Raw genomic sequence first — 72,089 nt, 5'->3', positions numbered from 1 at the left:
ATAAAGAATAGATATCTAGGTAGAGAAATTCCCGTGTTTTATTCTGGTGAATAAATGTATTTTTTCACGATCAGGGAAGCTTTTGCCTCAAGTTGTAATGCACTTGAAAGCACATTGAGCTGATGGTTGTAATGGGAGTCATTAGGAATTCTGCCTGTAACACAGAAAAAACAGGCTGGTACCAATGTTCGTAGAGAAATCTAATCTTGTTCAACCTCTTAATGTTGACCCTTCACTGGACTTTTTGACATACTGATTGTACACATCGCTTGCAGGTCAGCGAATTAGACGCTTTACTGTGCCGTGATTGGCTGGCAAATGAAAGGACTGTATTTATGATGAAAGTTTGGTTGCCATTGGCAACACACCTGTTAACAATGACATTTTTCACGACGGCCAAGCTCTTGGATTTATGATCCCTTCGGAAGTTTATAGAAAAGGGAACCCACTGGTTGCTGAAAAAACATTCAATCGCTTCTGGAGACATATAAGATTATAGTGAACTCTGGCCCTTTGATCACAGAAGGAACAATTTAAAGGTTCAATATGTGTCAAATGGAAGCTTTTAAAATTACTTTCATGTGAGCTGAATTATTAAACCCGAATTGGAGGTGATGTTATAAAATTAACTTATCCCTGAATTGTTGCGTCTTACATTCATGCTTCATTGGGGGTGTTCAACCCTTCCACAAATCATATAGACTTGCTAGCTGATTTCTAAATTGGTATAATTACAGCAATTTATTTTACAAGGGACCTCTTTGGTTTTAAGAAACATGTATATAAAACAAACCAAAGAAACCATCAATTTTTGTGGAACCAAATTATTATCTCTCAAATTATTAGCACTGTCTCAAGCCAACAAAAAGCGCCAATTAATTAAAACTAAACAGGAACTGATGGTAAAAAGGGTCACCAAGACTCAATGAATATAGTTGAAATTTAATCGGTGACGTTTTCTTAGCTACTGCCAAGTAGAAGAAAGAGCAAAGTCAAATTGTTTCTTTCACTTGTGGAAATGACTGTGCCCCTAGAGACAGAAATACATTTTGTTCTTGCAATTTAGAGTGGGGAGTCTCACAACCTGGGACTTGCTTATCCATACTGTACTGATCAGTACGTTGCATTACGTATCTTCCTAATATACAGCAATACATCATCCATTTTTCCCTTTTTTTGGAAAAACCAAAACAAAAAAGCAATGTATTTCAAATTGTAAAAATGTTTCCATCTACTGGTGCACCTTTGCCCCTAAACAGCTTGTGAGTGCGACCTTTGTCCCAAGCGGCTTATCAGTGCCCCCAAACAGCCTGCCTGTGCCATTGCACACTGTGCGAGCAGCCTTGGGTACACTGCAGGGTCACGTGATCGCCAGGTGCTTGTCTCTCTCTCCGTGCCAGTTTAAAATTGTTTAGAATTTCCGACCTGGACCTAGAAACACTGTATTTCAGATAGGACTCACCTTGCAGATGGCACATTTATTGAAAGTATTTATTGGTCCTCTTCTCTTTTTTTGTACCGGTTTGCTATTGTTTGTGATTTTAATTTATTTTACTGACTCTGTTGTAACAGTGCTATGGAATCTGCTCATGCTATATACATTTTTATGTAATATGCAATGTATGCATTTGTATGCTCATGTTTGGTAATTTGTTCATCGGAGTATCCACTGGCTCACACTTCGTAGAGTGCCTTCTTAACATCCATAGAGATAATATTGCAATGATCAGATAAAGCATTGTGATGTTGCTGTCAGATACCATGACGTTTAAACCTGCAGCCTTGGGTAGTTGTCCATCTGCCCGCGTGGCCACCAGGGGGCTCTGTACTTAATTGGCATACATAGACAGTGAAAGAAAATGTAATATGTGAGGGAAAAAGCAAATATAGCCGTTCAGGCACCAGCCCTAATACTTGGACTGTAGTCTGCCTAATTTTTTTCCTGCTGTTGAACAGAATTTAAAATAGGTACTCATAGCAAACTCTGTTACTGAAACTCATTTTAGATATGTCTTTAAATAGAATATTATTGCACGCCTATACTTTTTGTGCCTATGTTTCTCTTTGGTGATTTTAAGGAAACAGAATTTGAAACTTGTGCATGGAATTGAAACAGGGTGATTTTGCGTTTTCCTCCTGTAAATGCTGACTATATATTTATAAAGCTTTCTGCATTTACTACACATTTGCATGAGATGTGCGAGACTGGTACAGAATTTGAATATGTATTTTATTTCTAGCTTCCAGCTTGGACTTGATTTGTGATGATTTTTTTCCTGATTTGATACAGTATATATATATGTTTCATTGAACACTTTAGTTAATGCCTTGTTTATCTCTTGAAGAAAACGTTATGTAATTGTCAGCCACAGTTGGGAATATTTAATATGTTGTAGACATATAGTATGTAAACGGGGATCAAATAATCTTTGATTACTTCACTGTGTGCCCAGGGAGTTGAATCTCTTACTAGTGAGTATGGTTTTAGTGTTTGTTGTACCCCATTTATATTAAATGTAAGATAGTTTGAATCAAGTCCTATATTTCTACCTTTTCCACACAGTCCTTGCCAAAATGCTGCAGTAAAATGTTTTTTTTTCCGCAATTACTGAAACAACTTGCATGATTTGTATTCAGCAGCACCCCCTGAGTACAACAATACCTTGCATGCATGGTTATGGTATGTTTCTAAGACATTTTGGGATCAAAACTGGAACATTTCACATTTCAATTTTTAAACTTGGAATTTGACAGATCACTTTACTATGCCCATGTCTCATTTGAGACACAGTAAACATCCCATATTTCAATGTAACATGGTTTTTGCTAAAGTTTCTCCCCTGGGTTTTGGGAAAATTTGAAAATGTTTTTGTTGGTGTCTCTCCTTCCCTGGGTTTGGAACTAATTTTTCAAATGTGCTTTTAGTGTCTGAGAACCAACTAATACACAATTAACTAACCTAACAGCTAGTCAATATACCCAGGAATCAGTTTAGTGGTTAGGAGATGAAAGTGTAAGGGGTAGTGCTGGGATCCTGTTAGTGGATAGTGATAGTGTTAGGTATGGTTAGATGCTAGGGTTAGGTCACAGTTACTGTATAGTGATATATATGAATGGTTATCAGAATAGGTCACTGGTTATTGATTGGTGAAACTAATAGCATTTTATTAGGTTAACAATGTTAAAAGTTAAATATATATTGTAAAAAAAATAATCAGATCCCTTGTAAGTGACAGGTTTAGGCCACTGACATTGAATGGTGAGACCGATCCATAATCAGTGACCTAAAGTGTCACTAAAAAAAACAGGTTGTAATAATTACACTTGTGCGTGTTTTTTTCTGTGACAGCTGTCACTTATAGAAGGGGACATCGAGTGGCTGTCATACACATCTTTACAGCTGGTTTACCTTAATTACTTTAATCTCAACTGGCTGCCTAGGGATTTGATTTGGTCTGCAGTGATTTTAAATTGAAGCATTCAATATGAGGAAGTTACATTGGCTAAACGTGTATGGGAGATTAAGTATTTATCACTTGTTACTTCACTGTGTGCCCTGGGAGTTGAATCTCTTACTAGTGAGTATGGTTTTAGTGTTTGTTGTACCCCATTTATATTAAATGTAAGATAGTTTGAATCAAGTCCTATATTTCTACCTTTTTCTACCTTGCCAATTCACCAACCCAATGACGGCCACCCTAATCTGCCAAGGATTATGGGAATTGTAGATCAGTAACTAGCTACCTACAAGAAGGATAAAATTGTAAAAACAGAACTCACGGATCTATACTATACTAAGCTAAGGTTCGGGATTACTATTTTGAGCAAGCGGTAGAAGATATTTTTCCAAACAATTTACAATTTGGACTGCATTTCTTTCATTTCAGTTATGATATATATTCCACTCAGTAGCAGCATTTGCAATGTTTTTTTCCGTTGTACCCAAACAATGTAGAAATTCTGCTTGTGGGAGCCTGGGAGGTGTCTTGTCTGGCTGGTGAAATATTGGCCTGGCACTTTTTATTTTGTTTGTTTATATACATTATATAGCGGTGTCCTTAGGCTGCCTCAGGCTTTCAGCCTGAGCTTTAGGCTTTTGGCTCTGGTTCTCCTGTTCATAAAACACTTCCTTCTACTACAAACGTTTCTAACGCTCTCAGACATCTTTCACCTTTCTGTTTGGAACATTGGACCAACATACATTATTTGGTAACTATGCACTAAGTTTATCTTGCTTTCTAGGGCAGAGTTCCTATTTTTCTTAACATTGCTACTGATTTGTAACTGAATTGCAAGGATTCTAGTTCTAATGACATATTGTATTTAAAATGTATTTATTTCTATAATTTTTTTATTTCATAACTAATTATTAATTAAGAATGGATTAAACAGTCAAGAACAAAAGCTGTAACATGCTAGTTATAAATCAGCTACCTGTACTAAATCCTACGGAAATACAATAAAAATCATGTATTTATACCTTTAAAACAATATACTGTAGAATGAAAACACAATTTGCGATAAATATATAAAATTACAGTTTTCATATTTACTGTTTAAAGTATGTTTATTCCATTATTTTTACACACAATATAGCCACACAATATAACAATATCAGCAGAGTTTTTCCTCTGATTCTAATACTAGTTGGTTCTAGTTATATATATCTGACTGAATGAAAACCAATTTATTTTTATACTACTTATTGTAAACCGAGTTACATATAGGCCATTCTTCTGGAAATAATAGCTTCTCTATCCCACTAGCCTGACCATGATCAGATTCACATTTAAATAATCATATAGCCACACAATCCAAGTCTGCAATTGAGCCACATGAGCTTCTCTGAGACTGACAAGAAGGTATGAGCTATCCTGGGGAGAAATAGCTGGCCTGCTCTGAGAAGTGAGGGCACAGCAGGGTCACGTAACAGAATATCATGTGACCCACACAATTATCATCTTTCCAGAGAGAAAAGTAGACCAAAGCATTTGTACCCAGCTGAGTCTCCATGCCGCGATGGTCTGTCCGGCAGCATGGAGGGAGACTTCAGGCTCAGCCACCAAGGCCCCCTTCTCAGTAAGCAGCTGCACTCTGCCCGGTGCTTAGCCGCTGTATGTGGCTTAGCCGCGCGTCCGCTGGGTTTTCCCTATATAAGTCCAATACACCTGTAGACAGGTACATTGTAGTACCTCTCAGTATAACTTGGTGTGTTATTCTCCCTGATTTCTCCCGTGGCCTGATCTTGCTTTACTGACCCTGTTCCTGTCTTCCTGTCCCCTTTGTACCTGGCTGCGCCCTTTCCCCCTATTGCCGACTACCCGGTTCTGACCTTGGCGTGTTGTCTGGATTATCTGTTCGTTACTAGCCTTTGCTGTTTGACCTCTGTTGCTGACATTTTGGGCTGTATTTGTCCCTACATTTTTAATTGTCCTTCATGCTCCTACAGCTGGCTCCAGTAATTTGCTTCCTGCTCCTTCTCTTCTGTGTGGGCCTTTATGTGTGGTCCCTACTGGAGGATATAATGCAGGTAGTGGCCACTTCTTCGATTTACGATTCCTCCCTCTGAGCTTCGGACCTAGGTGGTCTATAGTAGTATAATAGTATTTGATGAAAAATGTTTGGTGGGATAGAATCTATGTGGGTGTTTTCCTGTGTCACGTATCTTCGTTATAGTAAACTTGTGGCTGTTAAATGTATAATAATGTAGCAAATTCATCGTTGTTTAATGTATAATGTTTTCACATTTTATAATGCTATATAGCTTTGTAAAAATATGTAAGAACATTTAATGCAAATCAGTAAAGAACAATAAATGAATATTTATTGTATAACCATAATACTTATTAAATTAAAATTCACACATGTTGTGGAGGTGTAAAGAACAGAAAATGTATGATGACATCATATATCAGTAGGCAGCACGCTAATACAGCAATTCCCTGAAATAATTAAATCGATACTTGCATTACACAAACACACTCAGATGTACAGTTCTCTGTATACCTAAATACCATTTCATATGATGACAAATAATGCTAGAAGCAAAATAGTTTGCAAGCAGAATGATTGGGGATGTTTTGAACACATAAGTAAAGAGATTTGGCGATAGAATAGACATCCTCATAGTAGGGGTAACTCAGCCTTAGTCACAGACACTAATTGAAACATGAATAATACAGAAAGGAAGTTAAGTTACCAATCCCTAGTTGCCCTAGCATTTAGCTTCAACAGTAGTATAGTACATTTTTTTTCGTTTTCACTTTTATCTTTGTCCCTTGTGCCTACTTACTTTCTTTTATTCACTCTCCTCTCCATCCTCTCTCTTCTTACTGCCACCAGTTTCTAGCATTCTTGAAACCATCTCTCTGAAGATTATTAATTGAGTATGGGGCCTGCAATGAGATAAAAAGTTACGATGCATTCCTAGTCAAGATTGCCCTTCATAGTAGTTATCTAAGTGATGTAAAAAGCTTCTTCTCAACAGAATTGTGACTCACTCTTTGGTTAAAATAAACCCCTTGTCTCATTCATTTTTCTTTTACTCTACCTTTCTTCTGCTTTTCTTTGTCGTCTCTCTCTTTCTTCGTGCTGTATCTTCTTTCCCAGTTTTTCTACCTTGTCCTTGTTTACTGTCTCTCCCTTTAACCTCTCCCTCCAAATCTCTGTTTCTCCTCGCCTCTCTCCCTCTCTCCTCCTCCCTTTTTTTCTTTTATCCCTTTCTTTCTCTTTTCTAACTAGCAGGGTAAAGGGCGAATAGGATTACTTGTGAAAGCTGTTGGCTACAAAAATGACTCAATTATACCTTTCTTTACCTTTTTCTGGCTTTCATAAATCTACAGCGTCTTGCGTACAAGTTTTATAACCGAGAGACTTTGAGACAATAATAAATGTCTTTCAGATTTATCCAGCAAACAGCTGCTACTATAAAGAACCCATCACTTGCCAAAGCAACAAGAAAACAAAACTCAATCAAAATTCAAGCAAAACAAATTGTGTGTGTGTGTATATATATATATATATATATATATATATATACTCTGACAAATCACTGTAACTAAGAGGATAAAACTCCAAATTCACAAAATCAAAATGTGAAAAAAACTAATTTGTTGGAGCAGTATGTTGAAATGTCACACCAATAACAAATATGTTCAAAGAAATGTTAAAAGTCAATATTGTTGAGAAAAGTCTGATTTTTTTGCCGTTCAGTGTCAATATGTTTTCTGTGGGATTCAGGTTTGAAAGTGATGTTAAATGTCAATGTGTATAGGATAATGTAACTTTTTCAGTTTCAGCTAGGAAGACATTTTCCTGCAATACAATGCCTTCCACTAGTACTGTGTAGTAGCCAAAGCGGGCTCAGATGGCCAACTATGTATTTCCTATGTAGGAGTACTCTGTCCCCGTTAGCGGAGAAACGTTTTGTGTGGTGTAGTGGAGCTGCTCGTTGGCTTACCAGCCAGTTGGTTTAGCAGATGCATTTTGTTAACTCTTAAATGTAAGACTTCAACTGGGGAGAAAAGGAGCCTCCTGATCAGTCGGATCTGCAGCTTCTCTGTGAGTGTAAAAAGAAATCTGATTGCGGCCAATATGGCAGATTGCTACCATGGTTCCCTAGACAAATGTTAAAGAGTCATGCTATTATGCATTATAGAATATATTAATTAATTATATTTGAAAGAATATATGAATTAATCATTAACTTTTGTTTTTTTTGTTGGGCTAAGAGAATACTTCGGTCCTGTCCTGACTTTTTACAGAAGGCATCTCTTCATAATGGTCATGCATATCAAAGTGAGTCACGAGGATATCTTTTAGTGGCTCTTATAGGAAGGGATGTACTTTTTGGAAGAATTAGGTTAACATGCATTCATAAGTTAAGTGCATTCATAACTATGGAATAAAAATAAAAATATGTTTATAGTACATTTCTGAACGTGCAGTAACTGGATAGGTTTAGATTTGGGCCAATTTTTCCAATCTTTGAATTGCTTGCACGTTAAAGTGTTATTTCCTACCACTTTAACGTACAAGCAATTCAAATGTGGAAAAGCCGATAAGAAAAATGGATCCTGTAAATGTAATTATGCATTGCGTGATTAAGCTTTTGGAAACCACTTGAAGAAAGGTAGTCTGAGGTCTTGAAGGCTTATGTGACCGTAGTTGGGAGACCTTTTATTGGGCCGTTACAGAATAGGATTTAAAGATTCAATGGAACTCATGAAGAAACTCAAGTGAGAACCCAGGAGAGATATGAGATGCCCAGGAATTAGTACGTTGCCGAAGATGCCCTCGAGAGGCACTCCTGTTTCTTTACATTCATAAAGATCCTATGTAGCAGAAGGGACCAGCGCAAATTCCATTTTGTTCTTCGTTCTGTCCTGCCCTGTTTTTACAGAAAATCTAATTCTTCAAGTTCAGTATTGCTGCTCAGCCAGGCATTCATTAAAAGTGATGCCGTCAGATAAATTAGCTTTTTACTGTCAGCAAAGTCTAATTTGACTGAAATTCAATTTTTATTCTGAATTGGTCCGTAGAATGTGTAAAGCCGTTGTGAATAATAGTTCTGAATCAATCTAATAAATTTGTCTTAAGGATGCATATAAAGTGCTTTATTAGCCTAAATCATCGTGAAATATACTACAAAATGAACAAAAGACGCATTTTCTATTATGTCCTTTAACTGCGCTTTGCACATTCTCACCTGACACAATAGAGAAATACAGTGGTTATAAATGAGTTTTTTGACTTTCTGAAATATAAATATGAAAAAAAAAAAATTGCGACACAAAAAAGCATCAGAATAATTCACAACTGTAGTTTGCCTTGTAAAGAGGTACCCCTTAATGCTCCATAGTGAATGTAAATTCGGTGTATTGATGACAACCAAAATGTCCAAAAGTGAAGACGTACATAATTATTTTACTTCTTTAAATACCTTGGGCTGTATTCAATGACTAATGTCTAAAATCCACACTTTTGTGACATAGCAGATTGCATGTTAAATGTACACTCATCGGTAAGAAATTCAGCCCCCTCGGTATCTATCCAAGAAACAAGAATCCAAGAAAGCCACGTTCATGTTCAGCAAGCGTATTGAATAATCACAGCACAATGCGCGCCGATTCCAAGCCTAAACCACTGCAAGTCTAATAAGACCAAGACAATCTTCTACATATCCAAAGAGATCAAAGCTATTGACAAATGAAGTACCATTCCGTTAAATGAGCGTAAAAATGTGTAGACATCCTATTTGATTTTGTGTTCTAATAACCTAAATGTTATTGTAAAATTGTCTTTTTTTTAAACCAGAAAATCTACAGATTTTTAATCATAAATAAAAGTATAATTATACTGATGAGTAAAGTTTATGTATTGTAGATGAAGCATGCTTTTCACTGGGGTCTGATGAGCTTTGGCAAGTTGACTACAGGTTTGTCTGTTGTATCGACACTAATCCTCTACCTATCAACCGATGGATCCGCAGCCCGGGTCACGTTGTCCTGCATTGCGCCGCTTTGCGGTGGCACGACAGCTTAGCTGTGCATCTTGAGTGATGAGATGTTCTAGTTAGCCCAAGATTTTAGGAATTTACAGAAATAATATATTTTGCATAAAGATATCACATTTGCATAGACAACATAAACAGACCATAAACCCCTGAAATCATACAAAAATCACTTTAGGCAAGCCATAGACTTTTATTAGCTTTCAAACATTGCACCTGAAACTTTTTCATTATGTTAAAATGCAGAAGAATTGAAGAGCGGATATATTTTAGTGAAGCCTTTTTCACTGGCATTAGCAAAGGTCTCTGTAGAACAACACTGGGGTTCAGCTGTGGCAGATCTGGGGGGTGGCAGCACTTTTGCCTCAAAACTAGGTGCACATAGTCCTATTGGGTGATCAGACTCCCAGATTGCACTGCTGTTCAGTGGACTATTTGAAGAGATCTTGTGCTTGGATACCTAAAGAAGAGACCTAGATAGCCTTGAAAGTGTTACGGTCAGGTAGACGAGGGATCCAACAATGCAGGTAAGCACAGCTAAAGAAAGTCCAGAACACAGTCCGAGGTCGAGGGCAACAGCAGGCAGCAAGGTCAAAAACAATCCGAGGTCAGGGCTGGTAGATCAGGTGCAAAACGGTAAACAGGTCCGGGTTCGTAGGCAGGCAGAGAAGAATCGTGGTCGTTTAAACAGGCAAGAGGTCGGTACACAAGGCAGAGATCAAAATAGAATGAAACCTATAGCACACCCAACGCTAGAGAACGTTTAGAACGGGCAAAGGCAAGGCAAACGAATGGGGTTTAAATAGAAAAGGAAACACTCACGTCATCAGCCGCGCCGTAGAGCGTGTCGCGCCCTAACTTGATTTTAGGTGCGTTATCTGGAACCACCACCAGATGGCGCACTTCCGCCGTGTTCCCGGCGTGTGCGCGCGGCGACGCGTTTGGAGCGTGAGCGGGTGCGCGCGCCCGACGAAGAAGGACCGCAAGCCCCCCGAGAGACCGCGGCAGCACTGGAGGCGGAGCCGCCGACGTCGGGGGACCCAGCGTGAGCGGCCAAGGTATGTGCAGCGGCGGCGCGTGTAACCCGTCGGCAACCCGCGTGCGGGACGGAGGTGGGGTTGCCGACGCCCGGCGAGCCGGCGTTAGCAGCCGGAGAGGGAGCCGCGGCGGCGCGCGTAACAGAAAGCTTCCAATGCATTATACGTCAGTTAGCCAATAAAGGTATCATCTTTACCAAAGTTTACCAGTCTTTACCAGCTATAAACAACAAAACCACAATGGATATTCTCTGGGAGCTTGTAAATAGCACAGATCATGCTAGAAGTTTTAATAGAAGTTATAACCCCAAGTGGATCATTAAGTCATAAATAATGCAAAATGGAAACCATTACTACAAATATAGGCCACTCGGTATATGGATATCTGCCAGTGGCAGTCGTAAAGGAGTTAATATAAATGACAGAACAGGGCTGTACAGATGTCCTTGTTGTTTTATTAATTGTCACATAGAAACAAAGACATAAGCCCATCAAAGTCAACCTTTCCAATGGTGCAATGACTGTGATGTGTCACAATGTGTGATGTGTCATTATAAGGAGTTGTTTTATGGCTGGCACAGATAGAACACAATATTTGTTATAATGAATGTGAAAATTAAATTTGCGTTCTATTGACACCTGTCTGTAGGTGAGAATTTATGAAAGGGCTACACCACATGTTTATATATGTGTATGAACTTGGCCTGAGTAACTAATTAGGTTACTGAGACTAGGTTTCTCTAATATTACCTGCTCCCCTACTTTTAAGTACTCAGTTTTATTTTTATGTATAAAAAGTGATTTTGGTGGTGCAATCACCCCAGCATCTCAGTCGTGCCAATTCATTAATCAAAGGCAATATAATTATTACAATGTCAGCAAAAAAAGCTCAACAACCAATGATTTCATTTTGTTAGTTTTTTGGCTTTATAGTAGTTCCATACTCTCCAGTTTTGTAATTATACTCTATTGAAATATATATTTCTAGTATGCGGTGCCTACTGTTCTTCTTTGATTGATGTGCCAGATATTTTAGTAATGTAATGCCAGAATGATGACCTGCTTCCATTAAGGACAATGTTTGTGGAAGAAAGAGCTAAAGGGTATTTTTGGCTTTCCATCAGTGTAAGGAAAGGGCTACCAAGGGGCGTAGAGAGACATTTGCCCCCTTTGGGGTGTCTTGATTTGGAGATTTTGGGCTACCAATGGAAACGTTTGTGTGTTTTACTTTCATTTCCACATATACCCTCTGGGGTCATTAGCATGAACACACATAAGGCAGCTGGTAATAATAATGTAGTCCTTTCACTAAACAGCAGAGTTGAGCATTTCAACGACCTAATATCACTTTGAATGGCAAACCCCAGTGACCTTTCCCTGAATCCTGAATACTACATAAGTAATGTGGATATTTCTAAAAATACTCCTCTGGTTTCACTCTGTATTATATGCACACCTGGGAACTCTCCGGGTTAGTTTCTTCTTTATTCTGGGCACGACATTTGGCCAGTCCCACTCCTTTCCCAGTACGCATCTACTCCCAATTTTGGCCCCATAGCTTCAACGAAAGCATGCCAGACGTTTGCATGTGGGGCATCACATTACGCACATGCAGTTATCCTGGGCATATTGGAATACCTTGGGTTGTCTACTTACTTTCTTTATGTAGCAGTTTTGAGATCTGTGAGCGCTATTCGAGGTAGAGACTCAGAATACCAAATTTGAAAACCGTTGGGAAAAAAAAATGCGCATTTTTAATGTTTGCCCTAAAACTGCCAAAATCTATGAAAATCCTATGCATATGAGGTGTATCTGAACTCAGGAAAGGTATATGAATATATGTTTGTTTTTTAGTTCTCATTTGCATTAGCTGTGTACAATTTATAAGAGGTAAATCTCTAAAACAATGTGGTTTTTCTTTCTTTTTTTAACTTTTTAAATGTTTTCATCCTAAATGATGGCGGGTATGGTTTTAACAGAAACATTAAATAGTTGGCTGGTGGAACCTAAAGATGTTGAATAATTCAACAATGTGCCAAACCCATTTGGTCCATCTGATATGACTCAAACCTTGATCGGTTGTTAATCTTAGTAACTGTAATCTTATGAGTAAGTGCCCAGTGAGGTGCGAAACGCATTAACCTCATACAGCTTATTTGCCTATGCTGATTGAATATGGGTTGACTGTTTTAAAATAAATACCAATTAGAATACACGTTAAACTGGAGTTCCTTTTTCCTTCCTTGATTGAATCTAGTTTCAGGATATCCAAATGCCTATCCTATGCATGTTTAAATTCCCTCACTGTATTAACTAATACCACTTTTGCTAGGGGGCTGTTCCACGTGTCTACCACCCGGTTGAAATAAAACTTCCTTCCATTACATCTAGGCCTCTGATCCTCTAGTTTTAGATTACGACCTCGTCTAACATTTTTCTTCTTTTGAAATAAACTTCCATTCTGTACTCTGTTAAATCCCTTTATGTATTTAAACGTTGAAGTACAATCCATTTAAGTTAAATCATTTTATTTATTTAAATGTTTATCAAATATAATGTCCATAGAATGAGATACTAACCATATTTGGAAGTCTCAGTGGATTGTCCTGAAACGTAATCACCGCGCTGCTCAATAATATCTTAAATGAATGGTTGGATACTGTAGCATTTCCTGATCGAAGAAGCAGCACAGACTGATCATAACTTTGTATTATATTCTACTAATGTATATTCCTGTCAATAAAATGACAGTCTTTCTGCCCCCGCCTATGGACATACACACACAGCTCTGCCACCATGGCAGTACACGCATAACTTCACGACACTCCCTTCGACCATGGCAGTACACGCATAACTTCACTGACACTCCCTTCCACCATGGCAGTACACGCATAACTTCACCGACACCCCCTTCCACCATGGCAGTACATGCATAACTTCACCGACACTCCCTTCTGCAATGGCAGTACACGCATAACTCCACCGAAGCCCCTTCTGCCATGGCAGTACACGCATAACTCAACGACAGCCCCTTCCACCATCGCAGTACACGCATAACTTCACCGACACCCCCTTCCACCATGGCAGTACATGCATAACTTCACCGACACTCCCTTCTGCAATGGCAGTACACGCATAACTCCACCGAAGCCCCTTCTGCCATGGCAGTACACGCATAACTCCACGACAGCCCCTTCCACCATCGCAGTACACGCATAACTCCACCGACACCCCCTTCCACCATGGCAGTACACGCATAACTCCACCGACACCCCCTTCCACCATGGCAGTACACGCATAACTCCACCGACACCCCCTTCCACCATGGCAGTACACGCATAACTCCACCGACACCCCCTTCCACCATGGCAGTACACGCATAACTTCACCAACACCCCCTTCCACCATGGCAGTACACACTGAGCACACGGGGTCCAATCCTATAAAAGATATGTCACGTGGGGTAGACAAAGGTCCAATCGTAGTCCAGAAATTAGACGGGGACTTTCTTTTTTATATTATTATTATCATTTATTGTTTTATATAGCGCCATCAAATTCCGTAGCGCTGTACAATGGGTAGACAGGACATAACAAGTAGTATGTAACATAACAAATTGACTAACAGAGACAACAGGTGAGGAGGGCCCTGCAGTCTGTGCATTAAGTTATGTCTCGTGTACGTAAAAGGGACCTGTCTCTAAAAAAGAACTTGATAATGTCAATGCTTGAAAGTTTAAATGTACTAATTTCAAAGTACTTAAAATGTTTTACCCCTAACATATTTCTTAATGCTATTTTACTATTTTTTCTGATAATATATTGTTATGACGGATATTTTTCATATAATAGATAACATTACCGATTCAAAAGTAATATATTCCCATTATAATCCCCACTGTTGTTACTATGGTAACATCACCATGTCCATTAGATTGATCTCCAGAATGGTGCACCTTAATTTACATGGTTTGTTTTAATGTTATTCATTTTCCATTTGTTATTTTATTTTAGGAAATATTTAGTTATTATCCAGGATGTTAAGCTTACAGTAAAGATTGTTTGCAATTTTCCCACCCGTTAGTAAATAATAGGGTTGTTAATTGTTAGCATTCTTTCTGTAGCTCATAAAAGCCCTTTCTATTATACACTTACATTAGTCGGATTTTGCAGTATGAATGATGGATCATTTCAATGAATGCTTGTCCAATAAGCAATTAATTTACAAACGGAGTTAATGAATACGTACCATCCGCTTTAGAAGAAATACTGCATTCATAGATTCATAGTATATGAATAAAACTCTTGGTAAATGCAAATTAATGATATTGATATATTTTTCTAAGGGTAGGATAGAGCATTAAATTATCACTGTTCTCTAGAACGGCTGTTAGAAATGAAGAGCGATTACTAATAACATTAAATGCAAAGAAAACCTACAAAATAAAGAGATTGCCCAATAATAAGCTTAACCCCTTCGAGACAAAGGCTGATTTTACTTTTTGTACCCTTTGTGACAATGGCCTTTTTAACATTTCTGCGCTGCTTGTGTTTAGCTGTAATTTTCTTCTTTCCCGTTTACTGAACCCACACACATTAGATATTGTTTTTTTCAGGACAAGAAGGGCTTTCTTTAGATGACATTGTTTTGATTGTATCATATTATTTACTATTAAAAAAAGTATAAAATATGGTGAAAAATTTAGAAAAAAATGACTGTTTCTAACTTTTAGTTGAAAAATCTTTTACTCATCTATAAAAGGTAATGAAAAAACCTGCTAAATAGATTCTACTATTTGTCCTGAGTTTAGAAATACCCAATGTTTTTATGTTTTTTTGCTTTTTTCTACCCATTATGGGGCAATAAGTACAGGTAGCGTTTTGCTATTTCAAAGCCATTTTTTCCAAATCTGGTAATTCTTCCCCCCATGTGCCATTTCGGGTATCTTTGAACCCGGCCAATGCAATTTACCCCATCAAGTCATATATTTTTGAAAACTAGACAGCCCAGGGTATTCCAAATGCTAGTATTTTAACTCTTTCCATGCACCATATCTACCACCAGTCTTTGTCAAACTTTATGGTAGTCATTTTTTTGCATTTGTTTTGTCATACACATTTTACTTCAGGTATGAATTAAAATGTTCTAGTTTATGTCACTATCACAAAACACCCCAATATGTGTTCAGCAACATCTCCTGAGCGCAGCGATACCCCACATGAATGATTTTGCCTGGCTGTTTGGGGGCAAAAGGGCCACATTTGGGGCATGCGCATTTTTCAATGTTGAACTTTGGCATTTGGGGATCCACTGCCCATGCCCTATTTGGTACATCTTTGAGCCGGGCCATTTCAGTGTGCCCAATAAACCCATATATTTTTGAAAACTAGACACCCCAGGGTATTTCAAATGCTAGTATTTTAACTCTTTCCATGCACCATATCTACCACCAGTCTTTGTCAAACTTTGTGGTAGTCATTTTTTTGCATTTGGTTTTCCACACACATTTTAATTCAGGTATGAATTAAAATGTTCTCGTATATGTCACTATCACAAAACACCCCAATATGTGTTCAGCAACATCTCCTGAGTACAGCGATACCTCACATGAATGATTTTGCCTGGCTGTTTTGGGGCAAAAGGGCCACATTTGGGGCATGCGCTTTTTTCAATGTTGAACTTTGGCATTTGGGATCCACTGCCCATGCCCTATTTGGTACATCTTTGAGCCAGGCCATTTCAGTGTGCCCAACAAAACCATAGATTTTTCAAAACTAGACACCACAGGGTATTTTAAATGCTGGTATTTTAACTCTTTGCATGCACATATTTTACCACCAGCATTTTTTCAAAGTTTGCAGTAATATTTTTGTGTGTGTATTTTTCCCACACACACCTACTTTATGTATGAATTTACAGCTCCTGGTATATGCCGCTGTCACACGACACCCCATAATGTGTTCAGCAACATCTCCTGAGTGCAGTGATACCCCACATGCATGGGTGTGTCATTTTTTGGGGGAACTAAAAGGCCACATTTGGTACGTGTGCATTTTTCTAATTGGAAATTAGATGTGTGGCCATCCTTCCCCCCGTGTTAATTGGGACGTTGTTGAACCTGGCCCATTCAATTTACCCCATCAAATCATACATTTTTTAAAAGTAGACACCCCACGGGCATTTAATATGCCAGTATTTTAACTCTTTCCATGCGAGAATTGTTTTAAGCTAATATGCTAATTTTAGGACTTGCTCACAAAAATATATTTTTTATATATATATATATATTTTTTTTATTATTTTTTTTAAAAAAAAATTTAACATTTTTTTTCAACTTGGAGGTTCCCCTGATAGTGACATCAGTGGGAAATGATTTTTACATTTTACTGTTTTTTTACTATTTTTTTCTAATTATTATTAATTTTATTTTATTTTTTAATTTATTTTTACTAATCACACTGTGATTAGAAAGCTGGGCTCCATTGACTTGCATGGTGAATGCAGTACCTGTATTCAACCTGCAAGTGGAGCCAAAGTTCTCTAGATGGTCTGGACTATCTAGCGAACTTTTAAAATTTGTGGTTCCTGTTACAGGACGGCGGCCATCTTCCTTGATGGCGAAGATTGCCGGCAGCTGCGGCTGTGACCGCTCTCCGGAGCGGTCACAGCCCATCAAAAGGTTAGTGTTTGGTGTCGCTGGATGCCTCCTGATCGAGGCATTCCAGCGACACCATTTAAGTTTAGGAGGCGATCGTCGATCGCCTCCTAAACGCTTTTAAAACGGGCGTCCGCCGCCATACAAAGTATGGCGGATGTTGACGCCCCGTGGAGGGGCCAGAGATGGCCCCTTCGTGCCGATCGCGGCGTTGCTGAATGCCTCGAGGTCGAGGCATTCAGCAACGCTTTTTGGGTGCAGAAAGCGATAGTAGATCGCTTTCTGCACCCGTTTAAAGACGTGCCGGTCCTGGCACGTCAATTGTCGTAAAGCACATGCTTTTCCGTGCCGTGCCAGGACCGGCAATTGTCATTAAGGGGTTAATGTACCCAATGTAAGATTGTTCTTAAACTCACATAAAAATGTTTAATGTATAGATTAATTTGCCTATACACCTGAACCATGTATATAAATACCTGGGGACTTTCTGACTCCGGCTGCTTGCAGGATGTGGGTAGGAGGTCTCGCTGACGTCAGTGGGTGGTCCCGCTGATGTTAGGGGTGGTCCCGTTGACATCGCAGGACACACGCACTTGTTGGAGGGGAAGTAGGCAGGGAGTGCGATGTGCCAGAACGCCACTCACGCAACCCTTAAATCCCCTGTAGTGACTCGAAAACCCAGCACTTTTTCTTTACTTTACTTTTTTCACCTTATGCACCGATCTCCTAGAGCAGGGGTAGGCAACCTTCAGAACTCCTGATGTTATGGACTACATCTCCCATAATGCTCTTACAGTCATAATGCTGGCAAAGCATCAAGGGAAATGTAGTTCACAACATCTGGAGACCCGAAGGTTGCCTGCCCCTGTCCTAGAGAATACTGCAACATAGCTAGATTCCCTTGGGGTCATTGTAGACCCCTTGGATCTCTCTTTTAACTAAAAAGGTATCTGTGGTGATATCATGATGACATCACTAGGTCTATTGAAATATCTAGTTCCATTTTTTTTCATTTTATTTTTAGGTTTAAATATGTTTTATTATCGTCTCATGTTTAACAGTGAAATTTCATTTCAATTTTATTTCTTTCATTTTTGAAGGGCTTCTTTAGCTCTTCTTGCTGTGATTAGGAAGTGGGGCTCTGCGGCGGCAGTTCTGTGTTTGCTTCTAATACTGCCTGTTTCTTCTATTGTTTCCAATTTTTGGGACTAAAACAGATTGATTTTCCTTTATTTTTTCTCACCTGTCTGAGCCAAAGGTTTGTTGTTCCAAAATTGCATATATTTTGCTCCTATTCTTGCACCTTAGTCCGTGCAGCTTGTTAAAGATTCCCCGAGGCACTTTCCCATCTCTGTAAAATCATCCTTGTTATATTCCGACACTACAGGTGCTCTGAATTTTGACTCTATATCTATATTCAAACTGCAGCACACATGGGACGTTTTTAGGAAATCTGATCTTAAACAAAACAGAATTCTTCCATAAACTAAATACTTTATGTTTTAAAACAAATGCACACCCTCCTGAAGTCATACAACTCAATGAGCCTTTTCTGCCTGTTTCTAACATAACCTCACCTCCAGTTTTCTGGGATACATCACTGTTTTTTTAGGACCAGTTTTTTATGACATGTCCCCTATGTCCACCGTCCTAAAGAGGTTAAAGGAACACAAACTCAAAGCTAGGAAACTACAGAGTAAGCATAGTTTAAGAAAAAGCCCTACAGTGACCAAAATATAAAATGTTACATTTCTGTACACTAAATAAACCGATGCAGGCCCGGCCTGGCTTTATACTCACGAGATGTGTCATGCTTACATCATCAGGTGGCCGCTGGCCTTAAAGTGCCAGGATTATCCCCAGAACAAGTGAATGGGTCTTTAGATACTAAAATATGCAAAATGTATATCTCTCAGAAACTCACCATAAAAGGACACTTCAGCTATCATAAGCACTATAACTCTTTGAGTGCTGGGGGTAAGGGCACATTTTTTTTCCTGGGAGACTGGGCCAATTTTCTTAGTTTTGCTATAGTTAGATTTAGGTGGTATCCATATAAGCAGATAACACTTTACCTATAATCCTATGTACTTCTTTTAATTAAAAAACAAAACACAAAAACTCCAAAAGGCATACTTTTCCCTCTATTGTTTCCAAATAAAAGTAGTAGTTAAAGTTAAAACCACACTCCCCTTAATAATGTATCAAATAGACAGGGCCGGCCCAAGACATAATGCAGCCTGGGGCGAAGTTTAAAATGCCGCCCCCCCTCCGCCGCCGCCAGGGGTCATTATCTACCCTTCCTCTCCCTCCCTATTATCTACCTTACCCCCCCTTTGTACTTCTCTTACCTTGCAGCAGTCCTGCGGCGAGTCTCCCTGCTCTGCTGCGGTGCGCGCTGCTTTACAGCTGAGCGCCGGAAATTACGTCATCTTCCGGTGCTCAGCATTACAAGCCGTCACCGAGACAGAGTTAGAGGGCTCGCAGAGGAGAGAGAGGGGCGCCGAGTGGGTACTGACAACTTGGTAAGCGAAAACCACTCAGCGCCCTCCTCTCTCTTCCGCTTTAAAAAAAAAAAAAATGGCGCTTGGGCCGCCTCTTCAAAAGTGCCGAATGGAGCAATTGCCCCACTCTGCTCCATGGTAGGGCCAGCCCTGCCAATAGAACTTCACAGTAGACAATATAGCTCAGAGTAGGCACATATGGGAAGGAATGTATTCTGTAATCATGCCAAAAAGTATGAATATGAAATATGCCAGCAAGTATGCCACTCTTGTTGGGTGCATTTGTTTTTATAGACTAAAAACAGCCATATCATCATTCTGAGAGTGATGTGAGTTGCAGTCCATGGAAGCTCACCTGTCCATTTTTTATAAAAGATATATATATTTGAAAAATTAAAATTTTTTTGAGGGGGGGGCATCTGTGACATCACCATAGCTCATCCCTGCATGTTTAGCTGAACATGTCTCCTGCACGCTTTGGGGCACGCGAGCCATACTCACTGCCAGCAAGCCCCAGGGTTGGCTTGACCAAAAGTCTAATGAGATCCCCCACATGCTCCAAAAAAGGCTTTCTTGCCACTGATTGGGAGACAACAACGACACAAAAAACAGAACCACAGAATGGGTCACAGAAGGTATTGGAGCTACCGCTTCTAAAGTGCTTTAATGATGACATTTCCCCCTAAATCCTCTTCTCCACCATAAAACCGCAAACCTTTTTTTTCAAAGCTTTCCATTGCATCCGACAGCAAAAAAATACATTTTCCCAAGAATAAACCTTTTATTTATTTAAGTAAAGTATTATTTCCCGTAACGGCAGCGGGTTATCTCAACGAGAATGAAAAACTCTGCAGGTTCTTTCCATTGATCTTGAATTCATTTGAATACAAAATCCATACCGATTATAGGCAGCTTTTTCCAATGCAGGCAAATATAATTTTTATCGATTAATCAAATGATTGAATTCCAAGCCCACTACTGTAATACTGAATCGGTAATCTTATACATGATGGACAGATATGTCTTTCTGTATATTACTTCAGGTCCCTATGCAGATTCAATCAATTAAACTAATAAATAATATTTTGCAAACCTTAATAAAAAAAAAACGTACTCCTTTCAATTCTCAGGCACCTACAAGAATTCATCCTTTTTAAGTTATTTTTTTTAACTATTTCACCACCTGCAATATTTGTACAGCATTAGTCACTATGATTTCCCCCCCACCACAATAAAGCATTTCAGATGACGATGTCCAAGAGCCCTTTTGTATACCAGTGTACGTAATCCTCAGGAAGTTTAAATCAATGTCTTAATTGGTATGTGATAATGCAATTACTTGCGCAATGATGAATTTGTGTCCAGATTATATAGTCACTGGTTGGATGGCAGGAGTGCAATCTTCCGAGGTCATATATTAGATTGTGCATTTATTAAGTGGTTTCCCTGTAGTTACAAAGTCTAGTGAATAAAGCATCCATGTAACTGATTCTAGCTAGTGTCAACAGCTCTTGTGTTTGAGTGTTTATTGATCCAGATTCAAACAGTTCATTAATCTAAGCGCACATTATATAGATTTTTCAATGTAATTTTGAAGGGGTTGGAAAAATATTGAATGATAAGGAACGATACACAAATTATATTTTTATAGCGTATATCCCGTGGGTTTGTGGCATGCAATATGATAAAAATGTAAAGTTGTAAAAAAAAAAAGAAAAAAGAACAGTAAATGTTTGGAGGGGTTGGTGATGATCCAGTGGTATTAATTGGTACTAATGGTTGGGGTTTAATGGCACTAGGGGACAAACTTAGGGCAAAGATCTCCAAGGTAATATTTTCTGAAGTATTACCTGTATCACCTGCTGCATCGGGGGGACGATTGGATTTTATGGAGATTAATGTATGGCTGTGTAGAGGTGTGGAAAGGAGGGATTCTGAGTTTTTTGAAAACGTGACAGGCATTGCAGTCTGCTACAGACTCTACGGTAGGGATGGGCTGCACTTCAATGATAAGGGGGCTGCTGCACCAGGGAGAAGATGGTCAGAGGGATGGAGTACATTTTAAACTAGGATGTGGGACTGACTGGTGATTCCTCAGCCCTCAAACAGGGGTACCCAGCCTCGGGTACGGTGACCCTGTAACAAGGGTGTAGATTGAAAGAATTATAGGGGTAACCAGTGTTGATTTATGGTAGAGTTTAGTTTTGTAAAATGGTAAAGGGAATGGTGGGATTAAAACAGATAGGTAGCTAAACTGTAACATGTTAAAAGCTGTTCGACACAAAGCGAATTTACAAAGACTGGTAGTTACATGACATGTCTACTAGCAAATGCAAGTATTCTGACAAACAAATCTGGGGGAACTAGAATGGTAAATGCTAGTACTGGTGATAAAGTGGAAGCCTTAAGGATAGATGCTAAAAGGACACGTATATTATTTGTAGGTGTATGCTACAAACCCCGAAATAATACCATTAATGCTGGAGAAGAACTGAATATCTGAGGTCTTAATCATGGGAGATTTTTAAAGAATCAGTCCAGCCACCCCATGCACTTGGTGTAAAAAGGTCCTTTTAAATGTATTTAGTGCCCCCAATGCAAGTAAATGGGGTGATTTTGCATAATCTCCCCATATGCATTTCATCCCCAAGCTTGTTTACCTGCTGGTAATGTGTTTAGCTGAGCCGGTGCGTGGCATTTGTGTATACCAATGAAGAACTGATGCCAGTAGGTTTACAAGTTAATGCTACCATCTGGTTGACGTCAGCAGTGACGTCTCCCCAAGGGGAATGTCCAATCACGTGATCAGGCATTCTTTACGTAACGGCTTACCTGTGCTAATGCTGGCAGACGTTACAAAGAATTGGTCAGCGGGAAGGGACTAGCTGGTAGGGGCAGTCCTAGGGGGAGAAGGTCAGCTGATAAGAGGAATCTAGGCTGTCAAAAGAAAATAAAAATATCAGCTATCCCCCTTCTAGGGGAGTAGCTCCGCAAGGGTGGAGAGGTAGGTTTCTGTGGAAGTGGAGGCTAGCCATGCATAGAGGTGGCCAGTCCCACATTCTCTTAAGTGGGCAAAGAGAAGGAAGGGAAGTGGGCAGGGAGTGGGCATGGCCAAACTTTGCTCCTCTGTGCAGAGAAAGTTTAAGGTGACCCAGGTAAGCAGCACTTCACTCAGATATTCTAGGATAAACCAAGTTCAGAGTTATGAAATCAGAATCAATTTGTTTTTACTTGCCGTTCAGGGTACAATGACTGATAACCTCAGACTGCCACATCATTTCATAGGCTGAGAGTATTGTAGAGTTTGGGCTGCTGATTGATAACGGACCATTTGGTGGACATGTTCCCTGGGCTCAAAATTACTACCTCTCTTATTGGTGCCAAAGGGCCATCAGCAGAAATTACTGAGCCCTGTGCAGGTTTACAGGAAAGGGGAAAAAAGGTTCAGCGCTGCCACAATCTGTAGTTAAATACTGGTTATATTGTCCCTATAAATCTGTTTTACTGGTGCAAAGATGTTCTGATTGGTGTGCTGGACATTCTCCCCCATTATATAGAGAGTGAGCAGGACTCAGGGCTGCAACACGCGTGTTATTGGCTTTCATTGTGTTTGCCAGCACAGAATTACATTCCTACCTCCTATTTAAATTTGACCTCCATTTATTTTGTGCAACCTTTTTGTAATATAGCATTTACATTGACATGAGTACAAGAACATGCTACATCATGCATGAATGGCACACCGTCAGGGTCCAAGGTAGGATAAGCATGCATGTTAGTTCCCTCGCATGTCCACAAAAGTGCAGAACTCAACAAAGTTGTATGGTCTTCACATTTCCTGTCTTCACATTTCTTTTCTCCCATTCCTCTACACAATCGTGTGAATAGATGCAAATTGATTGTAAGTGCAAACAATTAGCTCATCAATTATATATGCAAACTCAACTGCTTCTGTTTTCCTCTTAATTACACCGCTCATTATATGAAGAGAAATACACAATGATGATAAACAAAGTTTACTTGTGAATGAAATGCCTTAAAGAGCACTGAAAAGGCTTATTTGGCAGTAATTTTTGGATGGAATATTTGCATTTGCATAATTTTCATTCACATGTGATTTCATTTCATTGATGTCGGTGTCACAGAGAATCTGTCATCTCCATTTGAGGGCCCCTTGTGCTTATCTCTTCCCATAAGAGAGCCATTTCATTTCATTCTCATTACCGAACAATATTATATTTAAGTACATGGAATTGTCACATAACACAGGGTGTTTTTAATTGGCAGTGAGTTTAGCAGTACAGCTCTCCATGCTATTGATTTTGAGGCAGTCTGGAACATTTCTGTCACTGCTCATATAGTATAAATTGGTAATGTTAATGCAATTTGTCATCAGAATGTCCTATAATCGTATCTGGTTTTAAACACTGCCTTAAGTAGTGGAATATTGTTTTATATTTCATTTAGAAGCCAGTCGACATCAAACTCTTTTAACTCTTTCATTCTCTGCTCCACATTGTTAGGCTTCTGCTGAGGGCAACTTTCCACAGTGGGTCTAGAACTGCTGTCTAGATGTATCCTGCTTTATAAGGACACATATTTAATAAAGGATTCTTACAAAAACTATTGCGAAAGCCGTGTAATAGATTGAATGTCACTTAAGACATAAGGTCAGACGTTTATTACTTGATGGCGTTTACAGCTAGTGCCAACATCACATTGCACAAGTCCGTTCTGTTTCTTCGCATGATGAACAGATGCATCACATGATCCCAGAGATAATTTTCACATGCATGCCTTGCTGTACTTTGGGTCAGGGGAGGGCTTGCACATTCTGGCTCTGGGGACAGGTAAAGCCACTTGCTCCCCCCCATTAACATATGCACTGGCACAAATATTTATACACATGTTCCCACATAAACACACACTTACACACTCTAACACACATCACCTCATACATACGCATGCTAATTACACACACTTAAGCACACTCATGCTAACACACAGATATACTCTCTTACACATGTACACACTGATACTAATACACACATGCTTACACATATACTCTCACTGGAACATTCATATGTACTCACTCCCTTACCCCCTCACACTCACCCTTGTTTGGAGCCTTGCACTTTTACCATTGAGTAACGCACATGTTTTGTGGAATCTTACACACTGATAATAGCTACTGTATGTAAACCATGTTTAATAGGGCAAAAAGCAAAATTCCTAAATGTATGGGGAAATGTCAAATGAATTAACGATCTCAAATGTTGTCGCACGGTTTGCCGTGTAGCAGATAAATGCATAATCCTCCAACTACGATACTAAAAGGCAAAAACAGTACTTGATTTCTCTATTTAGTACTTTATGATAGACTGCAGAATATTTGAGTATTCTACTAGATAACAGAGCCTTTAGAAAATATTAGGTATTTGGTGGGCATCTCCTTTCCAGACAAAATGTATATAAATCTATATTCATTATAAATAGAAATAATATGGAAAACTAAAATAACAATGTATCGTGGGACCAATAAAACAGAAATCGTCACACACTCACATATGTGATTTGGCAAGAGCAATCTCCAAAGCCAGAGCTGATAATGTGGAAGTGAATGTTCTGAAAAAATGCATTGAAAAAAAACAAACTTTTCTGGGATGGAATGTTCTAAATGATACGAAAACATATTGCTCGGCTGGAGCAGTGCTCTCTATTAGTCCTCTATTAGCCCTGAAGTCACTGCATTGCACTGCCAGTGAAAAATGATTAGAAGTGCTACTTTAAGCTTTTTTTTTCCCTGTGTGCATTTGCCTCATTACATTGAGCCATTTGTAGAAATAATATTTTCCTAGCTGTAGGGAAGACATTAAGTTTAAGCGATATTTTATAGGTTTGGGTTTCAACTAAGTTATTCCCACAGTCCACATTTTGAATGGCCACTGTGTATTGTAGGTTCTGTGTGATGTATGTTAACCATCATGGCGCCATGCCACCAGAGAAAACATAAAGGCTGGAAAACCAAGGTCATATATTTGTACATTCGAAACATTGAGATTCATAGCTTACGCCTTACAACACTCCTTATGACTATTCAAAGGTTTGGTGCCACTGTTCAAGGGGGTTCTTGAGGGGGCTATCAGGAGTAGCTATGGCTTAATGTTGTAACTTTTCCCATTGATAATGCCTCCATTCAGAAAGTGATTAATGCCTTCCTAGGCCCATACTTCCAAACAGAAGACATAATAATGTCTAACGACATTGATCAACAAAATATTCCAAAAATAAGCACATATTTCCATGTTTCATATTCACACACATTCGGTGCTGTATAGTATATGTCCATGGGAGGCGGGATTTACGTACACATGCCTGGCGCGCTTGCTTCCCATATGTCTGGCTGTCTTGAGAAAATACTATACAGTTTTCTTAAATTGCACATTCGGTCCTCTCTATGATAAACATACTAATAACAAATTATCAGTTTATCGAATTTAGCAGTGGCTGAGTTGGCAAATCAAAACACAAAAAATCATTCAGCAACACCAGAAAACACACCTAAGCACCCCACGCAGGCTGATCACACGTGCTACAAATCAAAAATATAAAATATAAAAATGTAAAAATAGTTAAAGAATAAACAAAAATGTTATTTTTTACAATGCTATGCTTCCAACTTTGTGGGAACAGTTTGGGGTAGACCCTTTTCTATTTCAGCATGACCTTTGAGATCAACTGGAAGGGAGATGCACCAACTACATATTAATGTCTATTAGACTTGGGCACCAGGGGGCTCTTCGTGTTCGTCTTCGTGCTCGTCTTCGGGGAAAAAAAAATCTTCGTATTCCGCGAATATTCGCCCGTTCCTGTCTTCTCTTCGGGCGAATATTCGCGGACATTCTTCGTGCTCGTTTAATCTTCGTTTTCCTCCTGGTTGCCTAGCAGGGGTTAATACGGGGTTAATAACACATCACAGCAGCAGCAGCTGCCGTGAAGGTACGTGTGTGCAGCTCTATTGGTCGTTTCGGCAGGGGGCTGGTCTGGCATCAACGAGTGAATTGCAGAACTGCAGAATGCACTTCATTCGTTGATGGCAGGCGAGCCCCCTGCCGAAACGACCAATAGAGTTGCACACACATACCGAGGTGTACTGTCCATAGATGTTTAATAAAAGAATAGGGAATATTTTACATTTTTAAATTGATTTTGGACCACTTTACATGCCTAACATTTGCTACCTATTTACAATGGCATACTTTGCAACAACCCAACTTACTTATTGGACAGGACTGGAAAATAGCAGGACTGTCCACCAAAATCTTGGGTGTGTTGGCAGGTATGCTGATGGAAAAATGTTGGACAAGAACTAAAAAATAGCTTAGGGTTAATGTACGGTTATGTTTAAGATTAGTAGCAGTGCACTGGTTTGGTTAAAGATGGATTATGTCTAAATAATAATAATTAAATTTTAATGTTTTTTTTTAAAAAAAAATAGGGGTTTATTTAAATGTATTTTAAAGTTAGATTTATTATTTAGTACTTGATTATATTTATTAAATGTTTATAGTAGCGTTACCTACCGAGCTATAACTACCTATGTGTATTTGCATTTTGCATACCTAGTTTAGCTAAATTAGATGGGACAGGACTGGAAAAAAGCAGGACTGTCCCTGAAAAAGTTGGGTCTGTTGGCAGGTATGTGGATGGAAAAATGTTATAGGGTGAAGTGTGAGTTATAGTGTTAATGTAATGCTATTAGTGAGTGAAGGCCAGGGCAAATAACAAGGAAAAGGTCCTTGTGTTTTGTGCATTGTAAGTGTGTGTGTATGTGTGTTATGTGTGATGTCACTGTGTGTTATATGTGTTATATGTGTTATTGTGTGTGTTATGTTTGGTTGGTTGTGTATCAGAAGGAAAATAATGAAATGGAAAAGGAAATGGGAAAGGCAAATGAGTGGGCAATTGGCGACCCGCTCACCTGTTTCACCCCAGGGCAAAGCACCCAAACACTGTCAGTCTTAGACGTTTGGCAGCAGACTTCCAGAGCTCAGACACAAGGCCCTAGCGTAAGCTGGCCACTCCGGCGGAGGTAGCAGGCGTTGCCACACCGCAAACAGAGGCAGCCAGGGGGGAGAAACTGCCCTTACCATTAGGGACATTTTGGGCATGACTCTAGCCAGGAAGCGAACTGGCAGAGAAGAGATGCTGGCACCACCACCAGCAGCAGCATTGAAAAGGCGAATGAGTGGGCAATTGGCGACCCACTCACCTGTTTCACCCCAGGGCAAAGCACCCAAACACTGTCAGTCTTAGACGTTTGGCAGCAGACTTCCAGAGCTCAGACACAAGGCCCTAGCGTAAGCTGGCCACTCCGGCGGAGGTAGCAGGCGTTGCCACACCGCAGACAGAGGCAGCCAGGGGGGAGAAACTGCCCTTACAATTAGGGACATTTTGGGCATGACTCTAGCCAGGAAGCGAACTGGCAGAGAAGAGATGCTGGCACCACCACCACCACCACCACCACCAGCAGCATTGAAAAATTGGAAAGGCGAATGAGAGGGCAATTGGCGACCCGCTCACCTGTTTCACCCCAGGGCAAAGCACCCAAACACTGTCAGTCTTAGACGTTTGGCAGCAGACTTCCAGAGCTCAGACACAAGGCCCTAGCGTAAGCTGGCCACTCCGGCGGAGGTAGCAGGCGTTGCCACACCGCAGACAGAGGCAGCCAGGGGGGAGAAACTGCCCTTACAATTAGGGACATTTGAGGCATGACACTAGCCAGGAAGCGAACTGGCAGAGAAGAGATGCTGGCACCACCACCAGCAGCAGCATTGAAAAGGCGAATGAGTGGGCAATTGGCGACCCACTCACCTGTTTCACCCCAGGGCAAAGCACCCAAACACTGTCAGTCTTAGACGTTTGGCAGCAGACTTCCAGAGCTCAGACACAAGGCCCTAGCGTAAGCTGGCCACTCCGGCGGAGGTAGCAGGCGTTGCCACACCGCAGACAGAGGCAGCCAGGGGGGAGAAACTGCCCTTACAATTAGGGACATTTTGGGCATGACTCTAGCCAGGAAGCGAACTGGCAGAGAAGAGATGCTGGCACCACCACCACCACCACCACCACCAGCAGCATTGAAAAATTGGAAAGGCGAATGAGAGGGCAATTGGCGACCCGCTCACCTGTTTCACCCCAGGGCAAAGCACCCAAACACTGTCAGTCTTAGACGTTTGGCAGCAGACTTCCAGAGCTCAGACACAAGGCCCTAGCGTAAGCTGGCCACTCCGGCGGAGGTAGCAGGCGTTGCCACACCGCAGACAGAGGCAGCCAGGGGGGAGAAACTGCCCTTACAATTAGGGACATTTGAGGCATGACACTAGCCAGGAAGCGAACTGGCAGAGAAGAGATGCTGGCACCACCACCAGCAGCAGCATTGAAAAGGCGAATGAGTGGGCAATTGGCGACCCACTCACCTGTTTCACCCCAGGGCAAAGCACCCAAACACTGTCAGTCTTAGACGTTTGGCAGCAGACTTCCAGAGCTCAGACACAAGGCCCTAGCGTAAGCTGGCCACTCCGGCGGAGGTAGCAGGCGTTGCCACACCGCAGACAGAGGCAGCCAGGGGGGAGAAACTGCCCTTACCATTAGGGACATTTGATTCATGACACTAGCCAGGAAGCGAACTGGCATCGAAGAGACACTGGCACCACCACCAGCAGCAGCAGCAGCAGAATTGGGAAAGGCGAATGAGTGGGCAATTGGCGACCCACTCACCTGTTTCACCCCAGAGCAAAGCATCCAAACACTGTCAGTCCTTGGCGTTTGGGAGCGGACTTCCAGAGCTCAGACACAAGGCCCTAGCGTAAGCTGGCTACATTGGCGGAGGTAGCAGGCGTTGCCACACCGCAGCAAGTGCAACCAGGGGGGAGAAACTGCCCTTACCATAAGGGACATTTGAGGCATGACACTAGCCAGGAAGCGAACTGGCAGAGAAGAGACACTGGCACCACCACCAGCAGCAGCAGCAGCAGCATTGGAAAAGGCGAATGAGTGGGCAATTGACGACCCGCTCACCTGTTTCACCCCAGGGCAAAGCATCCAAAAACTGTCAGTCCTTGGCGTTTGGGAGCGGACTTCCAGAACTCAGACACAAGGCCCTAGCGTAAGCTGGCTACACCGGCGGAGGTAGCAGGCGTTGCCACACCGCAACAAGTGCAACCAGGGGGAGAAACTACCTTAAACATTAGAGAGAAAAAATTTAACTTTCCAAGCTAAGAGCTGGGTAACCCAATTTGGGCAGATTGAATTTAAGAAAGGCAATCTGCTCCATCAGATGAGGTGCCATGCGTGAGCGCTGTGGACTCAGTATGTTTCCAGTCATAGAAAACACGCGCTCACTTTGAACAGTGGTTGGCGGACATGATAGAAGCTGCTGCGCAACCCATGAGAGTGCAGGCCACACACTCTTCTTTTCATCCCAGTAGCTAAGAGGATCAACATTAGGAGCAGAAGGAACTTCACAGAGGTAAAGTTTGACCATTTCAGCAGCACTACTCTCCTTTCTGCTGCTAGCTCTGTCAGATGGTCCAACTATACTGCCAAGTGCCTCTTCCCAAAACGCAGCTGCTCCACTCAGCTGTGTTGTGCTGCTTGTGGCACTGCTGCTGATGCTGCTGCTAGGGGTAGCAGACCACATCATCTCTTCCTCCTCCTGCACCTCACCCTCCTCGGACAGCATTCCCATTTTACGCTGCCAGTCACGCACCTTGTTGACCAATTGCTCCCGGTAGCTACTGAGAACATTGAATTTCAAAGCTAGCTTTCCCTTAATTCTTGGATCACAAAGGCACGCTAGCATCATTTCGGGACTCTCTTCCATTCGCTTGCGAAGGTGTACTTTTAGCAGATCCTTCAGCTTCCTGACTATGGCTGCTACGTCAGGATGTAGAGTGCCACCTTGAACAGCCTCACGGTTTCCAAGGAACACATCCATCTTGCTGCCTAGATGGGAGAACACTGGGATTACCTGGGCCAGACTGGCAGTGTTTGAGCTTAAATTTTCTGTGGCATCCCTGAATGGTTTAAGGACTGCCACTAGCTGGGCGATCACTGTCCAATCCTCCCTATTCAATGGAGAGGTAATCCCAATATTGTGCTCTGAGGCAAGATTATGGATTGCCCTCTGCTGCTCCAAAATCCTCTCTAGCATGTCTAACGTGGAGTTCCACCGTGTACTGACATCCTGACGTAGGCAGTGTACGGGAAGACCTGACCTCTCTTGCTCTTCCCTCAAAAGTTGGCTAGCCTTAACACTATGGTGAAAGTGCCCAGCGATCTTTCTGCAGCGGGACAGAACTACTGCTGCCACATTAGTTCCTTCTGACATTGCTGCCTTCACTACAAGATGGATGATGTGGGCTGCACAGCGCACACCAACAATATGACCATCTCGCAGCGCTTTCACCATATTGGCACCTCCGTCAGTTACCACAAAACCAACTTCAACATTGGTGCCCGACTCTGCTCCCACCCAAAGGCTAAACATTTTCCTAATCGCATGCAGAATATTTTGGGAAGTGTGCTTTTCATCCATCACTTCTGCATGGAGAAGGAATGATCGGTAGCCTGCTGCAGCAACTTCCTTAGACACACCGGGCTGCCGCCAGTGTGCTGTCAAAGAAAGAAAGGCATGCTGGGCGCTAGGTGCACTCCACAAATCTGTAGTGAAATGAACACACTGACCAGCAGCCTTGGAAAGCTCCTCTTTCACTGCTGCAACACAGGACCGATACAGCGAGGGGACAATGTTCCTGCTGAAAGTGGAACGTGACGGAACTGTGTATTGTGGAGCCACAGCCGCCATCAATTGTTTGAAAGGCTCCCCTTCAATCATGGAGAAGGATGCCCCTCCAACAGCAATGAACTGACCAATAAGTCGCGTTACTTTATTGGCCTGCTGTTTGGGCATCGTTCTCTTGGAGTGGAATGCCCCAAATTCTTCCAGGGTGGGCTGGGCATGCAGTGCTCCAACCTGCCTTGGTCTCTGGCTGCCAGCACTAGTTGCTGCTGCTGCTGCTGCTGCTATTGGCTCAGAAGAAGAAGCTGTTGGGGTTTTTCCACGGCCACCAGCTATGCTGCCTGCACTAAGTTTTACCTCTGCATCTTTCCCCAATAGCACAGCGTTGTGTTGAGTGCTGAGGTGATGCTTCATGCTAGCACTGGTAAAATGGCCAGACACTTTCCCTCTGCTTATTAGCTTCCCACAATGTTTGCACTTTCCATAGCGCCCTTCTTCAACATTTTCAAAGTGCTCCCAAATTGGGGCGCGCATAGCCTTGGAGTGTGCCTTGGGTGCTGCTCTTACTGCTCGGGGTGGATGAACAGAGGCAGAACTAGTGGTGGTGGGACTGGTGGTAACAGTACTGGCCATAGTGGGACTGCTAATTGCTTTAGATTTGCTAGGTTTTGCTGCTGCTGCTGGTGGTGGTGATGGTGATGATCGTAGCGGAGAAGGTGGAGGCTCAGGGGAAAATTGTGCACTAGTCATTTGGACACTGCTCCCTGAGGAATCTGATTCCTGACCACTCATCTCCTCTACTTCCTCTGGCTCATAGTCTAGCTCTTCATTAGCCAGATCGAATGGAATTCCTGCTAGGCTGGAGCTAAGACTGATATCGTCGTGAGACTCGTGACTAGTAGTAGTGCGAGCAGGAAGAATAGACTCTGCACTTGGCCTCTCAGTCTCAGGCTCCTCTGCTACCTCGCTAGGTGGAGTTCCACTATGTGTAGCCCTCTCTCTAACTGTCTTTACAAAAATTTTGTAAGGACTTGGTGGCTTGCTAGAGGTACTAGGAGGACATGGCGTGGCGGTACCAGTGGGAACAGTAGGCGCAGCACTAGTGGTGGTAGAGGCGGGGGTGGTGGTGGTGGTGGTTTTCCCTACAAAGGAATGAGATCGCTTTGGTTTGGGACCCCTCTGAGTCTTGCTGCTAATTTGGCTCTGCTTGGTACCTTGCATGCTGCTGGTGGATGGGGAAGATGCTGCTTGGGGCAAAAGGCACTTCTTTTTAGTCACTGGGCTGGTACTACTTGTGCTACCCTTTAACTTTGAACGTGCTTCTGGTGCTTTAGGCTTTCCGTAAAAAACCATAGAGCTTGTGGGCCTAGCCGCACTACTACTGCCTGCTTTTGGTGCCTTTCCTTTACTTGATGATCCTTCAAGCAATGCTTCCCCAAATGATAAGCGAGAGCTTGGCCTACTTGGCCGACTAGACTGACGCAAAGGCTGCATCTTAGAGCTGGTGGTGGTGCTGGTGGTGGTGCTGGTGGTGGTGGTGGTGGTGGTAGATGGAGCTTGTCCCTCCTTAGTCCCAAAAGGAGGATCCATTTCAAATTTTGTGTTGTGTGTGTAGTGTAGTGTAGTGTAGTGTAGTGTAGTGTTTAAAAAACTATAAAAAAAAAAATAAAAAAATAAAAATAAAAAAAAGGAAAAACGAATTAAAGACAAAAAAATTAGAGGAAGTTCTCTTCAGTGCTACTGCTTAAAAAGTAAAACTATGCACTACTGCACTGTGCTGTGTGCAATCTGCCAAAATCCTAAAGTTATTGAAATTATTAACTCAAGATTAACTATTTAATAACTAGCAGTATTTTATTTTTAATTTGAATTTACACGGGCCTAAGAGCTTAGCCTACCACTATGCTAGCCTAAAGCTATATTTCCTTACTATAAGTCTACCTCTAGGCAGACGCTCTCAAACCCACTAAGCTAAAGTGAGGTTAAATCAGATTCAGTATATGATTTATTAATTAATATTAAGTTATATAATATTAATAGATTAGAACTAATTTACTTATATATTATGTATTATAGATAGAAGAATATAGATTATGAATTAGAATTTAGAATTAGAATTACTTATATTATAGATTATGAATTAGAATATTATTATTTATAATATATTATAGATTAAGATTAAAGAAGATTAGAATTATTTTAGTACTACAGCTAGTAGCTTGAAGCTTTGCTTAGTACAGCTCGTCACAGTCAATTTTTCTTGAAAAGAATTAGAAATAAAATAAAATGTCACAGCAAAACAGTTATCTTCACTGCTTGCTGCACTCACTAGCCCAACAAGTTCACTTCACTGATGGACTGAGGTGAGCAAAACACTAAGGGTACTTTTAATAAAATTGAAATAAAATGTAAAATAAATGAGAAAATCTTTGCAAAACAGTTAACGTCACTGCTTGCTGATCAAAAAAAAACACAGCACTTATGCGGCTGCACTCACTAGCCCAACAAGTTCACTTCACTGATGGACTGAGGTGAGCAAAACAAATGAAATAAAATGAAAGATTAATTAAGAAAAATTGACTTGGTCTCTTACTGTTGCTAAAACAAAGCACAAACTATAGAGCTGCAGCACCAGTACTAATAAGATTAGCTGAACTATACGCTAGTAGTAATTAATTAATATTATTACTTTTATTTATAGCTAATTTAATTAACTATTAAGATAAGAAAGAATTAGAGAATTATTGATATTACTGATTTTAGATTAGACACTAGTAGATGTTCTGAATGTCTACAGTACACTCTACACTAGTATACTATTACTAACTATAACTGACAAATATATATATAATTTTATAATGAATTCAATTATTAATTATATTAATTAATATTACTGATTTTAAATTAGACACTAGTAGATGAATGTCTACAGTACACTCTACACTAGTATACTATAGTATATATATATATGACTGACAAATATATATATATATATAATATTATAATGAACTATTAAATTATAGATTCTATTAAATTGTAATTTATAAATTCTATTTAATTTATTTAAGCAGGACAGGCAATAGGCACTAGTGCCAGCCCAGGGCAAGGGCACCCCAGTGCCACTGAGGCACTGGGTGCACTGTCAACTCAACAGCACTTACACTAAAGTTGATGACAAATTAATTTTAAAAAAATTAAATTAATCAAATTATTATTATTAAATATATTAATTAAGTAGCACTGAAGTGAGGATGAAGTACACAGTGAGAAATGGCAGGCTAAGGCTTACCAGTCTCACACAGAACAGAACAATCTCTCTCTGTAACGCTCGGATGCAGCACAGCAGTGTTGCCAAAGCAGTCACAGCGAAAAATGAATGGATCTCTCAGGCAAGCTCTGGTCTTATAAAGGCGCCTTCAGAATTCAAAAAACAGCAGCACAGGCATTGGACGAGACCCTTAGCGTTACGTCACAAGAGTGAGCTGATTGGACAGACGAGGATCAGCTCACTCCTGTTTGAAATTTTGGCGGTTGCGCGGCAAAAACGAAGACGATCACGAAGAATCTTCGAATCTTCGTGATTGTGAGTCTTCGTCTTCGCCTACGGTTTGCCGGCACTGTATTCTGTTCTACGTTCCTTCGGAACGAACAAAAAAACGGCCTCTTCGTGCTCGTTTTCATGTTCGCCCGAAGACGAATGCACAAGTCTAATGTCTATGTATTTAAAATGTGATGTCATAAAAGTCCCTGTTGGTGTAATGGTCAGGTGTCCCAATATTTTTGTCCATATATCTATAGCTATCTATCTATACTGCAAGATCATCTACAAAAAAATCTGCAAATGTGTCATATCTTAAAGAAGAAAACTGGATGTTTACTGTAACACACACATTTTTTGTGTTATCACAGAAGGAAAAAATGGTTAATGTTTCCCCTTTACTCCATTTTTATATAAAATGGTTTTGCATTCGCTGTGTTTTCTGAACATCCTGTGTCTTTTAGGCAAAAAATTATGGCCACGCCGAACCTCGAGTAGGGATTAAAATTAATTCCGTTTTACTATGCATTCCCAAGAGCTGTAGTGTTATGTGTAAATTTTACATAACATTAACAACGGTGATCGTCTCAGGAGTTTTAATTGTCAAATCTATCACTTAGACAGAGACAATTTAAAGCTAGAGTGACGAAGGATAAGATTACCAAAGTTGTGGAGCGTAATAGAGATTACTAAAACTATACCATGGTCAGATTTACTGTGGTGTAATTATGTTCTATCCTTGTTTTCTTTTTTCGTTCTCCTTTCCTTTTTTTTTAGTGGATGTAATTGTTATCACAATTGGTCTGCCAATGCTCATAGCATAGTAGTTAAATCTGAAATATAATCATCATCGTGAAAGGCATTAGAGTTTGCCATACAGCTGCATGTTTGGAAGAACAATGGCATTTTTATTGTGAAGATCTGCAGTGGCTTCTTCACCCTTTGATAACCTGAAGGGTGTGAAACACCAGAGGTGGATCTGTCATTGCTGCTCTAGGTGGAAGCACTTTACGGAACTAATGAGCTTTAGGATATAAAATATCACTTATAATCCAGGATGTTATAATGTGCTTTTTTGTCTTGCATACTACCCTTTGCTTTTAAGTGTGTGTTTGGAGCTGATCTGGAGAAGAATTCTCCAAACCATAAATTGCTTGGATTATCTTAAAACTCATCCAGGATCTTTAAACGCAAGCAATTTACTTCAAATCACATCGGATAGATAACATTGTAGTTCGCTAGGAAACGTAATATTAGACATTTGGGAAGGACGAAAAACATGTTAATCATAAAAGAACACAGTGCTTTTCTTGAGGGTGGGAATAAAAAGACATTTGTGATGTAGCAATCATGTTACATCATAGCTGCGTGTCCTTCCATTGGGAGACGTGCGGGATTGATGCCTTTACTAAGGATACAACTGATTATAAAACAGATTTATCCATATATAAAGCCATTTTTTAATTCACTGTCTACGGCAGCTGCCAGCCTGCAGGATAATCCCCTCTAGCAGAATAGCTCTAAATGATCACAGTGAAGTCACATTTCCATAAAAGAGTTTTTGTCTTACATGTCAGATCTAACCAATGAATGTTGTCACTTTAGTTTGTTAGATGAACTACATTCGGGAAGTCACTTAACATACACATCTTTGTAAAATATATCCGTGCAAATTTAATGATCCCTAAGGGGAAAATCATCTATCAAGGCTATGCGAACGTTTGTTGTACTGCTTTAAACGAGCACAGGTTTGTCATAATATTTCATTAGGAACCTATGTACAAAAAAAAGGGACAAAAGATTTACTTTTCATGAGATAAAATAAATTTAGGGTTAATAAACCAAATCATTTATTGCAAATAAATATTAAGTGGATAGAATTATCTACACTCATAGGCATTGTAATGTTTCTAAATTAATCCCTGAATGACCCCCTAAGGGCTTCCTGAGAATTTTACATCCATGGGCAGATCTCCCCAAGGATACATGGGGGGCTCAGGCTTTCTCATGACAAACTGGATGGATCCCTCTCTATGATAGTAACAGATTAGATATAATATGAGTGTTTGATCTGTTGAGGCATTCTTTTCCTGTATTGTCAATAGTGACACTGATTGAAGAAGCAGAGACCATGGCGAGCTTGTACAGACTCTGATGACCCTCTTGCAGGCTGGTCTTACATACTGGGATCAGAATTGCAGGGCTACAGAACCCTGTTTCTTGATCAGTGTGTGAAAAGAAACATGTAAGAACGAGAATATGTGGAAAATTACTCCTTTATAGAAAAAAAACATTAAAAATACTTTTTATGAATATAACTATAAATTAAAATAAACAGGAAAAATTATACCCATCCCAGTGTGATTGTCAGGGATACTGTCTGATTATGAGAGATCCCTGTGGACCTATAATGACCCCAATGAAAGCTCTAGGAGTATTAATAACACAATAACTATAACAAATTGGAAAACATGTTTAAAAAAAGCTCCCAAACAACAGGCATCCCTCACAACAGAAATGTAAAATGAAAAAAAAAAAACCTTTTATGTCTGTGACAGGGCCAGGCTAGCTGGCTCATGTGTCATATGAAGTTTAGCCGGGTCACGGAGCACTTTTGTGTCCGGTTCCGTATCCCGTGACCCGGTAATATATTATATTGTGTATTATTGTGTAACCGGCCCAGAGACTGATGTGGCTTCAGCTCCAGCCTTCAAAGAGACGATCCTATAATCTGGCTGGGGCTCTTAATCAGCCAACACAGCCCTGTCTGCCCAGACGGCACCCGCACTACAGGGGGGATAACACAGGTGGGGGAACCCATTGTATTCTGTAATCCCCTCATCTGATACATCCCCTGTATACTGATGGGATTTGTGATGGGATGTGGCTGATGGGATTGGGGGTTGGGTTCGGTACACATTGCATTGAGATTGTATAAAGTTCTGTGTGTTTGTAATAAAGAGAGTTCTTCTTGGTTTGCTACGAATGGTGGTCTGGATGATCCGTAGATAGCTGAGTGCGATCTGTATGAGGGACTGACTGGTGATTCCTCAGCCCTCAAACAGGGGGACCCAGCCTTGGGTACGGTGACCCTGTAACAATGTCCCCAATGCAAAATTTTAAAAAATTTAATTATAAATTTGGTCCTCCAATACATAAAAAAAAACGATGTATGTGGCGTATTACTGCACATGCGGATGCTGCGGTACATAACTCACCATTTAACAAACATATAGTTAAATATAAATAAGAATACATTTTAATATTAATGAAGTCATTTACGTGGATTAACCTTGATGGGGATCCCCATGGGAGACTGCAACTCATTGTTCATTATGATAACTTGGTGGGGCGGGATGTAAAAAGAAAGCCCTATACCTTGAGCCTTTATGTATGGGCCATGCCTGCTCTCTTGGGCTGCTGGTAAATGTACACAATTGTTTCTGCCAATGTATACTAACATGCCAAAGTCCAAGAATAATATATTTCAAATAGCAGGATCATCAATTCTGTGCACTTAATAGCTAGTTCATAACATTATACGTGCACAGCAAAATCACAACTGTGTATCAGAATCCGATCTGTCACGGGATGCTATATTGGAAGTTATTATGCCTCTTCTATATTTTTTTCACTGAATGTAAACAGTAACTAGAAGTTAATTCGATGATTAATGACGCTGTGCACCCAGAATGGAACCTCTATCCATATTACAGTCCGTCATTCCTCTTCACACCTATTTTTCAGACTAAATTTAATGCACAGAAATAATAATAATAATGGAAATTCGCTGTGACCTTTAGTTATCACACCAAAGGATTGTGAACACATCAGTAAGAAGGCAAAAACATTGAATCATTGCACATGGTGATACTAGAAGCATACATACCCTTTCCAGCTGTATGTTTGGTGCTTCATTTTACAAGATTTGATTGTGTCAGTTCTAGATGCTGAATCCATTAATCTGCTGGCAACCTATGCATGGAAAATAACCTAAAGAGTTGCAAGAAGAGTATGAATAAGCCAAGGAACCCCAATATAACATTACATCTTTATGTTTCTAGTTTGTAGATACTCGGTTTGGTCTAATTCCATTATGTTTAAAATGAGTGCTTTTGTATGAGAACTATACATGGTTTTAAGAGTACACTTGGGTGAGGCATCTGTAGGAGAACACAAGCGGAGCCAGACCAGCTCACAGAGCCTGCACATGAACCGAGCTGTCCATCTGGAGGCACATGTCCTCACACTCGTCCAAAAGAACCCAGTGACTGAAGTAGAGGGAGCGTTTCAGACACTTTTATCTTCCATCTCATGCTCCTTCCGTAATGATGAGTAGGGCTAATGCCCGACAATAGCCTTAAGCGTTAATCAAACCCCTACCGAGTCTATGTGTTAATGCATGTCCACGACAAAACATCATTTCCTTGGGGAAGTGTTTATTTATACACAAGCATATTTACTTAAAAGTAGCCCACCACCAAAATGCACATGCCATACCTCGACCGATGAGCATTGCGTTAAGCTTCCATTGTAGCTTTGCTGCCCGGCAGAGTGGGTGCTTCTTCAGTACAGTAGCCCACCCATCCTATTGGTAAGGCAAATCACATCTCTGACATAACGTTAGTAAATTTAAGAAGATAATGGTATGCTTAGTCACAAGGGAAATGAGTCTTAACCTAAACTCCTACATTATATTCATCTGCTACAGTATTATACATGATTGTAGCCAGCAAAGGCATTTTCCCATACGCACAGTCCCGTTTGACTGCACAGCTCTGGTAAACATTAGGCCGCGTCTTTTTTTATTCATATGTTCTTCTTATTAAAGTGAGAACACTTCTAATTATAGCGAAGGATGGAAAACGAAACACAATCTCTCAAAAGGCTAATGGGGCTATTTATCAAAATAAACTTGTCTGTGTGCAATCTGGTTTAACAAAGTGTTTATTCTTATGGCTAATTATTAAAGCTGCTTAGTAAAACATAAATGGGTTTTCAACTCGGTCACAATCTTTTCTTGAGTGATATCTTCAATTTAACACGAAAATGCTACTAGGTTGACTGTAGGTAAGTATGAGAGGTTATAAACACATCATCATACCTAGGAACTATCCTGTTTGTCCCGGAATCTCCAGGCCAAGTTCTGCGTCCTCAGGTCTCTGGGTCACTTCTGTTTCTCGGTGCAGGGAATAGGTGTTTGGCCATGTCCACCCCTGCCCACATCCCCCATGGTTAGCCTTGCCCTTCACCTGTTAAATTCTATCCCCTTCAAAAAAGATGGCTTTTAGTGTTTAAGTACGAGAGTTTCTCTTATTAGTGTTACATATAAACCATCTGTAGGAAATGTATTTTTTGAAAGAAGTATTTTCGGCCACTTCTTATCGTACCTGGAATCTTCCTTATCTTGGCAAGGAAGGCACTGACTCTGTACAGCCATTACTGCATAGTACGGAAGGGAAGTATTGACCTTAGAAAAACACATTGTGAACAACAGAGAACAGACAGTAATTCCATCTAGAGCTGAGAAATAGCTTGTATACATCCAGTGTGCCAGAATCATTATTTGAATGGTTTCCATTACACTGATTGTGTGTTTATATTTTTATATTTATTCGATTCCCCTATTATCGACCTCTTTTTGTAAGGCATATACTTTGAAACTGTTGATTAATATACAATATGTATGCATTTGAGTATATATATATATATATATATATATATATATGTGTTAATTATTATTAACTCTTGGTATAGCTGCTCAAATAGGTGCTTCATCCTATTTGTAATAATAGCTTCACTAAAGAACTGCGTGGTTGTAAACAGGCTTTAGTGCTAGAGGCTCATGATCAATCAGCCAAGACAATTCGGGTATCGTGGAAGTCTACACTTTAGAGCAGAATTCCAATGCAGCGTTCACTGTAATCTCATGAAAAATGGTAAATTAAGTGTGTAGAATGGCTTGGCGGAGGTCACAGCTATACCTGGGGGTCTCTGGGTGTTACCTTGCCGGGGGTTCCTGTGTTGCCTCGAGCAGGGGAGCCGAGACGCAGCCCGCGCGTTCAGCCCCCTGCTCGTTCCGTTCGCGGGAAGACGCGGTGAGGTCCGTCCGGCCACTAGACGCGCGCCCCCGTGTGGATCAGAGGATCTAGACGGGACGCGCGTCTCAACGTCATGAGAGCCGTTCGCGCATGCACGAACAGGCTATCTCATGAATATTCATGCCGCGTCTTAAAGGGGTATTTATCTTTTTTCTTCTCCTCCCTAATTTAGGGGGTAGGAGGATCCTGGAGCAAGAGGGATATTTAAACCCTCAGTCTGCATGTATCCCTTGCCTGTGATAGTGCCTTTATTGCCTTCACTAGCGTTCCAGAACCTTGTTTGCCTATTCGTTGCCTGAACTCTGCTTGAACCTGACCACCCATTGTATGCTGCCTGCCCTGACCTCTGCTCGTGACCCCCGACTATCCGTTGTTTGCTGCCTGTCCTGACCTCTGCTCGTGACCCCGACTATCCATTGTTTGCTGCCTGTCCTGACTTCTGCTCGTGACCCCGACTATCCGATTGCCTGCTCCTAGTACCATCTGTTGTTCCTGCATTGCTCGTCATCACCGCTTGGGGGCGCCTTTCCTTGTACTGCAGCGTGGATCCACAGCCTGAACCGCCGTTAGTGACAGTATCACAGGCCTGCAATATGGATCCCGCAGACATGGCAAGGATGTCCAACCGACAAGACAGACAGGATCAAGTTCTAGCCGCTCATGCTTCTCAACTCCAATCCTTGGAACGGAAGTTAGACGATGTTGCAGACCTTCTAAGATCTATGGCCACGAATTTGTCTCCGTCCATCTCACAAGGGGCATCATCTGATTCTGCTCCTCCTGTTCCGGGGCCAAGTACTTTTGTTCCAGCACCCAAGATGCCACTACCTGACACATTTTCTGGTGATCCTCAAGAGTGTCTTGGGTTCCTAAATCAGTGCGCCTTACATTTCCGGGCACATCCTCATACTTTCTCCTCTCATTGCAACAGAGTGACTTTTATTATAAACTTATTAAAAGGAGAAGCATTGGCGTGGGCATCACCTCTACTAGAACAGAGCTCACCCATTTTGGAAGACGCGGACGCCTTCATCGCATCATTTCGTGCTGTGTTTGATGCTCCTGGGAGACGTGAAGCTGCTGAATCCATCCTAATGGAACTTCAACAGGGCAGGAGAACTGTGGCCCAGTACGCCGTTGAATTTCATACTTTAGCGTATGAGACAGACTGGAATGTCAGCGCCCTGAAATCTGCCTTTCGCAGGGGTTTGAACGAATCAATAAAGGATGCACTCACCTACCGTGAAATACCCCACGATCTGGAGAATCTGATCGCTCTATGTCTACGTTTGGAGGCCAGAGGTCAGGAGAGAAAATTTGAACGTGACAGAGAACGCGACCATAGGCTACGTCAATTTAGGCCTTGGACGCGACATACCACTCCTGCACCTTCTGAACCTGCGGCTGCTGTGGCTGAACCTATGGAGATCGGTCCTGTGCTTCATTTATCCGTAGGAGAGAAACAACGCCGCAGATCTTTGGGACTATGTTTATATTGCGGACAAAAAGGACATTTGATTTTTGCTTGTCCTAGAAAATCGGGAAACGCCAGAGCTTAGTGGAGGCTGGAGGTGCTTCACTAAGTGCTACTGTTGCTTCACCTCCTCAGTCACCAAGACTTTTGGTTCCCATCAAGCTGCAGTGGACAGGCCACCAAGTGGCTACCCAAGCTTTCATTGATTCGGGTGCGGCTGGAAATTTTATAGACAAGAGTTGGGCCCTGGAACATAGAATTCCCTTACAGCCCAAGACTCAGAGACCTCTCTCACTGCATTAGACGGATCTCCTCTAGGAACCGGGATTGTGTCCCTCCAAACTGAGACTATTGGTGCCATCATTGGGATACTCCATTCTGAAGAAATACGATTTGATGTATTATCCAGTCCTCATATTCCAATCATCCTAGGAATGTCGTGGTTACAACAACATAATCCCAGCATAGACTGGAGAGAAGGACAGATTCTGGCGTGGAGTAAAGAATGCTTAAAGAACTGTTGTAGCACTCCTACTTAATTAAATCTAATGCTCGAAGTACCTGCTCAGGATCCACGTCATCTTGTACCCCCTCAGTATTGGGAGTATTTAGATGTTTTTTCAAAAAGAAAAGCAGAAACCTTACCTCCTCATCGGGCATATGACTGTACGATACAATTCCTACCTGGCACCAATCCACCTAAGGGACATACATATCCATTATCTCACCCGAAGAATCAAGCCTTGGCCCAGTACATAGAAGAAAGTTTACAGAAAGGGTTCATCAGACCTTCCGCGTCACCAGCAGGAGCAGGCTTCTTTTTTATTTCCAAGAAAGATGGATCCTTGCGTCCATGCATTGATTACAGGGGTTTGAATAAGATAACCATAAAAAATAAGTATCCACTTCCCCTCATTACAGAACTTTATGATCAGCTGAAAGACGCCACTATTTTCACTAAACTTGATCTGCGAGGGGCCTACAATCTGATTAGAATCCAAGAGGGGGACGAATGGAAGACAGCATTCAATACGAGATACGGACATTATGAATATCTTGTGATGCCTTTTGGGTTATGCAATGCCCCGGCCGTGTTCCAGAGCTTCGTGAATGATATTTTCCGCGACATGTTGTTATGGTCTACCTCGATGACATTCTAATTTATTCTAAAGATTTGGAAGAGCATCGGCAACATGTTAGCCAGGTGCTACAAAGATTAAGAGAACATTCCCTATTTGCCAAAGTCGAAAAGTGCGAGTTTGAGTGCAACAAGGTGAAGTTTTTGGGATATATTATTTCTGCTGGGCAGCTGGAGATGGATCCTGGCAAGATAACGGCCATCCAAGATTGGGAGGAACCTTCTGACATTAAGGGCATTCAACGTTTCGTAGGGTTCGCCAATAATTATCGTCGCTTTATTCGGAATTTTTCCCATAATTGCACTCACTCGGAAGGGATCGAATCCAAAGTCTTGGACCCCTGAAGCTCGAAATGCTTTTGAAAGATTAAAGTTGGCCTTTACTACAGCCCCTATCCTACAACGTCCTAATCCAGACTTACCGTTTACCCTGGAAGTTGATGCGTCAGAGACCGGGGCTGGGGCCATTCTATCTCAGAGAGACCAAATTTCTAATCGTCTACATCCCTGTTCCTATTTTTCTAAGGCTTTCTCGTCAGCTGAGCAAAATTACGATATAGGGAATTGCTGGCTATTAAATTAGCGTTAGAGGAATGGCGACATCTGCTTGAGGGGACCGAAATTCCCATTACCATTCTTACAGACCATAAAAACTTGGTGTACATAGAAAAGGCCAAAAGACTCAATCCACGTCAGGCTCGTTGGGCATTATTCTTTACACGGTTTAATTTCATCATTTCCTTTCGGCCGGGTTAAAAAAATACGAAAACTGATGCGCTGTCCAGAAGACATGAGGCGCCTAATGTGGAAACTTCAGTCGAACTGATAATCCCTCCTACAAAATTAATTGCCACGATACACAGCACTCTCTTGTGGCACATCTCTAAATCACAGACACCCCGTCCCAGAGGACAAATTCCTCCGCCTGGGAGACTGTATGTGCAACCCCGTTTCCGTAAAGCCGTTTTATCCTGAGTTCATGCCTCTCCGGTAGCGGGGCACCGGGGAACTCGGAACGTTAAATTTCTTCTGCAGAAGAATTTCTGGTGGCCTACTATGATACGTGACATATCTGAATTTGTGCAAGCATGTACTATTTGCGGTCATAATAAAACCCCTCATACCAGACCGGCAGGGTTATTATGTCCATTGCCTGTTCCAGATCGGCCATGGCAACACGTAGCCATGGATTTTGTCACAGACCTCCCTCCTTCTCAAGGCCATACGACTATTTTAGTAGTGGTTGATTTATTCAGCAAACAAGCACATTTTATCGCTCTAGCTAAACTTCCATCTGCTAGTACCTTTGCAGACACCTTCATGAGAGAGTTCATAAGACTACATGGAGTTCCGCAAATAATCATTTCGGACAGAGGTTCACAATTTATCTCGAAATTCTGGAGAGCGATGTGTAAACTTATGGGAATTGAGTTGCACTTTTCATCATCCCATCATCCACAATCTAATGGGCAAGCTGAGAGAACTAATCAAGTACTTAAGCAATATCTTAGAATGTACGTCTCTGAGGATCAGTCCGATTGGTCTACGCTTTTGCATCTTGCGGAATGGTCCTACAACTGCTCTTATCACGAATCACTACAGATGTCCCCATTCAAGGCAGTTCACGGTTATGAACCGGAACTCTGGCCTGAAGAAACCAGTACTACGGGGGTACCTGCAGCTGAAGCTCAATTTCAAGTTTTACGTGACCATTGGGCACTTATTTTGGAACAGTTAAAGCAGACTAACATTTTGCAGAAGAAAACTGCTGATAAGTCTCGTTCCAAAGGGCCGGTGCTCAACCCGGGAGACTATGTGTGGCTTTCCACGAAATATCTTCACCTCCAGCAAGCCGCCAGAACCTTAGGACCTAAATATATTGGTCCATATAAAATTAAAACAAAGATTAATGAAGTTACTTATTCACTAGTTCTGCCTAAAACACTGCGCATCAATAATGCATTTCATATTTCTTTATTAAAACCAGTGATTAGAAATCAATTTTCCTCCACGGTTCGTACTCCTGATCCCGTAGTTGTCCAAGGTGAAGAAGAATACGAAGTCCAAACCATCTTAGACTCTAGAAAGAAACAGGGGAGACTGCAATACTTTATTAGATGGAAGGGATACGGTCCTGAGGAGAGTTCCTGGATCCCATCATCTGATGTCCATGCTCCAGCCAAGATTCGTTCCTTTCATAGGAAATTTCCACAGAAACCGGCTCCTGATCGCCAGGATGGCTCTTGTAGACAGGGGGGTACTGTTACCTTGCCGGCGGTTCCTGTGTTGCCTCGAGCAGGGGAGCTGAGACGCAGCCCGCGCGTTCAGCCCCCTGCTCGTTCCGTTCGCGGGAAGACGCGGTGAGGTCCGTCCGGCCGCTAGACGCGCGCCCCCGTGTGGATCAGAGGATCTAGACGGGACGCGCGTCTCAACGTCATGAGAGCCGTTCACGCATGCACGAACAGGCTATCTCATGAATATTCATGCCGCGTCTTAAAGGGGTATTTATCTTTTTTCTTCTCCCCCCTAATTTAGGGGGTAGGAGGATCCTGGAGCAAGAGGGATATTTAAACCCTCAGTCTGCATGTATCCCTTGCCTGTGATAGTGCCTTTATTGCCTTCACTAGCGTTCCAGAACCTTGTTTGCCTATTCGTTGCCCGAACTCTGCTTGAACCTGACCACCCATTGTATGCTGCCTGCCTTGACCTCTGCTCGTGACCCCCGACTATCCGTTGTTTGCTGTCTGTCCTGACCTCTGCTCGTTACCCCGACTACCCGTTGTTTGCTGCCTGTCCTGACTTCTGCTCGTGACCCCGACTATCCGATTGCCTGCTCCTAGTACCATCTGTTGTTCCTGCATTGCTCGTCATCACCGCTTGGGGGCGCCTTTCCTTGTACTGCAGCGTGGATCCACAGCCTGAACCGCCGTTAGTGACACTGGGTCAGCTACCTCTTTCTCCAGTGACCACACCCACTTCCCATCCTTCTCCCTGCCCACTTGTCCCGCCTATATATGTGGCTAGCCACAGCCGATTTCTGTTTAGCTCTGCACTTTGCAAAGGCACTCCCAGAGAAGAAGAAACGCGCCGGCAGCCTATTCTGGGAAGCCCCGGTGTTTCTATGAAAAAGACTTTGTTTTATGCCCAACCCCCTCCCTCTAAAAGGGAATAAAAAAAAAAAAAAAAGGAAACATCATGAGCTGGAGCTCTCCCTCTGTAGAGGAGTGGCTTTGTGATGGACAGGGTTACAAATACAAAGAGGAGGGGCTACCCTTATATGTGGGCAGGTATAGTCCCAAACACCTTACATTTGTATGGGGTGGGAGGGGACGAGAGTGGGGAGTGAGTGCCCCTAAACACTACTCCAGGAACTCGGAGATTGAGCGCTGTGACCAAGAGAACCAGAGAAGCTTCCCAAAACCTGAAGAGTTACCAGGTATGATGATTGCATACCTCATAGAGTTTGGAATGGCCAAGGAGAGACATTTGGTCTTAAGCAGTGTGTTTAAAGACGTGACTAGGGGCAGGGCTTTAACACACCTTTTTATATCATTTGATGTATTGATATTTTAGTAAAATATGATATGTATTTGTGTAATTTTTAGACAATTTGTAAACCCATTCCCTGCTGTTTCATAACACTTTGTTGTATCATTTGGTGCTCTAGAACACTCATACACTCATATCCAGCAAACATTCTGAGGGCCTGGAAAATAGAAAAGAAGGACAGAGGACTTTGGGTCGAAAACAAGGACTTCTCTCTTGTGTGTGATTGGTTAACAGGCAGATGCTTACAAATCAAATCTTTGAGATGTACGAGTAAATGTTTCTTATGATAGCAACCCTTTAAGGTACTTTTACTGTTTTGTTTGTTACGGTAAGAGGAAAAGATCTTTGTGCTGATTTCTCTTGAGCAATTCTTGCACACAGCAGGAAGTGAGGTGTGTAAAGGGAAGCTGATGAAGACCTGCCTGCTGTGTAATGACATCTGATATTACCAATTTATGACAGGCAATCCCTTAAGTGCTCTCAAGGTATGGAGACTTTAACATGTTATTTGTGTAGGTTGGCAGATGCCTTTTAGGTATGAAGAGATTTGTTTTTAAAATAATGCTTAACCTTTTAATATAATTGCATCTAATCAGTGAAATTAAAAGGAAGTCTATTATTAAAGTCACTTTAAAAAAGTACACTGATGAACAATAGGAAGGTTGTTGTCGCAGAAGCAGAGTCTTTATACTCCAGCTGCTTATTCAATCTGGAGTTATCTGGCATTTAGACATAAATAAGGTGATCAGACATATTTTGCGTTGCACGGCACAGAGCGTCATGCCTCCTTCCAAGTAGGCAGAAACAATCATTAATTATATTTTAAGATTTATGAAATTCAGACGGTATTTGTCTTGATGGATCATCTCCTCTATGAATTGATTGCTATTGAAACAAATAATGTAGGGATAGTAGTAAGTGTAATCATCTCATCCCCACCTGTAGTAGATAATTGTAGAATTGTACAGCAATGTAAAAGAAAGAATCAATAAACATAATTGTAACTTCAAATATGCTTTGTTGGGAATGTTGCTATTGCAGAACGTCTAAAACATCTCTCACTAGGAACGTCTACTAATGTATAAGTTCAGAGGTATCAATTAGCTGTTCTGACAGGTGGACCTATAGTATGCTAATAGGATATATGTATATATATAAATATAATATATAATATATAAATATTGGCAACTATTGCTAACACTAGCAAAACAACTTGAAGATTAACTAATCTGAGTTTGCAGGGGCATGTGAGTGCCTGCAACTTTAAATGTTGCGAGTTACTGGTGAGGACATTCAAGTTCAAAGAGAACTCATCGTCTGTAACTCCAAAAATTAAACCCTCCTGCTAGGTTAACATTTTACAAAATACAGAAAGTACATAATAATTATTAAAAAAGAAAACAAAACAAAACAGGGGTCCCCAGAACCCCCTATTAACCAAGACAAATACACTAAATTAGACATTTAGGAATTGCAACCAGGGGAGGGCTGGCAGCCTAAGGCCTGGGGGGCAAGTCTAGTCAAGTGGCCCGTTGTGCCACCGAATCAGCACACCATCCATGCCCATCTTTTCCTGATTTTCTAACGCATATTGATGTAATGTGATGGGACTGGGAGTAAAAAAAATTATGTTTAATACATTAAAAAACAGCTAATCTTTGTAACAAAAAAAGATAAGCATCAAGATAACATTAACAAATTACAGTCCAGAGTGAGCCAACTTTGTCCCCAAACAGCCCAGCGTGAGCCAATTTTGTCCCCAAACAGCCCGCCCTGACACCAGTTGTGAGGCTGCAAGGCAGAATTAAAGGGTAGAGACCGGTATGCAGGAACGTACCCCAGGAATCAGCAGATAAGGCAAGTGAGAATAAGCCGAAATCAGGAAACGAAGCCGTGGTCAGGGAAACTAGCAAGCTGCGAGGTCAAAATCCGAAGCCAGGGTCAGGAACCAAAAAATCAGGAACGCCGTTTAGTAGCCAAGGGTCGGGATATAGAGAGCAGCAGAGTAGAGGACAAGCCGGGTTTGGTACACAGGAAATCAATAGGAAAAATCACCAAAGGGCACTAGAGCTCGAATAGAAAAAACAATCACTGAGCACTGAGCTAATCTCAGTGCTCAGCTTTTAAACTTGCCGCCAGGGGGAAGCCTCGCCCCCAGCCGTGACGTCATCGGTGCGCGTACCCCGGCGTCTCCATTGGGGGCGCATAAAGTAGTTGAGGGCGCGCGCGCGCGCGCCTAGCGGCGGACATGCTGACGGAGGTGGAGGGAGCTGGAGACGCGCCGCGGGATCCGGTACCCGCGGGCATCGGGTACTCAGGTGAGTCACTTCGTCGGACCCGGGGTTGCGGACCCTGACAGATCCCCCTTCCGACGAGAGGTCTCCGGACTCTCTCAGGGCCTGGACGATCAGGATGTTGATTGTGAAAAGACGTAAGAAGCTCTGGGGCATGTACGATGTCAGCAGGCTCCCAAGAATCTTCGTCCGGGGCATAACCCTTCCAGCGGATAAGGTATTGTAATCGTCTATGAAAGTACCTTGAGTCTAGTATCTCTTCGACCTCGTATTCAGGGATATTATCAACTAGAACCGGAGGAGGTGGGTTAGGAAGACGTCCTGGGAACGGATTATCCCTCCATGGTTTGAGCAATGAGACATGGAACACGGGATGGATGGACATGGAGTTGGGCAACTTCAATTCTACTGCTGTGGGGGAAATGAAACGGCTGATAACAAAAGGTCCAATGTACTTGGGACCCAGTTTCCTAGTAGGACATGATAGTTTGAGGTGCCTAGTAGAGAGCCAAACCTTGTCACCAGTCTGATAGTGTGGCGTATTGCTGCGATGGCGATCCGCAAAATTCTTGTAATGACGTTGAGCCGTCACTAGGGTCTCGTGAAGAAGGGAAAAAGTTTTGGTCAGTCTAGTAGTGTGTTCTGAGACCGAGGGGACCACACTGGGTATAGGAGATCCAGGTAGCATTGTGGGATGATATCCATAATTGGCAAGAAATGGGGACATATTGATGGAGCGATGAATATGATTGTTATATGCGAACTCTGCTAATGGCAAGAAAAGAGACCAATCGTCCTGTAAGTAGGCTGTGTAACACCGAAGATATTGCTCGAGCGTCTGGTTGGTACGCTCCGTCTGGCCGTTGCTCTGAGGATGGAAAGCCGAGGAGAGAAAACGCTGAATGTGGAGTTGTTGGCAGAACGCTTTCCAAAAACGTGAGGTAAACTGTGAACCCCGATCAGATGTGATGTCATCAGGTAGGCCATGTAAACGAAATATATTCTGAACAAAAAGCGTAGCCGTCTCAGAGGCGGAGGGAAGATGTCCATAGGGAATAAAATGTGCCATTTTAGTAAAGCGATCAACAACCACGAGAAGCGTAGTGAAGTGATTGGATGGTGGGAGGTCAGTGATGAAATCCATCGATATGCTTATCCATGGTTTGGATGGGGCAGGAAGAGGCTGTAGGAGGCCTGCGGGACGCTTAGGTATCTCCTTGGCTCGAGCACACGTAGAGCAGGATGACACAAAAGCCTTCACGTCCTCCTTAAGTGTCGGCCACCAGAAGGATCGCTGAATCAACTCGGATGTTTGCAGGATACCTCCATGTCCGGCGATGGGAGTGTCGTGAAAAGCCTGAAGAACTTGTAAACGAACCTCTGGAGGGACAAAAACAAGGTCATTGTGATAGTAGAGGCCATGCTGGTATTGAAGTTCGTGAACCTCTGGTAAGTGGTTGCGGGATGAGTACTGTCGAACCGAGTCCCAGATGGTGCGGGTCATGGCAAGGAACTGTGTAGGGGATAAAATCGTGTTATCTGTTTCAGGAATCTGCATGGTAGAAACGTCATGCATACGGGAGAGCGAGTCGGCTTTCTTATTACGGGACCCTGGACGGTAGGTAATGTGAAGTTGAAATCGTGTGAAGAATAAGGCCCACCTCGCCAATCGTGGTTGCAGGCGTTTGGCCGAGCGCAAATATTCTAAATTCTTGTGGTCGGAAAATACAGTGATGGGATACAGGGCTCCCTCCAGCAAATGACGCCATTCTTCCAGAGCTAGTTTAATCGCCAATAGTTCCCTCTCTCCTACACCATAATTTCTTTCTGCGGGAGAGAGAGGTCGGGAAAAATAAGCCACTGGATGTAGTTGTCCGTCAGATTCTTGCCTTTGAGAGAGTACAGCTCCTACAGCGGTATCTGAGGCATCGACCTCCAAGGTATATGGATTTTGTGGGTCAGGCATCCGGAGGATGGGAGCAGAGATGAATCTGTCCTTAAGGTAGTCGAAAGCCTTTTGTGCTGCCTCGGACCAGACAAACTTGAAATTCTTGGAGGTAAGAGCGGTTAAGGGTTGAGCGAATTTCGAAAAGTCTCTGATAAATTTGCGGTAGTAATTCGCAAATCCGATGAATCTCTGGACACCCTTCCGGTCTGTAGGAGGAGGCCAGCGGAGAATAGCATCGACTTTCTTCTTGTCCATCTGGATGCTGGTAGGAGTGAGAACATAACCCAGAAAATCAATGACTTGCACTTCAAACGTACATTTCTCTGGTTTAGCAAAAAGTCCATTTCTTCTGAGTCTAGAAAGCACTTGACTGACATGTTCCCTGTGTGTCTCTATGTTTGGGGAAAACACCAGGATGTCATCTAAGTAAACTATGACGTATTGGTCCAGGATATCGCGAAAAACGTCATTGACGAAGTGTTGGAAGGTGGCAGGTGCGTTGCATAATCCAAAAGGCATGACAAGATACTCAAAATGGCCATAACGGCACCTGAAAGCAGTTTTCCATTCATCATCCTTGCGTACCCTCACCAAGTTATAAGCTCCCCGTAAATCTATTTTGGTGAATATCTTAGCTCCACGAACATGTTCCAATAGTTCAGGAATGAGGGGAAGAGGGTATCTGTTTTTTACCGTAATATTGTTTAATTCTCGGTAATCGACGCAAGGCCGGAGTCCGCCGTCTTTTTTATGCACGAAAAAGATTCCTGCCCCCGCTGGGGAGGTAGAAGGTCTAATAAACCCTTTAGCGAGATTTTCATCAATATAGTCTTTTAATACGGTAAGTTCAGGTTCGGATAGTGGGTATATGCGACCAAACGGAATGGCAGATCCTGGGTATAGTTCGATTGGACAATCATAAGATCGATGAGGAGGAAGTTTATCTGCCCCCTTTTTCTCAAAAACATCTTTGAAGTGTGCGTAAGGAGGAGGTAGGTCTTGGGATGGTTGGGACAGGAGAGAGACGCATGCCGACGTTTTCTTGAGACAACCTTGGGTACAGTGGTTGGATGCAAAACGGAAAGTACCGGTCTCCCAATTAATAGAGGGATTATGAGTTCTCAACCATGGGAGGCCCAGGATCACCGGAGAGATGGGAGAGTTCATGATGTCAAATCGAATGTTCTCTGAATGGCCCTCCCCGATCTTAAGTAGTAGCGTAGTGGTCTCTCGAATGATGGGTCCAGTTTTCAGAGGGCTGCCATCCACCAGTTGAATAGTCATAGGGGTCTTCTTACGGCGAGTGGGGATGGAGAGTGAGCGTGCCAAATCAAAGTCCAGAAAGTTGCCACTGGCTCCGGAATCCACCATGGCAGAGAGGTTGACGGAACCGCTACTCCACTGCAAGGATACGGGGAGAGAAAGGTGAGCTGCAAAACGAGACATCTGTCCAGTAGATATTTGATAACGATGGATAATCTCCTTACCCTTACGGAATCGGGCGCGTGTTCTGCAGTCTTGGTAGGAATGGCCGGCTCTGCCGCAATATAAGCAGAGTCCCAACGATCTGCGGCGTTCCCTTTCGGCAGGAGACAGTGGTCCATGGATAATACCTATTTGCATAGGTTCCTCGTCTGGGAGTGAGGCATTGGGGACAGGAGGAGAGGCAGGCGACCAGGTAGAGGAAGAAGATTGACGCTCGAGTCTTCTCTCACGGAGCCGACGGTCGATCTGGGTGGATAACGTGATAAAGTCCTCCAGGCCAGAAGGGATGGAAGTGCGAGCAAGTTCGTCTTTAACCAATTCCGAGAGGCCCCAACGGAATTGATCGTGGAGAGCGGGCTCATTCCATAATGAGTCCAGAGCCAAGCGTCTGAAATCAGTGATGTACTCCTCGATGGGGCGCCTACCCTGCTTGAGGGTTCTCAGAGAGGTGGTAGCCGAGGAAGTTCTGAAAGGATCGTCATACATAGAGTCCATAGCCTGACGGAATGAGGCCCACGAATCCAGTAGCGGACTGTTGCTGTGGAGGAGGTGATGAGCCCATTGTTGAGGTTCGTCCGAGAGGAGGGAAATAACGGTATGGACCCGGACATAGTCGGAGAGATAGGTTCTGGGCTTAAGATTAAACAATATTTGGCAGGAAGTGATGAAAGTTCGGTACTTCTTGCGGTCACCTGTGAATCGTTCCGGGAGGGGAACTTGAGGTTCTATGGCCGAGGCGCCTTCCATGTTGAGAGGTAGAGGGGCCACGGCTGGGTCTGCAGGAGCGGCATGGGGAACTTGAAGCTGTTGCACCTGCTGCCTAAGCTGGTTTTGACTTGCCTGGAGGTCTTGCAAAGACTGGTTCATAGAAGTCATTTGTTGACTTAAGGCAGTGAACATGTCAGGTCTTCCTGCGGGCTCCATAAGGCTCAGTGATTATGTGAGGCTGCAAGGCAGAATTAAAGGGTAGAGACCGGTATGCAGGAACGTACCCCAGGAATCAGCAGATAAGGCAAGTGAGAATAAGCCGAAATCAGGAAACGAAGCCGTGGTCAGGGAAACTAGCAAGCTGCGAGGTCAAAATCCGAAGCCAGGGTCAGGAACCAAAAAATCAGGAACGCCGTTTAGTAGCCAAGGGTCGGGATATAGAGAGCAGCAGAGTAGAGGACAAGCCGGGTTTGGTACACAGGAAATCAATAGGAAAAATCACCAAAGGGCACTAGAGCTCGAATAGAAAAAACAATCACTGAGCACTGAGCTAATCTCAGTGCTCAGCTTTTAAACTTGCCGCCAGGGGGAAGCCTCGCCCCCAGCCGTGACGTCATCGGTGCGCGTACCCCGGCGTCTCCATTGGGGGCGCATAAAGTAGTTGAGGGCGCGCGCGCGCGCGCCTAGCGGCGGACATGCTGACGGAGGTGGAGGGAGCTGGAGACGCGCCGCGGGATCCGGTACCCGCGGGCATCGGGTACTCAGGTGAGTCACTTCGTCGGACCCGGGGTTGCGGACCCTGACACCAGTACAGGCTCTGCCACACCGACACCCAAACACACACACCAGGACAGGCTCTGCCACACCGACACCCAAACACACACACCAGGACAGGCTCTGCCACACCGGCACCCAAACACACACACCAGGACAGGCTCTGCCACACAGATACCAGGACAGGCTCTGCCACACCGACACCCAAACACACACACAACAGGACAGACTCTGCCACACCGACACCCAGACACACACACACACACACACACACACACACACACACGCACACCAGAACAGGCCCTGCCACACAGACAGCCAAACACACAGACACCAGAACAGGCCCTGCCACACAGACAGCCAAACACACAGATGCCAGGACAGGCTCTGCCACACCGACACCCAAACACACACACACCGGGACAGGCTTTGCCACACAGACAGCCAAACACACAGACACCAGGACAGGCTCTGCCACACCGATATCAAAACACACACACACCAGGACAGGCTCTGCCACACCGACACCCAAACACACACACATACACACACGCACACCAGAACAGGCCCTGCCACACAGCCAAACACACAGACACCAGGACAGGCTCTGCCACACCCATATCCAAGCACACACACACCAGGACAGTCTCTGCCACACTGACACCCACGTCCAAAATGCTTTCCACACTGGTTTGCTGTTTGTTTGTTTTTGCCCCTTGTGTATTGATGCCCCAGCCAGCCCCCCCCTTTGGTTTTAATGTATTCCCCCCCACACCCTTGTGTATTGCCCCATGTGGATTTGCGCCCCCAGCCAGCCCCCTTTGTACATTATGTCCCAACACCCTTGTGTATTGATTTATGTGATGTCCCCAGCCAGCCCCCTCCCTTGTGTATTGATGCCCCCCTTTGCATTGTAAATGACCCATGTATATTGAACCCAGCCACCCACCCCCATTGTTGACCCATGCAGACCCCCCTTTGAATATGGCTCCCCTTCTGCCTATTACCCCAACTATTTTTTTATTCTTTTTAATACTTACGTTTTTGTTGTTATCCTTTACTGCTGCTGTCCTCCAGCATGCTCCTCTAGCTGTCACGAGGAGCTGTTCCGTGTGACTCCGCCCCCTTGAGCGGCCCATCACATTGACAATGTGACGTGTCTCTCAAGGGGGCGGAGTCACATCGAACAGGACACTGTGCGGCACTGGGCAGGCACGCTGGCCGCTTAATGATTTTAAAGCGGCCAGCGTGTCTTACGGCCGCTTTAAGACTCGCAGCCACATCGGCTGCAATGGTAATGCTGCGGGCATTAAAGACGGCCCTGGCGTGACCGAATCGGCCACTTAAATGGGCGCCCGCGCGTCCGTTCAATGTAGATTCAGGGCGGCCTGGGGGGCAATTGCCCCCCAGCCCAGCCCGCCCCTGATTGCAACTAATTAATTCTGTATATGTGAGGAAACATGCAGTGCATGACTCAAATGGACAATACAGTCTTTCTGCTACACTAGACTATTGTTACCGTATTTATGCCTCAGATATGTGCTTTTAAATAAAATTTACTGGGTCCACGCTGATATCTTGCTTTGTTTGCTAAATATGCCTACAAAGTTTTTGGTTTGTGTCTGGTACTGAGGATTAGAAGATAATGCGTGTTTGCTTACAAGCATCCTTTCTTGCACACTCTTTGCTTTATTAAGCTATGACCTTGTTTAATCCAAAATCTATGTTTTGCAGTATGTTTGGGATTTGGGAAATCTGCAACATTCCAGGGAGTCTGGAGCCTGATAACCTACAAAAGTAACTTCAAGTGTCCCAATATTTTCATTAACAAGACATATTGCATAGAAACCATTCTCTTCAGTAAAATATCACTTTCATTAAATCAATCAAAATATATCAGCTCTTCATACATATCGGTTCCATACATGCTCTAGGCCACAAGAGACAAAACTTTTTAAGGACATTTTCATTTTGACTGCCACTGAAACCTACAAAAGACTTAGGGAGTATTAATTAACAACATCATGTAAAATGTTACATATACTATACCATTCCATGGCATTTTGTATCTGGTACTGTGTGTCTTTTTTAGGCTATGTTGGGATATAATATTGTATACGAATGCTGAGTAGAAAGGAAGATGCCTGCAGAGGTAGTTCTGAAAGCCCTGAGTCTGGCCTGACTCCCACCCTAATGACATCTCTGACTAGACCTGTCTTCATTCTATATGCTGTCCACTTTTAACGTCACTCTGCCCATTTTAAAGCATTATTTAACCATTTGTCTCAGGCTGTGCCGGTTTTTTCTTAGGCTTAGTGCACACAACACATTTTAATTCTGTCTTCTTTTTTATTTTCACATTGTGTTGGGACCTGGTGGCCGTGTACAGATGCATACATTGGAATGGTCATTTATATTTGGGTTTTATATGTACCCAGTGTGCTGGTGCATACGTCATCTCTCATGTACCTTGATTGCTGCTGGTACAGCTGGCCTCTGATCTAGGGTCTGTCTTGGTTTCACCCATATTTATTTCTTTCTATAGTACATGCAAAATGTTCTATACAAAGGTCCATTTCTCCTGCTTGATGCCTACGTAGACAATGCTTTTTAAATGGTGTTGGTTTTCCTTCATAAAAAGGCAGCCCCATTTAAATGAATAATTACAATTTCAGATTCTCCCCATGTTTGCCATAATCAGCTGTTAATGCAAACAGCTGTACTGCATGCAGTTTTTATCTATAGCTATAGGGTTACATACTATTGTTAATCATGATGATGAACAAGCTATATTTATCCGCTCCTTCATAACTAAGGACAAACAAGAAGGTGTTGGCTTATATTGTGAACATGTGTCCATTGTGAAAATAAGCATGGCTATGGCCTGTGTGAAGTCCAGCTTCCATCCCTATGGCCACCATTTGTCTAAGTAGCTAAAAAAATAAAGCAACAAAAATAAATATCAAACAGAAAGAATATGTTCTAAGTAGCAGCTGTGTCTTCTACACACATTGCGTTATTGTTACCACATTTCTTTTTTAGAAGGCAGATCATTGATTATTTTATCTCTTTAGAGAAGCAGATCAAAGCTTTCATAAAAGAAAATGGAATTTAATATGAAACTGTGTTACTGCAGGTAATATAAGTGTTATTACGTATAGTAAAATATAGTAAGTACTGCAACTGCAGCTACAGTACAATACTTTGGGAAATCACCTTCACATTTTTTGTGTGTGTGTGTATATATATATATATATATATATATATATTAGATTAGCGTATGTAACCTCTTGCATTCTGGCCTTGTTTCCTGGGGAGGTTACATTTTCTAATACACATTCATACTCAGCACCTGTTGGCTTTTTGAACTCAAGAATGCTTAACACTGTACCTACTTTGAACCTTAACGATATTTGCTGTGAACATTGCCAATCACAGCTTGCTTAAGTGGGGAGATGACTCAGCTATAGGCGGCAAACCAATGAACAAATGTTAATGAAATTTAGGAGTTTTTGCTATTCGTTTTTATTTGTTTCATTCTGAATCCAACTGATTCTATTGAATCAGCATGGACACCTCAGATGATGACAAAGAAGAAGCACATGCTCCTCTTAGAACAAGATATCTAATATGTTTGGTTCTGAGGAAGGGGAACAACAGACAAAGGGGGGATGTTCCCACAGAGGTACCTTAAAGTTATCACATTTAATTTATTTTCAAGAAAATATGCTGTCCACATGCATATGGACAGAATATAAATGCATCACCATATGTCCAGACGGTGCCAGGTACAGCATAGTATGGAGGCTGTGCCATCTTATCATAGGCCTCCATAGCATAAATAGGCTAATATGGTTACAAAGATAAAGTGGAATGTGCCACACAGTAAAAATAAATTAAATACCTGCGGTGTAATCTCAGCTATCCTGGACACTCAGTGTGCAAATAGTACAAATCTCAAAGCAATGGATAGCGCAGGATCAAATGTGGGGGAAAAAAATCAAATCATAGTGTAAAATATAAGTACAGAGATTGGTAGATCCATTTAATTCCCTCCAAGCTCTATTTATATGGTGATGATCCCCGTTTCTTTATTATGCAACACATGTCCAGATTAAAGTCACTTCTGGTGCGCATCAACAAAAACAGGAAGTGTGACTTTGCGTTCCACCATGCGTTCCACTGGCAATATTTGTAACCCAGCATGTATTCCAGACAGTCAAAAAACAGTAATACGAGATAGAAATATCTCAGAAATAATATAATGTATTATTATATCTATATAAATATATACACATTTAATAGGGGGAGGTTTTTTAATAATACATTTTTTTCTCTTCCCTCTTTTATAATAATATTTTTTTTTTCTCTTCCCTCTTTTTTAATAATACACTTCCCCCTATTAAATGTGTATATATATTTATATAGATATATTTATATTCTCTATCTTATGATATATCTTATGTGCATTTTTCTTTCCTGTTTATTGATATATTTAGGGCATTTTTATTAATTTGTATCCCTTTTTTTCCCTCTTTCTGGTTATATTAAAGTATTTCCCCCCCCATTTTAAATTGTATGTATATTTATGTACCTGAGGAATTTCTATCTCGTATTACTGTTTTTTTGACTGTCTGGAACGCATGCTGGAATACAAATATTGCCAGTGGAATGCATGGTGGAATGCATGGTCGACGCAAAGTCGCACTTCCTGTTTTCGTTGACACGCACCGGAAGTGACTTTAATCTGGGCATTTGCTGCATAATAAAGAAACAGGGATCATCACCATATAAATAGAGCTTGGAGGGAATAATATGGTGATCTGCCCTCTATTTTAGGGCAGAGGAACTGGTGCCAGAATTAACCACCAGATACAACTATGAGTTGTGTTTTTCACAAGCAGGGCAGAGTTAAACTATGCGCGTAGCTGTGGAGCTATTTTTGTGGTGATGTCACAAGAGATACCTCTCAACAGTCTTGCATTTCACGGGACAGTCATAATTTTTATCACTGTCCTGCTGTCCTAGGTAGCTGCCCGCTTTTCTGGGCAGTAGGGGTCATGCACCATTTGGAATCATGCATCAGTTGGGGAGATCCTCTGATTTCTCCTGACCAACCCACAGAACTAAAACACCAATGCAGGTCTGTGCTATTCCAGCACAGACTTCCATTATAGCTCCCACATGGCCACGTTCTCACACTTTGTAAGCTAAGCTGCTATCCACTCTTGTCTATAGATTGCCACCTCCCAACACAGATGTCCTGGTTTGGACACCCCAAATTTGTAGTTGGTGGTGGTGTTGTCCCCAACCTCATATGCCTCACTCAATGTTTACTTTCTCCCCTACCAGGACATTTTTTAAGCCATCTAAGCACTTGAATCTCCACAGTGAAGAATAAAGCATTGAAAAGAGTTATAGTAGGTAGTTTGAAAACCTTTTTTTTGTTTTCCAGGGAATACTAATAGGGAAAATAAATGGCATAGTTTAATTCTACTTCAACATAGGCAATTAGGCTGACAAAAGATGGGGGAGAGGAGAAGGAACATTTATAGCTTAAAATCCACTTGTCAATCATCTTTTTTATTTTTATTATTTTAACTAACATATGAATTGTTTTTACAGCCGTGCAACACATCATTTGTGCTCATGCTACTGATTTTGTAGCAGTAATATTGTGTAATAAATCCAGATAGGGAGAAGGTGGTTGTGGAGCTCAGAGTCACCAAGTCTGCAATCCTCCCATTATAGTTATTCCAGAAGGAATTGACATTATGATTTATTTTCTCGGTTTTGCATATAAAACCCATTTCTGCCTGCATTCATCTTACTCTTTCCTCTGGAAATGATCATTTGCTCTGGTGATATTTTGAAGAATTTAACGCTGTTCTGTTGTGAAACCTAATGAAAATAATTTACAATTTGCAGATATGGCTAATGCAGGGCTAGTTGGTTCTCTGCTGTAACGTAATTAGTCTTTGAAGGAATTCTTTAACAATCAGGAAGATGAACAAAAAAATAAAAGTTGAAATTGAAATAATTTACAACTTTGGAGTGCAGGGCAGCTGTTTGCTGCCTTTTTCCTGTATATGAAAAGGTCCTTAAATGATTAGATTTATAGGATTATTTTAATCTTTGATGTCTTCTTAATGCTACATGCATTTTAAATACAGCCTTTAATAGTGTTGGAGATGGAAGAATTACATTTTATTTTCTTCAACAGAGCTAATGGTTTCCCCGGAGACTGTGGTAATGCAATAGAAGTCATTTTATACAAGATAAAAAAGCTAGGCATTCTAAGTTTCTGGCAAATTTTAGTATATGACTAAACATTTATAGAAGGCAAGAGTAGTTTAGGAATTTATTCAATGACTGTTCTTGTGATAGGCAATTGTAAAGTGAAACTGATACATTTATTATAAAATGTATGGTAAAGGAAATATGCTCCACCACATGAGGTAAGTAATTAAATAACAAGCAAAATATTGGACAATAACATATATTGGATATATATATGGGCTTCCAGTTACCATGATCAACATCTAGAGGCTATATTTGACCAGCAGCTGAACAACAATGTTAAAGAGCACTGACATGGCAGAACTTGCCATGCATCACCTTAAACAATGTGCGGTAGGTTATCCATAAACGGCATACTTGGGAACTTCCCAGAGTAGGCTACCCTGAACTCTCCCAATTCTGTGCGAGTGCCTGTGTGAGAGGCCGGGCTGATCATGCGTGAAAATTAGACAGCCTTCAATGGTCGGAAGGGGAGTGGGCAGGAAGGTGCATAGCCAATCCCTGCTTGACCGCCAGGAGCAAGAGAAAAGGAACATGGGGAGAAAGTAGGACTTTGCATGGAGACTCTGGGGCAAGCCCGTACAGTCCCCAGAGTTCATAAATAGTGGTTTTGGTGCAGTAACCAAAGTGGTATCTGGTGTTCTGGTCTACTTTTCTACTCAGAATAGAAATGCTTTATATACCCATATACCCTTAGAAAAGTCCAAATATGCTGGAATGTCACTTGAGCACATGAAATCAACTCAACCTGCTTGTTGGGTGATTAGCTACGGTACTTGATTTTTGTGTCCTTCATGAAAGACTGACTGTAATGTTAAAAAAGCAGAAAATCCAGTAATATTATCTTGGAACGTTACTTCAGAGCATGTAAGTGGTTTGGAACGCATTATAGTCTAATCTCTACATCTGTGATCCAGTGACTTGATTAAAATTTGAGATACTGAAAACAAACATTTGGAAAAAATGAACAGCAAACCATATGAATTATTTTATGGAGAAATGAAAGAATGTGGAAAAAAAAGTACTATCATTCCCTCTACAATTCCCAGATATGCAAAAGTATTTTTGGAAGATGACTGACCGGATATTAGTTTGCACAAGGCTTCAGTAGTGGGTTTAACAACAGTGGAATTGCCCAGCTGGCATGAACTTTCTTTAAGCTGCAATGATGATCAAACCACTTAATAAATAACCACAATACAAATACCCTAAGTATCACTGGGATCAGCGCAATGCCTGGCAACTTGCCAAGCTTGACTCAGAGTGTCCAGGTGAAGCTCTGTTTCGCCACACTCACTCTCCACCCAGGTTCTGCCCATCTCCTGCCTACTCCCCATCCACAACCACCAACTCCATGCCAACTAAATTCTTAAATGGGGCTTGTCCTCCCCTCTGCACTGTTAGCCCTGCCTACAAATAACAGCAACAGAAGTTCTCAATATACATCACTCGTGAGTCTGTACCCCTACTACAGTGACGTCCCACTTTGTCAGATGTTTAATGCATATGATAGCTGAGTGGTCCCTTTAGATATTTGTGTGACCCCCTTTCAAATGCATAGTGGGATTTGCAGAATACTCCCAGCAACTTGTCTTGCAGGAGATGTGTTTGACCAATGTGGTTTACTCTACACCAGTCAGCTCCAGCGCTTGCTTGGTGAGGGTTCCAATATCAATGGGAGTGATGTCACTAATTGGCTGCTTTAAGCAGCCTATCAGTGGTGAAACAACAGGACCAGGACGGCAATGTTGCGCTAGACCTCTGGAGATATAGTTTCTCTTAAAAGGTTAGTGAGTTTTTCCCCACAGGAAAAACATATGTTAAAATACTTACAAAGTACTTTACATTGCATTCTTTGTCGGTAAGATTGACTAGCTAAAGTAATTTTTACAATGTTTGGTTTTGAGATGTGTGTGTCTTTTTGGTATTACTATGGATTAGATTTGGTGCTGTTACAAGCCTTTAGCACATGATTTGGGGTATTTTGTCATATATGTAAACATATACCGTATTTCCCCATGTATAAGATGCACCTTTTTTAGAAAAAGTCCGGAAAGGGGACCTGCTGCTTACCTCTGTTGATCAGCAGCGTCTCTTGATCCGTCGTGGCGACACAGGAACAGGAACTGAGCGGAGTCATGTGATGTGATGTACATTCACGTGACTCTGCTCAGTTCCTGTTCCTGTTCGAGCAACGCAGAGGGAAACAGCGGCCCCCACAGAAGTCTGCGAGCCGCACCAGAAGATCTGCAGTTCAGGTAAGGGTGGGGGAGTAAATGAATGAATATATGTGTGTGTGTGTTTTCGCATGGATGCGTGTGTAGGGGGCACAGGGAGGCTGAAAGTGATGTGCATGTACTGGCTGCCTGAGCGTGATAGGAGTGTGATTGCTAACAATTGCTAGCAGCTAACATCAATCACACTCATATCATGCCCAGACAGCCAGTACAATAACTTTATGTAATATATATTTTTTCAAATTTCAGGCCCCAAAATTAAGGTCCATCTTATACATGGGAGCATCTTATACTTGGGGAAATACGGTATATATATATATATATATATATATATAACATCCAAAAATAGTTACCGGCACTCCAGGGACTTCTTTGTCCCTGGAGTGCCGGTAACTATTTTTGGATGTTATATGATTTGCTGTTGCAGCTACTTGGCACCGGGCTAAAAAAGTGGTGATTGGTGTGCAATTGTTGATTTTGGACTTTGTATATATATATATATATATATATATATATATATATATATATATATACTTGAACGTATAGTAATAAAAAGTAGCATATGATATGTATGTTTTGTCTGCCTCATATACTATTTTATCCATTGAATTAGTAAATATGCTATTCTCTATAGAACATATATTGTCATAGACTTTAATTGCATTTAAAATATGTTATTTGATTAACCTGGGCAAGCTAGTGCAGGTTCCCAAGAAATATTTAATGACCAATAAAGTTAAATTATTATCTCTTCCAAGGACATGACTCAATTTATACAGAATATTAAAACAATCCAATTAGTGTAATTCTTTTTGACTGGATAAAAGAAACTGGGGCACTGTGATTGTACAGGTATATGATACAGTGCTGTAAAAAATGACTTGCCCCTTCCGATTCCTTCCATTTTTGCTAATTTTAATTTTAATCACATTTAAATGTTTCAGATCATCCAACTAAGTTTAATATAAGACAAAGACAATGCAAGTAAACACAAAATGCAGCTTTTAAATTATCATTTCATTTATGGAAGGTAAAATGTTATGCAAAACCTATATCTCATGTGGAAAATTAATTACCCCCCTAAACCTAATAAATGGTTGTGCCACCCTTGGCGTCAACAACTCCAATAAAACATTTGAGATAACCAACAATGAGTCTTTTACATCACTGTGGATGAAGTCCCACTCTTCCAATTGTTTAACCCCTTCGCGACCTTTGTCGGTTCAGGACCATCATGACAAGAAGGTCACTAAATGACCTTTGATGGTCCTGAACCGTCAAAAAATTAAATAAGCTTAGAAAGTGATCAACGATCACTTTCTTCGCTTAAACGGCGTTACTGTAATGCCTCGATGTCGAGGCATTCAGTAACGCCGAGATCGGCATCGGGGGCCATGTCTGGCCCCTCCCCGGGGCGTCAACAGCGGACGCCCGTTTTAAAAGCGTTTAGGAGGCGATCAACGATCGCCTCCTAAACTTAAATGGTGTCGCTGGAATGCCTCGATCAGGAGGCATCCAGCGACACCAAACACTTACCTTTGGATGGGCTGTGACCGCTTCAGAGAGCGGTCACAGCCGCAGCTGCCGGTGATCTTCGCCATCAGCAAGATGGCGGCGGCCCGGGAAAAAAAACAATAAAAAAGAAAGAGTTTGCTAGATGGTCTCCAGACCCTCTAGAGAACTCTGGCTCTACTTGCAGGTTGAATACAGGTACTGCATTCAACCAAGCAAGTCAATGGAACCCAGCTTTCTAATCACTATGTGATTAGTAAAATATAAAAAAAAAAAAAAATGGAAAAAAAAAATAAAAAAAAATGTGCTAACATTTAAAAATAATTATGCAGTGATGTCACTTGATGAACCATCCAGTACCAGCAAAATGTGTAAAAAAAATATAAAAAAAGTATTAAAAAAATAAAATAAAATAAAAAAATAAAGTTTATTATTTTGAGCAAGTGCTAAAATTTCTCAAAAATCTCAACAAAGAGTTAAAATAAAAGCACTTCAAATACCCAAGGGGTGTCTAATATATATAAAAAAAATGGCTGATGGGGTAAATTGGAGTGGCCGAGCTCAAAGATAGGGCATAGGTACAGACTGACCAAAATGGAGAAAAAAAGCGCACTTCCCAAATGTGGCATTTTAAATCTCAAACAACCCGACAAACCCATGCATGTCAGGTATCACTGCACTCAGGAGATGTTCCTGAACACACATTGGGGTGTTGTTTGACAGTGACATATACCAGAAACTGTATATCTATAACTAAAGTACAATTTGTGTGAAAAAAAAATAACAAAAATTACTATTACAAAGTTTGACAAAGTGTAGTTCTATAATTGGTGCATGGAAAGGGTTAAAATAACAGCATTTGGAATACCCTGGGGTGTCTAGTTTTCAAAAATATATGGTTTGAATGGGTTAAATTGAGTTAACCTGCTTCAAAGATATTCCAGAGAGGAGATGGAGGCAGAATGACCAAATGACCACCTGGATTACGCATGCCCCAAAAGTAGCCTTTTACCAGCCAAACAATCTGACAAACCCATACATGTGAGGTATCGCTGTACTCAGATGTTCCTGAACACATATTGGGGGGTTGTTTGACAGTGACATATACCAGGACCTGTAAATCTATAACTAAAGTACAATTTGTGTGAAAAAAATAAAAAAAATTACTATTACAAAGTTTGACAAAGTGTAGTTCTATAATTGGTGCATGGAAAGGGTTAAAATAACAGCATTTGGAATACCCTGGGGTGTCTAGTTTTCAAAAATATATGGTTTGAATGGGTTAAATTGAGTTAACCGGCTTCAAAGATATTCCAAAGAGGAGATGGAGGCAGACTGACCAGATTTGTTAAAAAAGATTTGGAAATCATAAAACGCTGCTTGTACTTATTGCCCTATAACTTACAAAAAACAGCAAAAAAACATAAAAACATTGGGTATTTCTAAACTCAGGACAAGTCGTAGAATCTATTTAGCTAGTTTTTTTACTTGCTTTTTTAGGTGAGTAAAATATTTTTTTAAATAAAAGTCATAAAATTTTTTTTTTCAATTTTTCACCATGTTTTTTTTTTTTTTTTATAGTAAATAAGATGATACGATCAAAATAATGGTATCTGAAGAAAGCCCATCTTGTCCTGAAAAAACCCAATATATAACTTATGTGGGTACACTAAATGGGTGAGGAGAAAAACACAAGCACCACAAAAGTGTCAAAACAGCCTTGGTCCCACAGGGTACAAAACGAAAATTAAGGGGTTAATTTTGTCACAAGGGAAGTTTTTTAAGCATGAATTGCTTTTTTAAGGTAATGCCACAACTTTTTGACTAGGCCACTCCATTGCTTGTGTGCTTTGGATCACTGTCCTGCTTCAAAACACAACTGCGTTTGAGCTTCAGGTCACAAACTTATGGCTGGACTTTCTCCTTCAGGATTTTCTGATAGAGAGCAGAATTCATGGTTCCATCAATTATGGCAAGTCGCCCAGGTCCTGAAGCAGCAAAGCAGCCCCAGACTATGACATTGCCACCACCGTGTTTGGCTGTTGATGTGATGTTCTTAATGTGTAATGCTGTGTTAGTTTTACGCCAGATGTAATTGCACCCATATCAGTCCACAGAATATTATCCCAAATGTCTTGGGTGTAATCGAGATCTTTTTGGCAAAGGTGAGACCACCTTTGTGTTCATTTTGGTCCGCAGTTATCTTTGATTTGCAACTCCTCCATGGATGGTCTTTTTGTTCAGTCTGTTTGTTGTTGTTGAATCATGAACGCTGACCTTGACTAATGCAAGTGCGGCCCACAGTTCTTTACATGTTAGTCGCATTCTTTTGTATGCTCTCTTGGAGAAATTTTGGAACGTTGACCACTCCTGGTAAGCTTCACCACAAGTTTCCTCCATTTGTAGATACTGGCTCTCACTGTGGTACACTGGAGTCCCAGATCATTAGCAATGGCTTTGTAACCCTTTCCAGACTCCTGAATTATTAATGACTTTTTTCACAGCATCATGTGCTGCTCTTGAGACCTTTTAGCCTACTTCACTTTGAAAGACATGTTCTATATAATTCATATTCAACAGAGCTGGCAGTAATCATGCCTGGATGTGTCTAGTGAAATTGAGCCCAATTATCAACTAGATTGTCACGACACAGCGTACAGAGGAGACACCGTAGTCAGGTAGGACTGGCAAGGATGGTCCAGAGAGCCGAGGTCAGGATGCCGGAGAGCAGGATAATCGAGGAACAAGCCGAGGTCAGGATACCGGAGATCAGGATAGTCGAGGAGCAAGCCGAGGTCAGGATACCAGAGATCAGGATAGTCAAGGAACAAGCCAAGGTCAATAACAAGAACAAGCAGGAAATAACGCGTACTGGGAAGGCACGACCATCAGAAGGCAAAGTCTCAGAGTTCTGAAGTCTCTTAAATAGGCACAGGAAGTTAGGCACTAATTGGAGATTTCCCGCCAAATATTCAAAGTGCCGTTACGTCACTTCCTGCGCGGCCATCTTGTGGTTGGCGATTCCGTAATCTTCCCATATAGGTTGGGGTAGTACCTGCCGGCGCCACTAGGTGGCGCGCAGAAGAACGAGTCCGGAATCCAGAGGAGGACCCGTCTCCCGGTTGCAGCTGCTGCGAAGACCTCGTGCAGGTAGGCGGTCTCCCTCTTCCTCGCGGCGGCTGCGGCTGCTGTGTAGAAGCGGGGGGTCTCCCCCTTCTTCGCGGTGGCTGCGGCTGCTGAGTAGACGAGGGAGGTCTTCCCCTTCTGCGCGGTGGCAGTGGCTGGAGCTGCCGTGCGGAGGCAGGGGGTCTCCCCCTTCCTCGCGGCAGTTGCGGCTGGAGCTGCCGTGCAGAGGCGGGGGGTCTCCCCCTTCTTCGCGGCGGCTGCTGCTGCTGGTCCGAAGCGGGGGGTCTCCCCCTTCTTCGCGGCAGCTGCGGCTGCCGGACCGAAGCGGGGGGTCTCCCCCTACCTCGCGGCTGCTGCGGTTGCTGACCGGGAGGTCTAACCGCTGGGGCTGTAACATAGATTTGGTTAAAAGGTTGATTTAGTAATTAAGGGGGCAATTACTTTTTCACATAGGACCAGGTAGGGTTGGATAGCTTTTTTGAAAAGCATCATTTAAAAACTATATTTTGTGTTTACTGTGGGTTTTCATCTTTTAATGATCTGAAATATTTAAGTGTGGCAAATATGCAAAAATAGAAGAAAATGGGAAGCAGTAAATGCGTTTTCACAGCACAGTATACAATGTCAAGAAAATTGACGGATGGAGGATCATACAAGCTGTATGTGTATAGCATTGTGTATAAAAATGAATTTTGTATGAAGGGTGTAATGACCCAGCACCTTTATTGGATGGTTTCGACTACTTTCAAATATGACAATTGTGGGGAAATGCTGAGTTAAAAATATCTGTCCACACACCATAAAATGTTCTACGGTACATCGGGAAACAGCAGGTTACTCTGAGTAGCTTCAATGGTGAAGTTCTAGAGAAGTCCCTGGGTTATCTAGAAGTTTACTTTATTTAGGGTTAGATGTGGATGTACAATGAACATGTAGTCCTTTTTTACCAGAAGTCTCTCCAAATGTTTTATCGCACCTTAAACAGACAAAAATCTGTTTGTGCCATTGATACTGAGAGTGTGCTAGAGTTTTAGACACTTCAACACTTTGATGCAGTTTATTTACTAAATTGGGAGTTGGCAAGAACGTTGCGTTTTCAGCTCACAGATTACATTACCATGAGGCTTCCTCGGGTCCTGGGTCAGTTTCTTATTTATAACCATACCCACCCCTGCCCACTATTCTAAAACTATACATAAAATGAATAGTTAAATGACTTACATTTCAGGGCTAGTGAATACACCCTTAAGAACCTACAAATTGGAATTTGATATGAATGTATATGTAAAACACAATGATGAATAGTTATATTATATCCCAATGTTGTTTTTATAAAGTATTAGAACTGTGACCAATACCTGACTTGGTTGGATTGTTAACTGATTATAGGAGACAGACAAATTTGTTTCCTGTTTATCATAAGAGCCTGTTGGCGAAACACTTCTTCACTACGGTTCCCAGTGACAGTCTTAAATCTTTGGGTGGGGAAGTGACATTTAGTCAATCCCCATCTCCCATCCAAGTTCTGGACAAGCTCTGCCCCTCGTCTGGTCTACACCAGTTTCTGGTCCTCTACAACGTGCGAGAGAAGGAAAGCTCCGAGTGGTCAGCCCTGGAAGTCTCCAGGTATGTTCACCATAAATGAAAATTATAGGATTCATTTTTGTGTACCAAGCAGTATATATAAACTTGGCAAATAGTTGAAAGAGATTTCCTTAAATTTTCATAAATTGCTTACATGGGTTGCCAGATTGTCTGATTAATCAAGTCAATGTTGAGGGATGAAAACTCATAGTCTTATTCCAGCCAAGATCACCCAAGCTACTTCAAAGTGAGAACCTCTGGATAATTGTAACAATTCAGTAAATGCTGTTAGTCTGCCTTAAATGTAATATGAAAATGAGTGTTTTTTTTGTTTATTAGGAAATAATATATTTATTGTTGAGACTATTACTTAAAGTCATGAATGTATTATTATTCTCAAGAGAGGAATGTATGAATGAAAAGAAAATATATATTACGGGCTTCTTCGGGTGCAGCTTTGAAAGGACTCAGGCTTCAATGTGCTCTCGTCTAGAAGTAAATGTAAATAAGTCAAAAGTAAAAGGCAGTGTTGTACTACTCCATAGTGGAAATCAATCAAGATTGCAAGAGTCACTGGCAAGTACAATTGTTCCTACTTCCTATCACAAATTCACACTGCCTGTTCTAAAGGAATATGCCTCTCCGTGGGGAATGAAATGGATCGCAGATAGCAAAAGACAAGTCTGTCACATCTGTCCCCATAGAGGTGTTTCATGCTTATAGTTTCTTTTGAACATTTTTTTTCCCGATCCACACAGTTCCGGGCTGTAACTCATTTATTGCTCGACTTCTTTGTAATGAACGATGTTTATATAATAACATCTAATGTGCGCAACACTCGCTAATAACATGCAGGTTGCCAAAAATAATACAGTATTTAGACTGTTTGAATGGGTTAACCGCATTATCAGACTTTGGGACTGATATGTATTTATATACATATTAAAGTATAATACATCTATAAAATTAGTATTATGTCAAGATAATTAAAACTCATGCCGTTAAATTAGGGACATGATTTCCAGACGAGTCTAGCTGCTTTCTGATTTTAGCAATTATTACAAAAATAACACGAATGTATACTATTTTTACCCTGACCCCTTGTATTGAAGATATTAGCTTGATATGCATTCCCTGTCAATGTGCTAATGATGTATTTACTTGCTTCAAAATCCAGGCTATCCAATTAGTAAATGCGTATGTACCTTTACTAATTAGTACAAAGAGTCATTAAACGGACATTATTAGTGAGAAATCTAATTATCAAAATATTGAAGTAGTAGTTACAGGCCTGTCATGTATCATCCTTGTTCCTTTGCAGCACTTAGTCTAAGCGGTGATATTGCTACATGACCGTATTACCTAGAATAGGGAAAAAAATGAATAACCATACCTGGGGAACTTGCGGGCTCCGGCTACGAGGATGCAACCAGGAATGCCCACCGGCATCCGTAGGTGGCCCTGCCGACGTCGTGGGTGGTCCTGTAGCCCACGGAGCAGCGCAGCTTAGGGGAGCGGGCCTTGACAGAGCTAGGAGGAGAGCTTTATTATCTTACTAGGTCTGGGGTTGTTACAGGGTTTAGTAGGTGGGGTCTTGTTGGATGCTATAAATGGACGGACATTTTAGGTAACTGTCACATTTAATTTGAGCTTCTTACCTGAAGTTTGGTTTGTCGTTTTTGGCTTCGCTTTGTCAATGCGGCGGGGCTGGATTGGTAAGGTAGGGGGTAGAATTGGGATTTTCGGTTGGGTATGGTTAATTGGTTGGTGGTGTTGCATGGTAAGGTAGGTTTCGAGCTGGCCTGTGGCTCAGAACCTGGGGGTGTAGGGGTGTCACCATATGCCACTACTTTTGGTTTGGTAAGGTAATTGGCACCTTACAGGTATGGCGTTGGTTTCATTGTCAAGGGAAAATGTCCTTCTTGACTCCAAGAGGCAATCGGATTGTTGTTGTTTGTTGTTTGGACAATGACTTATTATTATTTGGTATGTTTATATGTTTATATATATTATATATATTATTTATAGTTGTAATAAAGCTGTGAACAATATTTTTTCCAACACAACGGTGTGGTCTCATTTATTGGGTTTGTTGGTTTTGGGGGGTTATTTATGTTATTTTTTTAAGCCCTCTCTGGACGATGCACCTGTCATGTCGACATCTGTGGGAATTCCCAAATATTTTTGCTGATTTACATGCAATAAAATGTATTGGAGTCCATGCAAAGTGGACTCCCATATTACCAATATTTTACATTAAAATGGGGTTAGTGTGTGTCTGTTTTAATTGTCCGCAGTGGGGCAGCATTAGAAACATCATCCCTAGAACTGTTACGGGCCCAAAGCCTTCCTAAACCTAATTAATTAAAAACGCAAACACTTGTCATGTGACACAGAAGCAGACACTGATATGTTGTTGCCATAGAAACTGTAAAAGCTTAAACGTTTTTGTGCAGTTAATCTTTCAGAATATAGAATAAAAGGGCCGATCTGTTAAGGTTGATTTGCTTAAACGTCTAGGGAGTGCAGTTTATGTTTTGACGAAAAAGAGAAAATAGTCAATGACTAAATGTTTAAACAGACAGAAAAGGGTAAATCGTGAAATCGAATCCAGACGGAGGGACCAAGGTCAAATAAGCCATTATACAGGTTTTGTTTCAATCAATGCACATTTGCCTTTTAAAAATAATCTCTATTTTAACTTCTAAAAATGAGTGGCTGGCCACTAAAAAGAGAGAACATTGGAATCATGTATTGCATGGTGACATCATAACAAAGAAAAACAAATTCCATTAAAGGGACCAAGCGAGGCGA

The sequence above is a fragment of the Sceloporus occidentalis genome, unplaced genomic scaffold (genome assembly GCF_023333645.1).
Source record: "Sceloporus occidentalis isolate IW3139 unplaced genomic scaffold, rSceOcc1.0.p SCAF_135, whole genome shotgun sequence".
Taxonomy (NCBI): domain Eukaryota; kingdom Metazoa; phylum Chordata; class Lepidosauria; order Squamata; family Phrynosomatidae; genus Sceloporus; species Sceloporus occidentalis.
The sequence above is the reverse complement of the archived record's forward strand: the minus strand, read 5'-3'. Positions refer to the sequence as shown.